Source organism: Panicum virgatum, chromosome 2N (assembly GCF_016808335.1).
Source record: "Panicum virgatum strain AP13 chromosome 2N, P.virgatum_v5, whole genome shotgun sequence".
NCBI classification, from domain to species: Eukaryota; Viridiplantae; Streptophyta; class Magnoliopsida; order Poales; family Poaceae; genus Panicum; species Panicum virgatum.
In genome coordinates, this window is record NC_053146.1 from 39,357,157 (window position 1) to 39,428,334 (window position 71,178).

Consider the following 71,178-nt stretch of genomic DNA (forward strand, 5'->3'; position numbering starts at 1 on the left):
ACTCAAGTTTTCAAGCTATTCAAGAAGGTGGTGGACAATGACGCATGGGCATCATCGGGGTGCCTACAACCACTCCAAGCCGTGGGCGCCGTGAAGAGTGTATTACAAGTGGAACGCGAAGAAGTGCTAGAAGGAAAGATCGACTCACTCATGAGAAGGTTGGAGAAGATGGAAGTGGAAGAGAAAGAAGCCCAAGCTATCGATTTGAAGGCGGCCGAAGCAAGGTCTACATGTGAAGAATGTGGAGAGTACGGTCATGTCCAAAAGAATTGCCCGGAGGAAGCCAAGATGCTCGACTACATGAAAAAGGGAGAATGGATTCCGCCAACCAACTTCCGCTACGGGCAAGGTAGACCTCAATTTAATGCAAGCTCTTCCATTCAAAACTCGGTGCCTCTTCGTATACAATTGAAGGAGTTCATGGAGGCGCAAGGCAAGATCAACAAGGACACCGTCACCAAGATCAAGGCTATGGACAAGATCTTGGAAAACATTGATGGCAAGGTGACGGAGGTCGGGAGCTCTAACCTTCAAGTACTCAACATGATGAAGATGCTAGAGACGCAAGTAGCCCAGCTCGCTGGACGCCTATCTAGCAACGAAGGAAAATTGCCCGTGCAACCTCAAAGTCCGGAGACGGCTAAGGCAATTCAAACTCGCTCGGGAAAGGAGACCGAAGAACCCGAACATGCAGCGGGAGCAAGGAAGCCTAAGCCAAGAGTTGAAGTGGGGACCATCATCAAGGAGAAGGCACCTACTCCTATTCCAGAGATAGTCACCGAAGAGCCAGAGTTTGAGCTAGATGATATAGACACCAAGATTCTACCGCCAAGGCCACGATACCGCAAAGGTAAACATGAAGATGAGCAATTCAACAAATTTGTTGACATGGTACGCAGGTTGAGCATCAATATGCCGCTCTTGGACGCTCTACAAGTTCCGACGTATTCTCGCTACTTCAAAGACATCATGGGAAACAAGCGTGAGATACCGCCAAGCACTGTCAAGCTAACCAAGGAATGTAGCGCGGCAATCGCTAATGAAGCTCCTGAAAAGAAGAGGGACCCCCGGATGTCCTACCATCCCGTGTTCCATTGGATCTCTTATGTTCGAAAGAGCACTTTGTGATCTCGGTGCAAGTGTGAGCGTCATGCCAAAGAATGTGTTCGAGAAGCTACGCTTACCAGAGCCGGAGCCCACCGCCATGTGCCTAGAGTTAGCGGACAATTCCGTTCTCTATCCTTTGGGAATCGCCGAAGACGTGCCCGTGAAGATTGGAGAACACTTAGTCCCCATTGACTTTGTGATTCTCGATATGGGAGAAGGAAGCAAGGCGCCTCTCATCCTTGGGAGGCCTTTCCTCAAGACTGCAAGGCCGAACATCGACGTTGGCAAGGGGGAGATAAAGTTCAACATCAATGGCACCACAAGCGAGTTCAAGTTTCGTCCACGCCTCGAGGTATGTAACATGATCAATGTCAAATATGTTTTGCCTCACTACCGTGTCACAGACGAGAAGCCAGAGAAAGATGAGGAGCCAAACAAGAAGGAAGTGAAGAAGGAGATAGAAGTCGTCGCGTCCATCGCGACAAAGAAGATCGCTGCACCCGTCAAGAAGAAAGCTAAAAGCCCGCCTTTGAAGACCAAAAAGACAACTAACCTAGAAGACAAACCCGCACCACGGATTGTGCGGAAGTGGATACCCAAGACTTCAACGCCATCACCGAGCGTTGGTCTGAAGTGAAGAAGAAGAAAGTCTAGCTATAGACTATAAACGAAGCGCTTTGCGGAAGGCAACCCGTTCGTCGAGTCAAGAATAAAGCTGCCGGGAGTTCAACCCGTTCGTCGAGTCAAGAATAAGCTGCCGGGAGGACAACCCGAGAAAGGTTTAGGAAAGTAAGTCGAGAATTTTGCTACGCAAGAACATGATATACTTTTGAACAATTGGTCGTTCGGTCGAACAATTCGATTTGGATTTTATTCGCTCAGTCATTTCGATGTTGTTTCTTATTTTAAACCAATGACATGAGCCATCCTATGATTTATTTGCCTCTTCTTGAGAAAGCCACATCCAAAGTTCCATACCCATTTTTGGCGATCGTCCTGTCCATGACGGCCGGACCAAGTTGAGATAAAACACACGAGTAGAGCCGCGCTATGTTTATATTATTTAAATTCTTGATGCGTAGGTTCGCACAAACATAGAGAGATTTTTCAGTTTCATTACCATAGGAATAGAATTTTCCTAACTTTAATTATTCTCTTTTTTCAAAAATCTCTATCTCATTTTGGCAAAAATTAGAACCTAAACCCAAGACCCACGGTTGAATTCGAGATTGTTCGCTATCAATTCATGAAAGTGAACGGTTCCGGTGCAACCAAAATTAATGTAGTCGAGAAATATTTTTCGACTTACAAATGTAAAGATGTTTCAATTCCCCTCTGATTATTCATTTAAACTCATTGCATGCTTTGAGTCAATTCTGAAATTTCGAAGTTAGAGGAGGATTAAACATCTAAGCATGATTTGGAGAGGGTTTATGTGCTTGATTAACATCCATAGATCAAAGTGAGTTCACGGGAATGAATTGTGCTCTCTACCTACCACCACATGCAAATGATCCAAAGAATGGAGCAGCCATGCCTGGGAAGGACATGTGATTTTCAGCAAAGATGGCACCATGTGATGAATGATTAAGCATGGGACAAGGTGAATGACACAAAGTGAAGAAATAATGTTGCAAGTGGACATCAAAGGCAAAGAAAGAGTGGTTCATAGGATTTGGACGGTGCAAAGCATGCAAGATGTACTGGACAGAAGCAAATAATTGCACCAGGAAGCCACCAGAGAAAATTGAAGTGGACGAGAGCCAAAAACACCCTAGGCCGGCCGGCCCCAAGGCCCTAGGCCGGCCGGCTTGGCCCCTTTTTAAGAGCTCTGGTGCTCCCCTTTGACAGGTATGCTCCTCATTCAATTCACTGCTTATGTTCTTCAAGTTCTTCACCCAGAAACATCAGTTAGAGCCCTGAAAAATTCGTCCACCAAAATCTACTCCAAAAATCTCCAAAAATTCGCCACAAATCCTAGTTTGCTCCACTCTTCAATATATTGTTCTCCTACCGGCAAGAAACCCCCGGTATGTTTGTTTTTGTGTGTGTGCAGCAAGGAGTCACCATGAGTGGCATCATGAGGTTCGTCACCGGGAGGAGAAGGACGCGTTCATCGACATCCGACGCATCGGCAAGTTCTTCGCGGAGGCACTCGGTCTCCGAGTCTCCGCGGAGTATGGAGGAAGACAACCCCGCACCGAGGAGCGACATGTTGCTCCTTGGTGGGATGAGAGACCCGAGAAGCTCCTCCATCAGATTCACTGAAGGGATGCCACCTCCATGGTGTTCGACAAGGTCATCCGCACCACCGCCATACAAGCCCAAGAATTCAAAATATGGGTTTATTATCTTGTCGAAGGAAGAAGAAGAAAGGCTCAAGTTTATGAAGGGAAGACTGCGAGCAAATTATGATTTTGATGATGAAGCATTGGAGAAGTTGGGATTCCATCATGACATCTATGAGCTCTTGGAGAACATCGGTTGGAAGTTATTTTCCGACGGTGTCACGGTAGACATGCAAGAAGAAGTGGCTCTGGAGATGTTCATGACACTAGAAAAAACAACGGAAGTGGTGGATGATGAAGAAGTGCCATGTCTAAAATTTCGGCTCAAGAATGAAGAGAAAGTCATCACCTATGGAGAAATAGGGAGTTTGCTCGAATTCAAAAGTAATGCATATGAAATGGTGCAAGTTGAAGATGGAGAGCTTGATGAATTTTGGACAAAGATAGCAAAAGATGTCAACCGCCAAAGAAAGAATATAAGTAATGTGACCCTCCAAATATTCCACTCTTGGTTGAGCAAAAGATTCTCGGGAGGATGAGAGAATCGAAGGTCACCGACCAATAATTAAATTGGATGTATGCTGCATTGGTGAAGAAGCAAGTGATTGATCCCACCTACATCATGGTTGAAAGGTGGATTTGTGAAGCATCATCCGGCACGGGAGAAGTTGGTTCGGGGTGTTATCTCACAATGATAGCCCGAGCCATGAATCCAAGGTTACGAGTGATCCAAAAATTTTATGTCCTGGGAAGAGATATTTGGATTGAACATTTGAGGCAAGGTCATTATATCGGAGGGGATGAAAAGAAGGGATTCACTATTTCTGAGATGGATATTTCCCTCCCCGATCAAAGGCTGAAATTATTTGCAAGAGGGAGGACTGATTGGCGAGTTGAAAATATTGGAAAAAAGGTGAAGAAATAAAAAAGAGGAAGGTTAATTGAAGGAACATCGGCATCGGCACAACAAGAAGACTTGGAAGTAAACCTTCCACCGCCAAGTTCCGCTTATTGGAGGAATGAATTTCAAGGTGCATCAAGTGGACAAGGATACCCGCAAGGATGGACGAGTCAATGGGAAGGAAACCAAGATCAAGCATGGGGGCATGCTGCGGTGGCGCCCCCACCATTTAGCAACTACGGTTACCCACCCTCGTCATACCAAGGAGAGATGCCCGACCCGTCATTTGGAGCACAATATTTTGACCTCCCTCAACCGGAACAAGGAATGAGAATCGTGTGTGCCTATGCAAGAAGAAACATGGAAGATATAGACGCCATCCGGAGGCACACAACCCAACTAGAAGATGGAACCGCGGGAATTGCATATCAAATGGGACTTCTAGGTCTGGCGCCACCGGAACAATTTAATGGAGGAGCATTTCAGCAGTATTATGACCAAGGATACAACGCAAGAGCCAATCAAGGAGAGTGATCGGCGGCAAGACCATGAATAAAATGCTCGCACGTGTGGTTTGGATTTTTCTATTTCTTTTTATTTATTTTCAGCATGTGTGCAAGCTTGTGTATGCGTAGCAATTTTCTGTTTTTATTTTTCAGCATGTGTGCAAATTGTTTTCTTTTGCTTTCATCACCATGATAAATAAATGCATCACCCACGCTTTAAAGCTATGGTTAGCGATGATGATAGAAAGTTTGTGCCATGTTAAAATATGATGATCGTTGTCGTTTTGTCTACTTTCTTGTGCTTGGTTTATGCATGATTAAACTAATGCTCTCTCTAACATGATCTGAAAATTAATTAAATACCAGCTAATTCAATTGTGGAGGTTATGATAAATTAAGACCCATATCTTTTATTCTTGCTCTCTTACTTAAGCTTGTCAAGGAAAATTTATTTTGGATTTAATTTTGAGCTAACCTTGTCAATGATACCTTTTGCAATTGCTCTACCCTTCTACAAGCCTAAATGATATATCATAACAAACCATAAAGCAAGAATTATTTTCAGGTGAATTAATTCAGAAATTATCTTCTTTGGTACGAGACTACGAAGCTGATCATTCCATATTTTTGTGTACCTCTCTTTTGCTAGCCATTCTATCCTTGCATTGTGAGTTTCTACACCGGGAACATCGCAAACCTCGCTGGATATCCACCCTTAACCAAAAACATCTTTTTGTGAAACACCTCATTGACTACAACCTATATATTGAGTATATATTATTATTTCGATGGCAAAATAGTGGAATCAAGAGCAAAATTCAGTAAAACATAAGCTTGGGAAGCCTCAAAGAGTTCGCAGCAAAAAAATCAGAAGAAGTGGAGGCCTACAGGCAGTAGGCCGGCCAGCCCAACACCCCTAGGCCGGCCGGCCTGCCCTTTTTCTTCCTCTATTAGCTTCAATCTTTTACGAGGAGATGCCCAATTGAATTCCAAAGTGGAGTCCAGAGAATTGATAAAGGTTTTGTGCACTCACTCCATCAAGTTATTATCACTTCATTGCTTGAGGACAAGCAAACGTTCAAGCATGGGGGGAGGTGGAGTAAGTGCATTGTGTTGCCAACGGTTCTGAGGAAAGAAAAAAAGAAAGAAAAAAAGAGAAAAAAATAAAGAAAGAAAAAAATGAATGATGATGAAAAGCTCCTCGGTTCCTTTAGCTTCATTAAACTCCAGGTACTTTGAAGATTATTCTATACTCAATTATTCCAACCATGTGCAATCCGATTACAAGGACTTCAGCTGTGCCTTGGGATCAACCGTTGCCATTTGCACATGTCCACCATCCAAAGTGTGTGTTCCATTCTCTCCCTCTCCACAAAGAAATTATTCTCCAATGGTCTTTTTGATGAGTCTCGGTAAACCCATGAGAAGTATTTCTTGTTTTGATAATATCTTGATTATAATATCTTTTGTTAGGACTAACCTTTCCAGAGCTCCAAATAAAGCCTCACACATACATGAGAGAAAGAAAGGAGGTAGTTCTATCAAGTTTGAGAGACAAGATGAGCTGAGAGTTTCCATGAGCAAATTGCAATGAGGTTTAAATTATTGATCTTGGTTTAGCATTACTTATGGAACTTACTTTCTTAATTCTGAGACTTGTTTAATTTTGAGAGCATGTGCTTAATAATTGTGGGGAAGCATTTAACTTGTATCTACCTTCCACATTGAAAAAGCTGGTTACAACTTGAACTATTAACTGCAAAATATTTTGGGAGCATTGTGTTTTCTCGTGTATGATCGAGTGCAGGGATTGGACACTGAAAAGCAGCGCTGATTTTTATCAAAGACTTACTTGAGGACGAGCAAGGTTTAAGCATGGGGGGAATGTTGGCGCTCCTTAAGTATCCATTTTATCCCCTGTTTAACTTTGATAATGGCATGAATTTAATATCAGAATCACTAACCATCCTAACATCGGCCCAATTATTGGTCGTTTTCGCGTTTGCACATATATTTTAGAGGTACTTCGTTTTTGCAGGTTTTTGACCAATTTTGGAGCATGAAACTACGAGGCCCACGATCACGCGATGACACGAAGAAAGACAAAGGCCAAAGCCCGAACAAAGGATCGAAGGCCATGATGATTAGAGGCCCGTTCATGCACATCCACCCTCCAATGAAGCCCAAAGGACAAAGCCCACAAGATAAGATCAAGATACTTTCGGGGCTAAGCAAAGCAAAGAGATATTTAAGGAAGGAGTTTCCATCCTATCCTTTTCCTCGAAGAAATCTCGAAGATAACGACATCTAATGGGGTGCAATCGTGAAAGGCATAAACTCTAGAAGATTCCAGGAGACTTGGGGAGAAAGAAGGACACAAGACGGCGAAGGAATGAGCCAGGCCGGCCGGCCTAGGCCCATTGGGCCGGCCAGCCCAGCCCTTTTTTAGGTCGGTTCGGCCTCCCCTTTTGCCTAGGGTTTCCTGAGGCTATTTAAAGACCCCTCCCCAAGGTTCACGAGGAGATCAATTCAAGAGACGACGCCAAGGAGCAGAGAAGAGAGCGAGACACCTCTCGGAGAGCCGAGGGTAGTGCTGGTTGTCTAGGATTTTCCCTAGCCGACGTGGGAACCTTGCAAGCAAGACCATGTCGGAATTCTGGAGCTAGGATCATTAAGATCAAGGTAGGGCCCCGGTTGTGATCTTGTGATGTACAATCATTCATGGTGAAGTTATTTGTGATTCCGAATGTTTAGCGACCATGTTCTCTCTTTCGATTTCATTCTTTTCTTTGGGTTTGTTTCATCCTAGATCTATTATCGAGATAAATCGCTTAGCATGATCTTGTAGTCATGGTGGCTAGAGGTTCATGGCGGAACTACCAAAGGGGGTTCGACTTGCTTCAGGGTATTTCGTTCAAAAGGGGGGGGCGTCGTGACAGGCCGTCTCCATAGAGTAGGCGGAGTATCGAGGGATCGGATTGGAGATTTTGGGTTTAAAGAGGCTTTTCATTGAGATTCATATCTACCTTACTTCACTTCATCTAGCTGGAACTACAACATATGCATGATCTAGGTGATTTAGATTGGTTATCTCCAACTTTCTCTCGCTACCTTCGATGTTTGTCGTTTTTAGTAGATTAGATTCATTTTACACCACATCAACACAAAGGAATTTCTATGTTAGTAGATTGTTTCTTGTCTCTTTGGTTCCGTGGATTGATAAACCTGGGGGGAATACTCTGAGGGAAAAGCTACACGAAACCGTGCGCTTGCTGTATATAAATCGGGGGTGCTAAGGAGCGACAACACGGGGCAGGCTCGGGGCGTGCGCGGGGCGAGCGGGTGCGGCGTGCGCAGCTCGAGTGCGAGCAGAGGGAGGCCGCGGCGTCGCGGCGTGCGCGTGCACTCAAGCGGAGGGGCAGTCGTAGTGCGCGGAGCGTGTCTGTGTGCGCGGACCGCGCGTGGAGTCAGTCGGGGCGGGGCGGGGCGCGCGTGCAGGAGCGGCGTGCGCGTGGGCAGACGGCGGCCGAGCGGCGTTGCGGCTCGGCGCGCTGGGCGCTGCGTGCGCACGTGCGCATGCGGGGGCGCTCGCGGGGTGTAGGCGCGTACCGTACGTGGGGGGAGTCGAGCGGCGGTGAGCTGTTGCGGCCACGCGCGGGATGGCGTGGTTGGGGCCGAGGCGTGAGCGTGTGGAGGAGGAAGGCGGCCGGTGGCAGGCGGAGCGGCGCTCGGGGAGGTGCGCAGCAGGGAAGAGAGGTGCGCGCGCGGGGGAAGCGGCAGATGGGAGGGAGGAGAGAGAGAAGGAAGAAGAGAAAAGAAAAGAAATGGAGAAAGAGAAAAAGATAGAGTGAGAGGGAAAAAGAGAGAAAGAAAATAGAAAAGGAAAAAGGAAAGAAAGAAAAAAAATGGGGAAAAAGAAAAGGGGAGAGGGAGAGGGAGAGCGGGTGCGCGCCGGCGGCGATTGTGGGGTGCGCGGGCCAGGGGAGGCAGCGGCGCGTGCGGCCGGCGATAATCGCGGTCGGCGGTCGCGCGTGTGCGACAGGCCGCCGAGCGGCACGGGATGGGATGACGGCGAGGAAAGAGAGAGAGAGCGAGGTACGGTCGGTGAAAAAGAAAGGATGGAAACGACGAATGGGATCGGATGTTGGAAATCGGGTGTTCGGAACAGAGAAAAGATTCCGGGAATTAGGGTTCAGGGTTTTAGGAGGATTTTGAGCTCAACGATGAAAAGAATTTTAAAAATATATTTTTAGCGTGTGACTTATTTTGGTGGATTTTTTTTCGGGAAGTCACAAAACTACCCCACTTAAAATGAATCTCGTCCTCGAGATTCGGCTGGCTCCTTAACAGATGGGGAAACTCCTTCTTTAGAGCGTCTTCTCCTTCCCACGTAGCTTCTTCTACTCCGTGTCTGCTCCATTGAACTTCTGCAAATCCGTACCTCAGGTCGATCTTGGAGAAGTACTTGGCTCCTTTTAGCTGATCAAAAAGGTCATCAATCCTGGGGAGGGGGTACTTATTCTTGATAGTGACTTCGTTTAGTGCCCGGTAATCTACACACAACCTCATACTTCCATCCTTCTTCTTGACAAATAGGACTGGGGCTCCCCAAGGCGACGAGCTTGGTCTGATGGAGTCAATTTGTTGTAGTTCTTCCAGCTGCTTCTTTAATTCCGCCAATTCAGAGGCTTCCATCCTATAGGGTCTCTTGGCTATAGGAGAGGTTCCAGGGACAAGGTCGATGACAAACTCTATATCCCTGTCTGGTGGTAGTGGTGCATCTTGATTTTCTCTGCTGTCCTGGCTCACTCCTTGTTCTTCCCGAGAAGGGTTCTGCCCGACAGGCTGTACTTCCACATCAGCGGCTGGAGGGTTCCGGTTGCGGGAGGCCCTCGTAACGCTTCGGGAGGCCATCTGTAGTTTGCGTAGAGTTTTTGTGAGATTGGGATTAAGTGATGTTTAAGTTGTTTGATTCGAAATTTTGAAAAGGCAGAATCCACCTCCTGCCGATAAGCACACAACCAACAAGCACACAAACAAAGCAAACAACAGGCACACACAACTTTATTACTGCAAGGGAGGGTACAACACGGGCCAAGGCTAAAACGCGTACTACACGTTCGGGTACAGGTTCACTCTTCAGGGTACAACTTAAGCTAAAGGGGCTTGGGAGGGTGCAACACTAGGATGGCGTCGGGCATTCTACTCGCAGGGTGAGCCTTCTTCTGTGGCGGAGTGTGCGAGTAGTCCTTGCTCGCCGTCCTCTAGGTTTCCATTTGCCAAGGATTGCGTAGCAGCTTCTCCTTCATCGGCTCAGTAGACCTTTCAGGATTCACGGGTGGGGCTTGTGGGGTTATCACGAGTGGTCCCCATCCTATGACGGGTGTCCCGAGTAGAACTTGGTCTTCCTCAATTGCCGGGACCGGGGTTCCACTTCTGGTCCATTCTTGCATACGCCAGTCTCGGGCTTGCCTGAGGCTCTCCTGAGCAACTACTTCACTGCTGACCGCGGCTGCGGCTCTTGCCTCGGCTTGGGCTGCTTGTACTTGTTGCAGTCTCACCGCGAGCTCTGCTTGCTCGGCTCGATGGGGTCTGCTCCCTCAGAATGTTGGCTTGCTCATCAAAGAGCTAATCCAAGGCGGCTAGGTAAGTAGCCACTTTGTACAGGGGATCTTCTTCATGGCGGCACCATTCCAGACTCCTCATTCGAGCTTCCCAAATTGGGGTTCTGATGGCCGGCGGAAAGAACCTCATTGGCGTGGGGGCTAGGTGTTCTTCGAAAATCCGGCACAGGTAACGGAGTGCATTTCTGATGGCTAAGGGATAGGTGTCTTAGTGCCTAAATCCTGTAGCGGTCACTCGCCACGGCTGGATGTCGGGGTAGCGATTACTCCTGGCGATGACCAGGATCACCCTGCAGCGGAGGGTACCATGGTGCTCGTACTCTCTGTTGTAGTACCTTGGGTGTTCTGTAACGCCAAAGCTTTCCAGGGCGTTGATCAACAGGCTGGGGAAGCTAGGTGCAGCTTGGCAATTGCCCTGGGTCCATCCTTACTCAGCCATCTGAAAACAAAGATAGGGTGAATGAACTTGCACAATTATTTGGGGTACACAAGGGAGTAGATGATATTTATTATTGCAACATGGTGGGATACAGACTTCATCGATACACGATTTTTAGGGCAAAGGTTCTATCTTGGGGTGCTACTCCTATCATAGGGATTCTAAATCGATCCTAAGAGGGTGCTTCTTCAGTGTAAGATACTGATCCATCACGTCATCTTCGGTCTGATTACCTTTATCCCAATGGGTTTCTTCGGGTTCTTCTTCTTCGGTCTGAGTGCCTACAGCCCATTGGGCTTCTTCGGGTTCTTCTTCTTCTTCTTCCTCTATCCACCCACCTATTCCTCTGCGAGCCTCGTACTCTTGCATTCGGGCTTGGAGAGTGGCTAGGGAATTCTCGGCGCGTGCGGCTCTTGTCCGTTGTTCTTCCAGTTCTACCTCACATTCTTGCATCTGGGCTTGGAGGGCGGCTAGGGAATACTCGGTGCGTGCGGCTCTTGTCCGTTGTTCATCCAGCTCTTGGGTTACCTTTTCTGCTCTGTGGACTTGTTGCTTCAGTTGTGCCGCTTGTTCATGGTAGAGCTCATCCAGGCCGATGAGATAGATGGATAGGTGGGAGACCGTATCTTCCAGGTCTTCTTCTTCTCTTCCGAGTCCTCTCATCCGGGCAATCCATGTGCGTCCTCTTCCTTCAGTAGGCGGGAAAAATCCCATAGGAGTCTGCTGAAGATGGTGCTTATAGATCACACGCAGACGTCGGAGAGCTTTACGGGCAGCTTTCCGGTAGGTGTCAGGGAAGCGAAAACCAGTGGTGGAGATGAACCAGGGATCCACATCAAGGTAGCGGGTGCTCTTTCCCACGAAAATCATTACGTCGCACCGAAGAGTGCCCCTGGAGTCGTACTCCCGGTAGACGTACTATGGTGGGTCCACCACTCCAATGCGTTCTAGGCTGAGTATCAATAACTTAGGAAGGCTGGGCTCTGCGTGACAGGTTCCGCCAATCCATCCATTGTCAGCCATCTGGAATAGGCAAGAACCAGTGGTGAGTGTTTGTGTGAAAAGAAGGATTAAGGAGAAAATGCCCTAGTGTGAAAGGGCCAGAAAAACGGTTTCGCTCCTAGGGTCATGTCCTACGGCCAACCTACGGCTCTGATACCACCTGAAGCGTCCCCTCATAAGAGAAGACTTAAATGTGATACAAACATCAATCCCAGGAGGCTGATGACACATTTATTACATCAGATGGTTACCGTACAACTCTACCCGGTAGTGAGCAGAGAAGCGCCACTATCGCGAGGATTACAACCCACACCCACACAACGATATTAAATATAAAAAGAAGGTCATCAGAGTCTTACGCCATGCGGTAACTCCTGCGGGTGACCCTAATCCACAGGCAAGGCTGGGTGTAGGACGGTACCCTACTCAACATCTTCTGGAACGAAGACGGGGCCTTCCTCTGTAAAATTAAGAATGGGGTGAGTACAAATGTACTCAGCAAGTCCAATCACACCCACGGAGGGGGTAAAAATAGAATATAATGCACAGGATAAATCAAGGATAAGGCCAAGGTTTAATTTGCGGAAAGCTGATTCTTTTGCAAGGGTCCATTTGAAAGAAAACATTTCCAAAACCAGTTTTCTTGTACCGAGTAACATGAAGGGTTGATTCACACAGGATCCAAGTTTTAGACTGCTACCGGACTCCTCATCCGCCGTAGCACACGGCACAACTGCCGGACACATTTCCAAAACAACTCACGCCAACCCATCCCACAATAAACACTAGTTATGTGACCACACCGTAACTCGCCCAGTACCGTGGGCACGGCTATTCGAATAGATTCTTAACTCTGCAGAGGTGTGCAACTTTACCCACAAGCGGGGTACCGCAACACGAACACCTTAGTGTCGGTGCAGATCCCAACAAAGCCATTACCCACCTTAGCTAGACCTGACTAGCCATCACGGGATGCACCAAGGGGTCATTGACCTGTCTCAAAGGTTTTAACCGGGGCATAAGTTACACAGAGCTAATCCCTTCTCCTTGATTACCCGTTGCTCTCAGCTCTCCTGATGGCTATCAGACTAACTAGTGGGATTTATGCTAAGCCGTTGCCCATACAACGGTCGAGTGGTTTGCATGATAGTGGAGTTAGGTGAGATGACACACCAACTCGGTCCTTAGTTGTAACAAGATGGATATCTCCCTTCCTTGCCCTGGCACACAGGCACGAGCACACCAAACGGCAAATCACACAGAAATGTCATCCATCCCATCTAAACTCATCTTTCAAAATTCCACATTTATCCCTTCCCACACACACGCACACATTTCCTTTATAAAACAAGTTGTATAAGGTCCTAAGCGTTCTAGCAGTGATTAACGTCCAAGGAAAATCAGACATTAATCTAGGTGGTCAAGGAATGGTTATAACAAATCAAGGGGTGGCTATCCAACCGTGTTTTCAGTAAGCAAAACATATGCAATTTTGTAAAACAGGCCAATAGGTTGTGTTTATAAATACTATGACAAAACATGCATCAAAGGGTGGGATTGAACTTGCCGTCTTCAAAGCCTTCGGGGAGGTCCTGATCGAAGCACTGTCCTTCGGGTTCGGGGTCACGGAACTGGTCCTCGTTCGCCTGCTCACAGTACTGCTCATCGATGGGTTCTCCCTCGTTCACACCGTGATCTACGACGCATACAAACATGCACACAATCAAGAAACAGAAATAAAAGTTTTATCGTTGAGCTCGAATCGGAAATAATTAAGATATGGAGATAGAAGTAATATTTTTGGGCGGTTTCTTAATGGCATGGCCAAAACTATGCTAGGAAGGGCGTGTTAAAGTTTCAAGTCGATCGGGGGTTGTTTGGCGCATAAAATGATAAGTTAATGGGTGTTTAGGGCCTAAACGAGGGGCCAGGGACTTGTTTGTAATTAGTAAAAGGGCCTGATTAGAATTCCTAGAGATGTTTGGGTCATTTTGGAAAAGAGTAAGGTTTTATTTATAAATGTGTTTATATGGTGGAGGGTTTATTTGGGAATATGATCAAAGGGAAGGTTTAACTTGTAAAAGGGCCAAAGGTGGAGAGGCTCTTTATAGAATAGAGGAAAGGGGAAGGGGTTTTTGGCAAAGTTGCCATCCTCTTCCTCCTCCCTTCACGGGAAACAGAGGAGGGAGGCGCAAGGCGCCGACGGCCTTGGGCCGGCGGCCCAGGGGGCTTGCGGCGGCCGGAAACAAGGGGAAAAGGAGGAGGGCTCCACGGGGAGTTGATACCCCTCCTTGATTTGAGGGATGGCGATCCGTAAAGGCAGCTCCACGGTGGCGGGCGGCGGGCGGCCCTGAACGGTGCTGCAGCGGCGCTGCAGGGCACAACGGCGGCCCGGACCTGGAGGAAAAGGGAGGACGGGACCTCGGGGTTCTAATGCCTACCTTGGCTCGGGCTGGGGCGCAGCGAGGAAGGGGGCTACGCGGGAGCTGGCGGAGGTGAGCAGAGCAGCTGGCGGCGGCGGCGCTGGAAGCTTTGGGGAGGAGCTAGGGGCGGCGGTGGAGCTGGTGGGGGGCAAAGGGTGACCCGGCGGGGCCTCTTTATAGCCCGAGTAAGACGGTGAGGAGGGGTGCGAGGCGGTGGTGGGTCGGTGCCGGACGACGAGCATCGTGGGGTGCCATTAATGGCGCTCCGGCCGCTTGCTCGTGTCGTGGCGCGGCGGTGCGGGCGGCGAGGCGGCGCTGGGTGATGGGACGTCTCGGGCAGGCGGTGGCGTGGTCGAGCGGCGTGGCGCGCGGCGCACGTGGGTGCAGTGCGACGGCGCTGTGCGACCGGCGGTGATGGTGGGCGCTGTGCGCGCTCTGCGCTCGCGAGCAGCGCTGGCAGTGGCGAGCGGCACGGCGGTGATGGCGGCCACGCGGAGCGCGTGGGCGTGCGCGCGCGGGGCAGGCTCGGGGCGTGCGGGGGGCGAGCGGGTGCGGCATGCGCGGCTCGAGCGCGAGCAGAGGGAGGCCGCAGCGTCGCGGCGTTTGCGTGCACGCGAGCGGAGGGGCTGTGGCGGTGCGCGGCGCGTGTCTGTGTGCGCGGACCGCGCGTGTCTGTGTTGCGGCTCGGCGCGCCGAGCGCCGCGTGCGCATGCGGGGGCGCTCGCGGGGTGCAGGCGCGTACCGTGCGCGGGGAGTCAAGCGGCGGCGAGCTGTTGCGGCCACGCGCGGGAGGGCGAGGTCGGGACTGAGTCGTGCGCGTGTGGAGGAGGAAGGCGGCCGGTGGCGGGCGGAGCGGCGCTCGGGGAGGTGCGCGGCAGGGAAGAGAGGCGCGCGTGGGGGGGAAGCGGAAGAGGGGAGGGAGAAGAGAGAGAAGGAAGAAGAGAAAAGAAAAGAAAAGGAATAAGAAATGGAGAAAGAGAAAAAGAGAAAGAGTGAGAGGGAAAAAGAGAGAAAGAAAATAGAAAAGGAAAAAGGAAAGAAAAAAAATGGGGAAAAAAAGGGGAGAGCGAGAGCGAGAGCGGGTGCGCGCCGGCGGCGATTGCGGGGTGCGCGGGCCAGGGGAGGCAGCGGCGCGTGCGGCCGGCGATAATCGCAGTCGGCGGTCGCGCGTGTGCGACAGGCCGCCGAGTGGCACGGGATGGGACGACGGCAAGGAAAGAGAGAGAGCGAGGTACGGTCGGTGAAAAAGAAATGATGGAAACGACGAATGGGATCGGGTGTTGGAAATCGGGTGTTCGGGACAGAGAAAAGATTCCAGGAATTAGGGTTCAGGGTTTTAGGAGGATTTTGAGCTCAACGATGAAAAGAATTTTAAAAATATATTTTTAGCGTGTGATTTATTTTGGTGGATTTTTTTTCGGGATGTCACATAGCTACTAGTATATATATAACCTACAAAATCCTTTTAAGTTCTAACACATTTCTTAATTATGCAACACACAACAAGTAGTGTTGCACTGAACTGGATCACATTGTATCATCTTTAATTAACAAGAAGAGGGTCTAGGATCCATTATCTATCCGCGTGTTCGGATGGGCTTAACCGGCTGGTTGAAGCTCCTACTGGAGCGCTAGCCAAACCAGCACCACGAAGCGCCAGACAAACCAATCCAGCTCAGCCTCAGCCTCCCCCCCCCCCCCCCCCCCCCCCCCCCCAAACAGGGCGAACAACTGTTGATTCCGACAGAAACTGAAAAAAATTAAGAAGAACATGCATGGATCATCAGCCCAGGGCCGGCCTTGTGCAAAGGGACATCTATCAGCAACCAACTTCAATTTAATACGACCACCCTCTGCCGTTTTGTTCCAGGAAACTAAAGATGGCCCTGTCCTTCGCGGGCTCACCTTCTGAACATCTGAATTTGTTGCAGGGGACACGGAACTGATGAATGACGAGGAAACTCCGCGGTGTAAATCATAGAAAATAAAGGGCAAAACCTCACCGAATTTCCATACCAGCACTCAAACAGTAGCAGCCAGTAGCTTTCAGTGTGTGAACGTAGAGTGAAAAAAGAGTGGCTCCAGGTCTTGCACTAAGAACACTCTGCTGCTATAGAGAATGAAACAAATCTGTAAAAAAAGTGTGGTGGGGTGCAGCGAGTAGCAACAAGGGCACATCCCCAAACGCTAAAAGTACGCGGGAAAGCGATGTGTTTGGAATTTATGCGCCCGAGTGTGCTGTTTATTCCCGATCTGAATGAACTAGACGAACATCGCAGGCTCACAAGCCTTTTAACCGTGCATGTATCAAGCTTTTTTTTTCTTTACTTTTTGAGGATCGAACTCATGGATAGCCTCAAGCAAAACCTATGACATCATCGGCTCCACATAACGTGTGTTGTGTCATACCTTTGCACATATTCTTCTAGGGTTTGTGGGACTGAATTTCAAGGCCATAGGAAAACTATAACCTTGATGAGACCTCCAGAGTTCAGACCTTCAGGTCTTGCACTGATGCCACTCTTTTTTCACTCTATCTGAACGCAGAGTGAAAAAAGAGTAGCTCCAGCCTCCAGGTCTTGCACTGAGAACACCAGGTTGAGTGCACAAATTTACTAGGCGCGCATTTGTAGAGCGAGTTCTTTTTTAAAAGAGAGAGAGAGAGAGAGAAGTGGGTTCTTAATAAGTAGGATCCTTTCTGATACTACTTCATAACTAACTTGATAACCGTGATGTTGAACACACTGGCCATCTATTTCTGTTTCTACACAAGAATCCGTAGAGAACTCTGGTCCAAACCATGAACCGAAACGTCCAAGAAAGGTCTCTTGTCCCGTCTTCGCCGTATGCTTGTGCTTGTACTACTACGTGGGTGTATATGCCACTGCCATGGATACGTGTTCCGAGTTCCGACATGGCATCATACGCCGTGCCCAATCAGGCCAATCTCACCGGTCGAATTCTTGCTCCATCCATCCATCGATCGCCACCGCCGTCTCCTTCCGATCCCCTTTACTTTCACCAACGCGCTTCGCTCCTCTAGTTTCCTCCCGTTATAAAAGGGGCCACACTCCCTCACCACCTCACCACCTGCCTCTTCCCCGACGCATTCCTGCCTCCAGTTCTGCAGCACCGTACCAGCTCCTGGCCTAACAAAGTTATTAGCTCGAGAGAAAGAGGGAGAGAGAGGAAGTTTCCTTCGGCGAGCGAGGAAGAGCACGCAGCAGCGGGGAGAGCGATGGAGAGCGTCGTCGTCGACGGCAATGGAGGCTGCGGCGGGCGGGTGGTGGTGGAGCTGAGCCACATCAAGGACCTGGTGAGGCAGCTGGAGGGCCACCTGGGCGGCTCGCAGACGCAGGAGCGGTGCAGGCTCCTGGCCTCGCAGATCTCCTCCCTCACCGAGCGCTCCATCGGCGTCATCACCTCCTACTGCAGCCTCGACGGCGGCGGCCGGAAGCGGCCGGCGGCGGATGCGGCGGCGCGCAGCCCGCTCAGCGACGCCTCCGACGCGCCCACCAAGAAGAGGTGAGCAAGCTGATGAACCATATGCGATTTTTTTTTTGGAGAAATCTCTTTATTAGCTTGTTTGCTGAGTTGCCGAGTGGTTTATCTGCAGGAGGAGGACGGAGAAGGTGAAGCATCAGGTGCGGGTGAGCTCGGCCGCCGGCGGCGACGTCCCGGCCGACGACGGCCACAGCTGGAGGAAGTACGGCCAGAAGGAGATCCTCGGAGCCAAGAACCCAAGGTTGGTGCTTTTTTTTTCTTCTTATCTTTTCGGAAGCCGATCTGCACGTGTGAGTTTTTTCGCAAGTGGAATCGAAATCATTAGCTTCTACTTTTTTTTTTGTCCCTCTCTTTTTTGGGGTTTGGATGTTGTGGATTGTCCTCTGGGTGGGTGAAAGTTGCAGCCTCTGCTCTGCTCCCAAATACTTGGCCTCCACTTGTCCCATGAGAACAGTGAAAGTGATTTGTGCTAATTTTGTTCTGATGAATTCACAAACAAATAAATTTCTCTTCTTTGTTTTTTCCCTGACATGATTCACAACCAGAGCTTCATCATTACCACCAGAATCTCATGGCCTGACATGAATCGTGCAAACTCTGCAGGGGCTACTACCGCTGCACGCACCGCCACACCCAGGGGTGCGCGGCGACGAAGCAGGTGCAGCGCGCCGACGAGGACCCGGCGCTCTTCGACGTCGTCTACATCGGCGCGCACACCTGCGTCCAGAGCGGGGCGGCGGCGGCGGCCGTCGCCGCCGCGCAGGCGCCGGAGCAGGGCGCCCACACCCTCCTGCAGAGCCTGAGCGCCAGCCTGACGGTGAAGACCGAGGGGCTGGCCGCGGCGCCGGAGGAGGCTCCGCAGGGCTGGGCCGCCACCGCGCCCTGCTGCCCCTCCCCGACGGCGCCGAGCGGGAGGTGCCCGGCGCCGGAGCGCAGCCCGTTCTCCGCGCCGTCGACGTCCGAGAACTGGGGCGCGTCGCCGGCGACCTCGGACTCCAACCAGCACGCCGCCTGCTTCCCGCCGTTCGAGCTCGTCGCCGGCGACGTGCAGTTCGAGTTCGGCGAAGTAGTGTCCGCGCTCGTCGGCGTTCCCGGCGAGTTCCCCGACGACTTCGACATCTCGAGCTTCTTCGCGTGATCCGCGGCGCGCGGGCGGGGGAAAGATTCTTACCAGACCAGACCGACCTGATGATCGATGACCACCCCCTGTGTGATGCTCTGGCGTTTGGTCAGGGGCAGGGGAGGGAAGAACACAAAGCTCTTCCTTGGTCACTGCCATCCTAAACCTTATTATTAGGGTATTTGAGGATAGTGATGAGTAAACGCCCTTCTCTGTTTTTTTTTCCGCTTAGCTAAGGGTTTTGTAAAGTATCGGAGATGTTAATTCAACAGGCATGTGGAAGTTTGTTTGGAATTTAAGCATCGCCATCCAAATATCCAACATATTAACAGTGCAAACAAAATATGGGTGCTATTTATTAAGATAAGAGAAAGCCATGAACGTTTGATCTTTCACACTCCTAACGAATTCTCCTTTCGTTCTAAGCACAAAACCTTCGTTTTAACATTGTGATGAATTACTGGTAAAGAAAGTGGAATAGCAAATACTAAGTCTCCTTTCTAAGCATAAAATGGATCGGTCACTCCCAAGACTCTGCGTATTTGCTACCACAAACGATTCATTCAATCACATATTTGCCATAAATTATTTTAGTAATCATGCATGCTATATATATTACCAACAGCTGCGGAGTAATACCCTGCAACCATTTGATATATACCCACCACTCTGCTCCCACAATCATGAAGATCGGCTATGGCCTGCAGTTGGTCCGAATCCAGGGCAACATCCTGCCAGTGCCAGTCACCTACCGGAGGCCCAATATGAAAAAAAAAGTGCAAGTACATATATGCTACGTCTAGATATATAACAAAATCTATGAATTTAAATTTGCCGAAACGATCTACAATTTGGAATGTAGGGAGTAGGGTTTACCAAAAACATTCCGCGCACACATCAAAATTAGTTCAGACTCCTCTTGGTCAAAAAGTTCACCTTTAATCTCGAAAAGAAAAGAAAATAAAGCATAATCCTTTTCACCATCTCAATCACTTGCTTTCGTATATGCCCTTGCCATTGTCTAAGCCTCCTATCCCTATCTGCTAGACCAGACCTTCCGCGGCGCCGCGAACTAAGGCCAGTCCTGTTCGGAGGTGCTATTGCAAAGTGCTAAAATTTAGCACTCTCAATTAGCTTCTTTCCCCATCTAATAATATTTTGCTCTAATTTAGAATTTGGCTAATGCAAAGCGCTTTTGTTTGGAAGTGCTAAGGGCAAGGCTAAAGTTCAGCACTTATGTGCATAGATCCAATATGATCCAATAATGTCAATATCAAGAAAGTTCAAATATTGCGTCGCCGCCAGGTTGCAGCGCGCGTGTGTGTGTGGCTACGCGACAAGCGCGTGCAACGAAAATTCACGAGGCTTTCCAGGAAATTTGCATGGGTCGGCAGGCAGAATGCACTGCACCACCGGCCGCTCTCTGATCTCTTCCTTCCCCTGCTTCCAGATCCCGTCCCGCAATGGCTAGCTTTGGCGTACGTCATGCTCCGGGACCTTGCAAACGCCATGCTCGCGCAAGCATATGCCGCAGGATCACTAGTCGATCAGGTGGGTGTTTCCAGCAGGGAACAAGACGAGGAGGAATGGAATTTTTCATTGTAAAATAAAACACAAGATTAAGTACATACACACATGCATACACGCATACATAGGAAACAATCTTATGTTTTCGGAGGGCGCATGATAAAGTAATTGGTGTCATGTTTTCCAATGCTCGTCATTCTAGTTTTAGTTTCTGAAGAAGAAGAAGTTTCTTCAGGCACTAGTACTATGAAGAGTGCTGTGTTGTGTTTGGAGCAAGATCGAGTCAGAGTCACATCCGAAATTGGTCGCGCAAGCCGCCCTACTAGATTTGTCTAACAGGCCGGGGAAGCTGAAAACTAGCTAGCTAGACGGCTTGACCGATTGAACAGTAGTAAAGCCGCCAGTAACAGCTAACACGATAGGAATGTTTCGTCTGGTGACGGAAAGAAGAAGCATGCATCCGTACCACGCGTGCAAGCTAGGACGCACCGTTCCATTCATATATCCTGTAGATATTGGACACCAGGGCCATTGCAGATAAAGACAACCATCGGGCTCATGCCCGTCAAGTAGTAAATCGTCTGAATTATTGGATTATTCGACCCCATAAATGTTTGACCGAACTAAATGGACAAGTGCAGTTTGAAGCAAGATGACAACAATAGAGGTACTTTTTCTTGGCTCTTCTCTGGATATGATATCTTGGACTAATCTATGATCGCACAGTTTTTTCATTTGTATGTTTTCCATTTGTACGTAACATCCGTCCATCTATATTTACAAACGTTAAGTTTTCAGTGCAACCGCTAACTGAGATTCCCTCTTTTACCAGTGTTATTACCTGCAATAATTAATAGGCATACAAAGGTTGGTAGGCCGTCCCGGCCGGAGCAGGCATAATCGTGCCTGGTCGACATCACTTCTTAACTGCAGGACCCATGCACGTCGTCGAAGCAGAACTGCCAGTCGGAGTCCGATCCCCAGCTACCGGCCGGCGGCTTCGTTCCCGATCGATCCACCTCATGCATTGCATGCACTGGCTCGGGAGGCTGCTTGCTGGCTGCAGCTGATCTCGACGCACACAATTTGCAGACCTGCTTGGTTTGGTCGTCGATGTCGATCTGCCCAACTAACACACAATCCAATATCGTACGTGCACGTCCACAATCAGGAATGGAAATGGTAAGAAAATAGAATAATGGATATTCGAGATATTTGAATCCGTTTCTATGCGTATTCGATCTGTGGAAACTTGCAGGAGCCGGAAAAATGGATGTCCGAGATATCCGAATCCGTTTTCATACGTATCTGATCTGTTTCCATTCTTATCCACAACATTTACACGGCCGGTCGTCCATCATCCATCTCTATCCAGCTGACACAAGAAATCAATCAAGCACTCAAGCATGAGCTGCCTATTGGCAGTTGGGCATACACGAGCTGCTTGCATGCTCCCCGGCTTGTTCAGCCGCCCGAGCGCGTACACCTCCAACGCCTCCCACCTTGGAGTGAGCGACGGGATGGATACAACACCTTCTGGGTCCGGGGCTGGCCGGGACCCATGCATTTTGGTGGCTCTGCGTACCACCACCACCGCGTCCGCGTCCGCCGCGGCCGGAGAATTATTCCCCGTGTCCATCTATCCGTTCCGACCCCCTGGAAAAGAAAACCCAGGGTAGTTCGTCCATCATTGTGTTGTGTACCCCTAGAGGCGGCTACAGCCACTAGCTCGCTGTTGACGGATCGGAGGGGGGCCACTTGCTTGCTGGCACGTACGGCACCGTAGTTGTCTGATGACATGCACATCACAGGCAGGCAGCAGCTTGGCTTGGGTGCATGAACCTGTGCAGTGGTGTACAAGTGGCTCGCAGGAAACCGATGCCGGCTCTCTCACCAGATCTCTAGCTTGCCCCTTGGAGATAACAGATATATACATCTCTAGTAAAACACACACACACACACACACACACTAGCTAGTAGCTACTTTAAACGAGGTATTGTCATGTTGTTGTTCAGTGAAGTATAGTAAACGTAATATACATAGTAAAATAGTACGGTTCTTCCAGGAAGCCTAGCAGGTGAACGCATTGTTAGTTTGTACCTAGTCATCATCACATCAGGTTTGCATTCAGCAATGCAGTAGCATAAGAGGACAAAAGTGTAGGGATGGAAATTATTCCTTCGCTGGTAAGGATGACGCGTTTCAGTGTTGCAAGGATATAGCTGATCCCGTTGTCTGTTTGTTTTTGTAATTGTAGGGTGTCACTGTCCTCGTCATCTCGGGCCAGGCGCGCGGGCCACAAATATAATAGACCTCGTAGGTTCAACTCAACCGTTGTTTAAGCTAATATATGTGACAACGTCTCCGTGCAGTGGAGTTCTATTTAGAGTTTGTTGCACATGTGCATTATTATATATATACTATTACGTGGAGCTCATGCTCATCCTAAACCATATATATACTTAATCGCCGTACCACTAGTGCTTCTATCCTGGATTACTTCTTGCAGAAGGTGGAATGAGATTGTTCATGTTTCTCCCAACTAGATGGTGTTGATGTGGCACTAGCTAGCGCTTCCATCGCAGATTCATCGAGAAAAAAAATTAATTGGTAAAATGTTACTCCCTCCATTCCAATTATAAGTCATTCCAAAAATCATGGAAAGTCAAAAATTTTCCCCACTGAAGTCATTACATGTTCCCCACTCAACGCGTGCTCCCAGCTTCCACGTTGCTTCGCCAATGGGGAGCAAGAGAGCTCTGACTTCACCACTCCTTGATCCCATCACTAGTTTTATCCCTCTAGAAACGGCTTCTGTAGAGCAGTACTAGGGATAAGATTTTCTATTAAGCAAGATGCTGACTATGTTATGAAAGAAAATGTGATTAGGGGAGGACGTGATGACTCTTCCAAAGAGATTATGATGAACAAACTTCATTGTATGGTCTTTTTACATAAACCCTAAAAAAAAATTCGCGACCATGCCTGGGCACGTTTTTCATTAAGAGGAAACATAAACCCTAAAACTTAGATCACTACATATGGTTTGTATCATCACCAATGGATTTCAAGCTGAATGCAAGAACGGGTGAATCGAATCTGATAGCTCCAGGCCAGAAAAAGCAGATTAGATATGAAAATGTTGCTCCATGAAGTTGCTATAAACTATTAGTAATTTCGTGAAAGGTTTTCAGAGAAAAATAACCAAGGAACTTATGTTCAGAAAAATGGCACATAAGCTTTACCATTTCCTAATTTTGGCAGAAGCAATACCATGGCTATGAGGCCATTGGAGCAGCTTCTAAAGTAGACAACCAGGTTAAAATCCTCGTAGAGCCACTTTTGCTAGAATTTCAAGGACAGGCATCAGCCAGGCATATCATAAAGAACCAGCTGGTCAGTAGCATCCATCGAAGCAAGGGCTATTAATTCTAGCCACCGGTCCCTATAAATATATATGCAATAATTCATTCATAGTAGATTTTAGATAAGGCCCACGAATATTTAGGAAATAAATTATTGTCACACCTTAGTATTCCAATTTGGATTATGAATATATTTTCAAATGTAATTATCCAGCTTCTAAATTTTTAAGAAATTTTTAGATTTTTTTAGCAATTATTCTCATTTTTTCTAGAGCTAAATCTACGTTTACCACAAGTCCCAAGTATTAAATTTGGATTCTATTTTCTACAATTTTATTTCTTTTTAACATGAAAAAAAATTATTTTTTTCCTTTCTCCTTTTTCTTCTTGTCTATCTTTTTCCTTCTCAGGCCGCCGGCCCAATCTCTTTTCCCTTCCCGCCGACCTCTTTCCCTCCTCCTCTGCTTGGCTTACACTACAAAAACTATTTAATCTGTGACAGAACAAATTTGATACAGATCACTGAAAAATCATCATAAAGCACGATGTATCTATGATGATTTCAGATATCATGGATTGAGCGTCACAGATTAAATCAATCGGCGGTTTAACAAAAACCCGTCACAAATTGAAGCAATCTGTGATGTTTCTTAATGTCATGGATTGGTTTTGAGCCCGTGCAACGCAGCCCTGGCCCAATGTTTGTGATGAAAATAAACGTCACAAACTTCCTCATGATTCTAGCGATATTTCGTACTACTTGTAGCCATTACTTTTCAAGTGTGAAACGGATCAGTGAAAAGAGATCGAGGAGCATATATATTAAGGTCCTGCACTAGAAATAGAAGAACGAAAGCACATCTATCACCAAACACGCAGATGCAGGCCGAAAGCGATGTGTTAGGAATTTTTATACTAGTATAAAGTTTTCAGTTCATTCATAATGTGAACAACATGACTGCATAACTACTTTACATATGTGTAAATATAGTTACTAGTAGCTTCGAATTCGCATGTTTTAACCAAGTATATATGCGTCCAAGTTTTTGTCGTGGAAATTTATATTCAAAGCAACATCTACATGCATCAAACTAGCGGGTGAAATTAAAGTACAAAAATTCAATTATTCATTAGTTTGCAAGCGCTCGTGTCTCGTTCTAAATCAATATCATGTTTGCTCATGTTGGAATTCAGCTTTTTCGAAAGCAAAAAATGTTGGAGCAAAGAGTCATATTCAAAAATTAGCTCGATTAGAGTGGTATACATCTGTCCAACCTGGAAGCTGAAAACCAGACCGATCCAAGAGCAAATATGCCTAACTTGTTGATAGCGATGTTTCATTTTGTGATGAAAAGAACTCGTGTCACTACTACAGAATAAACCTTTGTTCCAGGCCATTTGTCTCGGTTGCCTTTGGGCTCGGGACAATATGTGGCTTTTGTCCCGGGTCCAAATGCTAGTCGGGCCAGCGGGGGGGGGGGGGCGGGACATGGGCCTTTTGTCCCGGTTGGTGTTACCAACCCGGACAAAAGGCCCCTCCACGTGATAGTTTAAAAGGGAGTTATTCTTTACTGACTCACATGTACTACTTAGGTGAGTTGGCAAGGAAGCCATGCGCTAGGCAATAGGTCTTGGGTTCGAATTCCGCAGGGCGCAAAGATTTTTTAGCGCGAGGGACATTTTGCAAATGGCCCGATCAGTAGTAGTGTGTGGATCATTCCCTGACACGGGTGCATGCGGTACCTGTTTAATTTAGGTTCTTTATATCGCTACTATTGCTGACAACTACTATTATTCCACGACCACTACTTGCTGGCAAATACACGAATCGGTCTAATGCCCGTCAAACAAGTTGTATAAATGGTTTGGTTACTAGCCCCTGTTTAGATCCCAAAACGCAAAATGCAAATTTTTTGTAAATCGCTTGCATGGTGTAATAAATGTAGTCAAAAAATAAATCGCATTACAAAAATGGATTATAAATCGCGAGACGAATCTAATGAGCCTAATTAGGACGTGATTAGACACTAAATTGCTACAGTAATACTATAGTAAACATGCTCTAATGATGGATTAATTAGGCTCATTAGATTCGTCTCGTAGTTTACAGACGAGATCTGTAATTAGTTTTGTGATTAGTCTACATTTAATACTTCAAATGTTAAAGATTCTCTTCTAAAAATGCAAAAATGCAAAATGAACTAAACAAGACTAGGTCTAATATATTGACCAAATTAAACAGGCACAACTAGTGAATCGTACTTGTTTAGGACCGGCAAGTAGTAACAAGTAAGACCATATTCTCCTCTGGTTAAAATTATTGTAAGTCGTTTTGGTTTTGCATTGTCCTATGTTAAACTTGAGTAATCTTAGTAAAATTTACAGAAAAAGTACACAAATATGAAATATTCTAGAAATTAAAGTTGGTTTCCACGACAGTAGCTAATATTAATGAGCAATAATACTGCCAAGCATATGTACGCGTCAATATATATTCAGTGTCGTGAGGTTCGGTAGTTAGCTAGGCTGCCTCCCTTTTTCTTTGCTTTGAAATAAGCAGTTAGCAGCAGGCTATCTCTCGGTGTAGCATTACAGTAACAGTCGTACTATTCAGCAGCAGGAAAGGATCTATATCGAACAGAGTCCCGAATAATATAATCCCAGCCCCAGGCTGCTGCTACTGATCACGTACGCTTTAATTTCTTCCTCGAGCTAGTTTCCTTTTCTTTTCCCCAACCCCGCCGCGCGCCAACAACTATGGCTATGTTTGAGACGGCTCCGTCCGCGCTGCTCCGGCTCCGCGGTACAGTAATCGGCACTGTGCTGCATTATAGCGCGGATCTGAGACGGGACGCTTCGTGCTACAGCCAATGGCGAGAGGGGAGTAGCGCGGAGCTGAGACGGGGCGCTTCGTACTACAGCCAATGGCGAGAGAGGAGAAGCTGGTGGAGCTGGATTTCTGTGGCTTCGCCGGCTCTGCACTACAGTACCGCTACAGAAAACTACAGTAACCGGAGCCGGCAAAGCCCGGCCAAACAGACCCTAACATCTATCCACGAGATTTACATCGATAGGACGAGTCCCTCGACGACGGCAGCCATTTTCCAAGAAATGAAGCGCAAGTAGCAGCGTGTGCGTCGCCGCCGCCCAACGCCACCGCGTTGGCAAATGGCAATCATCACTAGTTGCAAAAGGAGCTAGGGGGCATCGCCTCGGATCGGAGACGCGCGCGTTCCCTCTCACACGCGCGCATCTAGCTAATAGCCTAGGGCGCGCACGTCAATAGCCGCCGCGGCCAGCGCGGTCGCGCCCACCGGGGCACCAGCACCACCACCAGAGGCGCAGGGCAGCCGGGACGAAGAAGAAAATTCCGCGACGGTGCGTGCACCCGTACAACGCCATGAGGTAGGGGTGTATGGTTCCGATGGTCTCTTTACAATTTAAATTAGTTTTTATATATTTTTAATTTAAAATTATATAAAATTAGAGTCTAACCCTAATTTGTTATTTTTATATCTTACAAATGAAGTCAAGTTTGGACAAGATATTTTACAAGGTTATGTATCATCATATCATCTATATGTGACTTTTTGTGAATTTAAACAATTTTTTTTTGTTGTGGTCCACACGAATTTTCACGAAGATTGCGATTTCCACTAGATACGTTTCCCTTTTAGAATCCAGCCTTTAGATAATCTAAGTTAAATTTTAGAACTCTTTACCACCCCTAGAGAGAAGTAGCGTGGAGCAGCCTAGCCCCCCTATGGAGAAGTAGCATGGAGTAGCCTAGCCCCCCAAAAGGGACTAACTAAAACTCTCTACAAAGTGTTGCTAGAGTTATGTTTGGAGAGAAGAGAGAGAATTTAGACATCTTGCACACTGCAGCAAGTAATGCTAATTATATGTGGGGCTAGAAAAAATGGGAGCGAGGCAAGAACATGCTACAGTGCCAAGTATAAAATAGCAATAGATTTACTCGTTGTTGCTGCTAAGGTACACTCCTCCATGACCAGCACTAACGGAAGATGCAAGTATTTTATTTCACATAGGTCCCCTAGTACTAGATATCTCCGATGCTAGTAATTTTATACGCTGTATGTCTGAGCATCGATGCTCATTCTAGTCAAGGGCCCACATTTTTTTCCGGCATCACTCCCAGGTGGTGGAGGGCCGAAGGCTATCCGCACCGAGGGACGGTAAACCGTACTAGATAGCGTATGCATCTGCTGCACCGGGCTGCTCTAAAGCCTCCGCCATCTTCCAGTATTGCTCCCGCTCCGCCAAATCTAGCAGGGTAGCGGAGCTACACTACAGCCAGCGCGGCGCCCGCCTGTTGACCTCCCGCGCGCGCCGCTCCACCTCCACCTCCACCTCCACCTCGCCCTCCCGCTCCACTGCCGCCTCGTTCTCCTACGCCCCACCGCAGCTCCCTCTGCAACACAGCTCTGCGTCGCCCGCAACTCTGCATGGGCCCGCTCGCAGCCCTCCTCCGCACCGCACTCGCAGTCCTTCACCACAACTGCCGCTCCACCCCTGCTCCTCCTCCCTCCCGCGTGCGTGCCGCCACAGCAGCTCTGCGCGCGAGGGGGTGAGTCGTTGCCAGGAGGAAGGAGGATGTGCTGACATTGCTTGAGATGAGGAAGGAGGAGGTGTTAGCCCTGCTCGAAAGGAGGAAGGAGCTCACGCCTGCCCACCTGTGGTCGCACCTCCGCCGCAGCCGCACCTTGCCCGCGGCCGCACCTTGGCTCACCCGCACCTTCACCTCCGCCTGCGTCTGTGCGCAAGCTGGAGCTCCACAGCCGCAGCTGGCGCAAGCGAAGGGAGCAGGTGCGGCGTAGGTGCGGCGGGGATGCTTTGCCATAGAGTGAGGCCGGAGAGAGAGAAGGGGAGGGGCCAATACAGAGGAGGGGATAAGAAAAGAAGGGGAGAAGAAAAGAGAGAAAAAAAGAAAAGAAAATAAGATGGTACTTGAATATGGTTGAATAAAATATATAGTTGTTGGTATAGATAAGAGATACAGAGGATATAGAGGTACGGGAGAAAGTGGTATAGAGAAGAAAATCTCAACGATTAGGATATAATATTTTTTAGAGGGAAAAAATAGAGAATGAAGAGTGTGTACAGCCTAAGGGCCTCTATGGGTTCCCGCCAACTTCGGCCCTGCAGTGCCACTATTGCGCGGAGCTAGGGAACCAAAAAACTTGCCCCCGAGGCCTCCAGCTGTGCCAACGAGAAAGGAGGAGAGAGAAAAATGGGTTCAATGAACAGTATATTCAACAGTGCCACTACAGTGATTTGTGAAAGGGAGTCAGAGCCGTCTCTCCAAATGGGCTGTAAGCAAACCCTGGTTGGAGCTGTGACTAGTCTGGTTGGCTATGGTTTGCAAGAGGAAAAAATACTATTTACCTCACTAGACTGTGGGCCGAGTTTATGTTTTCACCATGAATCCAGTAACTTGGTATTTTGGCTCCTTAGACTCACGATACCGGACAAATGACCTCCTTGACTGGTTTTTCTTAGTGGTTTTCTTTATTTTCTTTTATTTTTATTTTGGATAAATATTTAAGAAATTATAGTAAATCGCAAAAAACCGTAAAATGAAAAATCTAATTTTGTTAGACTCCACATGAGTAGATCTATGCGATGAACATATGATATGATATAACTTAGTAAAAATAATCTTGTGGTAGTTTTATATATATGTTTTTATGTAATTAATTCATATCTAAATTTTCCGTGGTTCAGTTATGGTGAAATTTTTATGGTGGTCTAAGCATTATATGATTGAGCTGCAGTAACAATTTCATACTCATTGGATCATGTATGCCTGAGTTATATATATACATCATAGTGCCTCTCTGATCACATATACATACATATGCTATACATCTGTGCATCTGTGCTCATACATACATCATGGTAATCTGCTATATTATTTTCAGGGGTTCCTAACGCCACTGAACTTAATTAGTACATAAGTTGAACCAAAATAAATCTTCCTTATCAGAGTGCAAAGGAAATAACAGGAATCAAAGTATCTAATGGTGAATCCTAGACCCAACTAGACAAAGTGAATGGTATATATAATAGGTTCAGCCTTCCATATCTCAACTTCTAGAGACAATAGACCCACTAACAGCCTAAATTTTCTCATACCTCTCTCATCAAAAGTTGAAACCTGCACAAAAATGAATGGCGTAATAGGTCAAACTAATTGTTATCTATGTATCTCCCAGACAGTGAATTGATGAGCAACTCAAGTACATCATTTAAAGGATGTGTTTCATTCAGACTCAATTAAAAAAAGGATGTGTTTCATTCAGACTCTGATTATGAACTGCTAACCTCACTAGACTATGAAAAATTCCAGCTGCAGTAATTTGCTCACCTTTCCTTCTCAAAACTTGGCATTGATGTCCAGCTGCAATTGTGCTTCCTCCCTGCTCGTCCCTTGAACCTTATAGGTCTCTATTGAATAGTTAAAACAAAGAGTCCTAATTCTCTTTCCTGTCAGAAAAAGTAGATCAATGCATCAAGAATGGAAAAGCCACTGCTAACTAAATCATGGTCAAAATATGATGTAACTAAATCAGCAGTGCAAATGTAAGTAAATATGCTTATAACTAGCAAACTGCACATATTCCAAAACAACAATAGGATTGTGAATCAGTAATTATACCTAAAGTTATGGCAAGTGCTTGAACTGTGAACCAGTAATTATCTGTTTAAATAAGCTAGGCTTGCTGTGCAACCTGATTAAGAGAGGGAGGAGAAGCACCTCTCAGCGCCTGGATCCATGACGTGGGAGAGGGTCCTGGTCCTGCACTCTTGCTGCACTTGGATCTGCATATTTAGAAAGATTCATGGAAACTGCAGATTCGGAAAACTGAAATCTACAGAGATAGGAGTCCTTGTCCATCTAACCCGATGCAGACTCATTAAGCATTACATAAATTCATCATATCTAGAACAAGGCAATCTCAAAGAAGCTATGACCACACCATTTGAAGAGATCACTTAGGCCACCAGAGTGCTGGCAGTGGTCGACTCACTGCACAAAAACAAGGAAACATCCATGATCAGCAATAAGAATAGAGAAAAAAAACAAATGCAATTCATAACATGTGGTCATGTGATGCTAAAAAACAGTGATGAACCTTATATTTATTCATCAGAGAATATGGAACACCCTAAAATATAGGCATGATATGCCTATGTTCATGAACCCATAAGGTTAGTCAAAGTTATTAAATTTTGCTTCTAACAAGAAAAATTTTCAGCAGTTACATGTAAGCTAACATGAACTAGCTACAACTTGAATGGAGGTCTGAAAACAATAGCAGCCTCTCAACTTAACATAACTATAAAGGATCCATGATTTCAGAAACTACAAAGTTCACTAGTGAACATTACTTGTATCCCACGGTATAGCATGATTTTTTTGCTAGAAATCAGGGCAGATTATCAATTGTAATCAAATTGTATTCTATCGATGCAGCGATTTTTGTATACTGCAACGGTCACTCTCTTAAACAATTGCAATGGTTACCCTCTCATTAACATCCTCTAACTAAAATCACCGCAGTCCACCCAAGCCGTGTAGATCTAGCAGCCCAAATAATGGATAGCAGGTACCTGGGATTAGGCGAAAGAGGATTGCGTTGTGGGGGCGGGATCCCAATGGCAGGAGATGGAGCCCAGCGTGGTGGTGGGCGCAATCTGGATGGCAGCAGACGAGCCAACCTCGCCGAGGGCTCACGTCCGGCAGGAGTAGGCGGGCCGGCGCCGTTGCCGGCGGAGCGCAGGGTGTCGGTGGTGGGCGGACGTCGCGCCACGAGGAGGCCGACCACCCAATTTGCACTATTCGAGAGGCGCGCTGCGGCCGGCGGCGGCCGGCGGCGGGCAAGGCGGAATCCTTGTCCCCGCGCCCGTCGGTGATGGCCCGAATGAGGGGTGGGGCGTGAAGGAGGGAAGCCGCCCGAGTGGCCGCGGAGACGCGCGGCGCTTGGCTCAGGGGAGAAGCTGCGGTGCCGGCAACGGAAGGCAGCGGGCGCGAGGAGGCGAGGAGGAGGGGCAGTGGGGAACTGGGGCGGTGCCATACGAGGGAGGGGCCACCGCCACTGAGAGGCCACGTGATGCTCGCTCCGAGGCTGGCCGCGCCGAGGTCGCCGCCGCCGAGAGGCTGCGCGAGGGGGACTCACCCGCAGGCGCTGCCACGCTGGGGGTGGAAGGTGTGGCCGTGCCTGATTTCGTCGCCGTCCAGATGAGAGGTGAGGAAGGGACGGGAGATCCAGTGTCCAGCTGCTACTGGGAGTTGGAGATGACAGGGTGAGGCGGTGGAGGCGGGAGCTGAGGTGTCCTAGGGTTTGGACATGTGCGGCGGAGGAAACGAGAGAGAGCTAGGAGGCAGACGGGCGAGCAGGGATGCTGGGAAGAGGGCGGACCGCGGACGTGAGCGGATGCGCTACTAGAATGGATAAAAATTTCGGGTCTGAAGTTGTTTTACGCGAGACGCGGGTTGCTGCAACGCGTCTCCGATAAATCGCAGATGCTTGTTTTCTACACGCGTCTTGAATGGGTTATCATTGGAGGCGCGTTTTGATTTTCTAGAAGCCTAGGAGAACATATCGTAGTACTGCAAGCAGCTAGCCCTAGCTATTAGGAAGCAAAGCTCCGTCCAATGGGTGGCGACCAAGCAAGCTGCTGCGTTGCATCGTCGTCGTGTCGTGCCAGCCGGCCAGTTGGGGTACGGTTTTTATTTGAGACACGGTGTTCCATTGTAGGTGCGCCGCCGGTCATGTGAAAAACGAGTTCTTTATATGTTGGTGTGGTGGTGGTCTGGGTTCCAGGTCTTTGGATTATTGGACGAAGGATTATTAATATGTACAGAGTTGATCATTGAGTTATACAGGATGATTAAATAGCTACTGGACTGCCTGCTGCCAGCATCAATATGTATAAAGTGGCTTTGATCATCCATGCATTGTTGATATGAACATGCATATATATGAGGTAAACATCATGTGGGGACCGGCTGGTGAATGCTGGTTAGGCTTTATTTGGTGGTCATGACGCAAGTGATGAACCTGTTTTTTTAGCCCCTACTGAGATTTATTATTAGATGATGTGGCAGCAGTTAACATATTTTAGCACCTAATTTTTTAGGAGCCGTTAGATATGAAGATCTTTTTTTCTCCTAATAATTTTTGGCAAGGTTTAAAAACCAGTTTTTCATTATTCTATTTTTGGGTACTCTTGGAGATGCTAACAACCGGTACACAAGTCGGGTGATCCGGAATTAAATAGGGATTCCTGGCCGGTACATATGCTCACTTCTTTAGTCATGAATAATGCCAAGCATATGTACGCTCCAATATTCAGTGTCGTATTTGACCATCAACGAGAATCCCAGCTGGATAATATAATCTGTGTTATTAGTGTCTTACACGTACGCATCCTGGCACACGCTAAATGCTTGAGCCTAAATTGGATCGGATACCGTACGGAAGATGATCCGATCCTCATCTGCGTGTGGTGGTGGATACAGGGCGGAGCTAAATAGGCTCGGAGGGTGCCTGGGCAGTGGGCACCCACACCAAAATGAAAATTCAATGCTAATCATCAAATTTCTATCTTATAAATTAGAGAGCTAGCAGTAGAATCATAAACAGTGCATCCCTCTCGATTCATCGCTAGCTTCGCCCCCAACAGCCAGGTGTACTCTGTATGTAGTAGCAGGGCATCAAGCAGTTATAAATTAATAAAACTACTGCAACCATTGTACATAAGCAATAAATAAATTAGAAGCACTACTGGAGATCGATATATACATAGGTTGCAGCGCATCTAATAAGTTGCAGTAGCACACATTCACACAGGCAGGAAGCGACAGTGAAACTGCTGGCCAAACCCTACGTACGTTGTCCCAAACATGAGCTGAGGTTCAGTAGTTAGCTAGTCTGCCTCTCTTTTTCGGTGTAGCACTACTAGTATATTCAGCAGCAGGAAGGAAATATCGAACAGAGTCCGAATAATGTAGTCCCAGCCCTATGTTGCTGCTAATCATTCTGTTCAGTTGGCTTGTCAGCCAATCAGACAACAATGCTTTTTTTACATCAATTTAACATCAGCCACCACCCAGCAGTCAGTCATCAATATTTTCTCTGACAACTAATCAGCACCAGATACTGGCCACAGCCAGCCGAACAAAAAGAATATGATCACGCACGCATGTGTAGCTTTCATCCTCGAGCTAGTTTCCTTTTCTTTCCCCCAACCCGGCGCGCGCCACGCGACGGGAGCCGTTCCCAAGAAATGAAGCGCAGCAGCGTGCGCCGCCGTCGCCCGACGCCACCGCGTTGGCAATCATCACTAGTCGGAATTTGGAAAAGGAGGAGGGCATCGCTTCTGATTGGAGGCGCGCGCGCCTTCTCTCTCGCATCTTGCTAGCTAGTAGGCTCGCTAGGGCGCGCACACGTCGATGGCCGCCGCGGCCCACATACACGCGCGACCGCACCGCGTCCGCCGCGGCAAGCGGTCGCGCCCACGACGGCACCACCACCACCATCCGCAGGCCGGCCGGGACGAAGAAAATTCCGCGACGGTGCGTGCACCGTACGACGCCGTAGCAGTGGCGTCTGGCGCGGATCGGAGTAGCCTAGCCCCACAAAAGGGACCAAGCAAACCCTGGTTGGCTATGGTTTGCAAGACGACCAGGCTAGCTCCCTGCTGCCAACTGCAAGGCTCAGTGCTCGTCCATCACTGCACCCCGCGTACGCGTAGTACTAAGCTTCCCACCCCCATAAATCCGTAAATAAAAAAACCGTCACGTCAAATGTTTCAATACATATATATGCATAGAGTACTAAATGAAGTCTATTTACAAAACTTTTTTGCATAGATGGACTGTAAATCGCGAGACGAATCTAATGAGCCTACTTAATTCATGATTTACAACAGTAATGCTACAGTAATCATCTGCTAATTATTGATTAATCATAGATTAATTAGCATCATTAGATTCGTCTCGCGTTTACAACCCATCTGTGCAAAAAAATTTGTAAATAGACTTTATTTATTACTTCAAATTAGTAAGATTCTAATGCAAAAAAAATTTGCGCTGGAACTAAACAGAGCCTAAGCAGCTAGCCCTAGTTATTAGGAAGCAAGCTGCTGCATTGCATCGTCGTCGTGTCGTGCTGCCAGCCGGCCAGTTGGGGTACGGTTTTAATTTAAGACAGGGTGTTTCGCTTCGCAGTCGCAGGAGTTCACTCACACTTCACTTGTAGGTGCGCCGCCGGCCATGTGAAAAACGACTTCTCAATGGCTGTGTTTAGTTCCCCTGAAAAGCGAAAAAACACTGCAGCACACTGTAGCACGTTTTGTTTGTTTGTGGTATATATTGTCCTACTATGACCTAACTAGGCTCAAAAGATTCGTCTCGCAACGTACATCAAAACTATGCAATTATTTTTTTTATTTATCTACATTTAGTACTCCATGCATGAATCATTTACTACATTTAATATTTCGATGTGATGGAGATGTGATATTTTTGTGGGGTTTTGTGGGACCTGAACACAGCCTATATATAGTTGCACCATGCCTGGGTTAGCCCACAGAATTACCAGAGCAAACTACGACTTGAAGCGTCTACTAAAAAGCTAGTCGTTTCTAGTGGTCCAGATGCACCAAGTCATGAGGACAATCATTTCCATAGCAAAGGGGATCCTAATTAAGCCGTTGCCAAATCTGTTTGAAGATGTTGGGGCTGATCTTGTAGAAGCCATGCATGTATATTTGTTTTCCTTTTTGTTGCGCAACCTGTCACACTACTAGCTTGCTTGCTGCGCTCGATCGGGGAGAATTCGTCATCGGTTGTACAGAATTAATTTTATGGCTGAGACCGACAGTGCGCAAATGATATGACCTGTGTCTCCATCGCGCTTAACAATAAATAATTAATTAATGCTCACGAAATCAGCAGCCGTCTTATAATAACAAACAGTAATAATAATTAGTATAACCATGTCATGTACATGTTTGCGCAGAATTGTAGATCGTAGGTATATAATAGCCAAGCTTAATTACGTGTAGCCGCGAAAAGTACCTTATTCCTTTTTTTCTGAAACAAAAAAGTACCTTATTCCTTTAACTGGGACGAACGAAGGAAACGAAAGACGCGTTGATGTAACACAAAAGCGCACCTTTCAGCGTTGGGAAAATAGTAGAGTTGATCCCTTGTCCCGTTGTTTGCCTTTTTTTTTGTTTAATTTGTTTCAGTAGCTTGTTGATCCATGCGTCCACCTAAAAGCCATGTCCTTGGTGCATGTGCTTTATTTAGTGATGTCGAGCTTATCCGGAGTCTGTACCTTAGCTTTCTCACTCCGCTAGCTAGCTAGCTAGCTGCAGTACCTGTCTCTAGATCTTCTGCTTGTCATCAAGCTGTGGAATAATAATATTGGTGCAGTGGCTGTGTTACCTCTTACTAGTAGATAGTAGTACTACGTATATATAAAGCCAGGCCAGTTCGGCGATTCTTGTTAGAGAACTTCGTTTATTTACCCCTTAAATTAGTTTGATACTTACTGAATCTTCTATGCTTTTTTGGTTCGACATAAACTTTAAACCATACTGATGAGTTGAAACTTGAAATCATAAGATGTCTCCGTTGCCACCAGGCGCGCGGCACCACAAATATATAGGTACAAATTAAATTCAAATAGGTACAAATTAAATTAAAGTTGGAGAACCAAACAAATCATGGCCACACAGAGGGAGATAACGATAGATCCTCACCACACGTAGCACAGCCGCAGGAGCATGCGCAACTGTTTCCGTCATCATCATCAGTTTATATTTGCAGCAGCACTTCACTCTCTCTATATATATATATATATATATATATATATATATATATATATATATATATATATATATATAACGTCATGCGTTCGTCATCTGCTGATGTAATCACCCTCCCTCCCATCAACGCGTAATGGTCCCGGTCAGCTTCCACGTTGCTTCGCCAATGGGAGCACGGAGCAGGACAGCTCGTCTGACTTCACCCCTCCTCATCTCCACCACTAGTTTTATATTCTTTCTAGAAGAACTAGGAAAACTAGTTTTATCTGTTATCCCTCCAGAAACGGTTCTCAAGCTGCTACCTCATCAAGAGAGAAGCTTTTCTGTTAAGCGCGATACCGGTTCTGCAAGAAAAGCGGTTGTAGGAGAAGTGATGAGACAAAAAAAAAAGTGGTGACTAGCTTCAGTTCGCCACAAAAAAGAAAAACAAGAGAGTGTGAACGACCTTTCCTTTCATGATTTCTTAATTTGAACTACCCCAAAAATTGTAGATTCGTTTGACAATATTACTCAAAAAGCTGTGCGTTATGATAATAAAAAAACACGCAAGTATCTAATTTTAAATAAGGCTGAGAACAGGAACAGTACATGCATGTTGCTCAACAAAGTTATTTTTGTTTGCAGTGGCGATTACAAATGAATTAATTTCCCATTCTGACAGAAGCTACTACATACTATACTGAGGCCTATACTAAGACAACATAGAAAACTCAGCATCAGAAGAAATGACAGAGAACACATAGTCTGAGGTAGCTACCACTAAGACACTAAATAATGAAGCTTACTGCGTGCATCAACGGCATCATGGCTGCGGCATCCTACCCCCATAAAAAGAACAACAACATATGGATACATAAGTTTGCGAGCCCAGTAGTAGTATCTTTAACTTAACGACAATGATATAAATCTTAGTTTGTTATTACTTCTTCAAAAATGAAAGTTTAATCGCCCACTGGATCAACGATTGAAACAGCTATAACTAATGTGGTTTCTGTTCAAGCATGCCAAGGGGCAGGTTTGATTCAGTCCTCATCTGGGGCAACTGGCCTTAAAAATGTCCGAGGATATCGGCCTACGATTCTGATGACAAGTGAGAGTGGACTAATAATGGCTCTTTCTTCTTTAAGTTGTATCGAAAAGGTGTGATGCCATGTGCCTGTGTAACCAAATAATTAGCTTTACTTTAGAACTTCTGACACTGCTGATTCTGATACCGTGGTGCAAGATTGAAGGCCGACATGTACATTGATCAGGCCAGGGTGTTGTGCAAAAGTGCCATCACTCATCGGGGAACAACTCGTACCATTTGTTTCCAAATGATACTGCTGATGAACATCTGGATTTGTTGCAGTGGGATAATGAACATAAAATTTGTAGGTGTGTATATATGTGTAAATTGAAGAGTCCTAAACTGGCAAAACTGCGGCTGTGTCATGATCCAACTGAATTTTCATACCTGCAGCCAAGTACTTTTCAATGTGAAGCAGCGCCGAAAAAGAGTAGCTAGCGCTTGAGGTCTTACACACAAAATAAAACAAAAGAATGCGAAACAATCCTGAAAAGAGTGGTGCAGCGAGATTGCCGACCAAACATGCAGGAAAGCGATGTGCTTGGAACTACATGGCAAAGTTTTCTTTATTGCAGATATGAACTAGACAAGATGCATGTATACAACAAACGCCTAAGCATAGGCTTTGGCTGCTTCTGTAGCAAACTTTACTTTAAGAAGTGCCCTGGCTCAAGGTCTCACGCATCATTTTGACATGATCACAGGATGTAGCATGTGTTTGTCTACTTTATTTCCACGCATCCTTAGGCCTTGTTTATTAGATCCCAAAATTTTACACCCAAAAACGTCACATTGAATATTTGGGCACATGTATGAAGTACTAAATAAAATTTATTTGCAAAACTTTTTACATGGATGTGTTGTAAATCGCGAGATGAATCTAATAAGCCTACTTAATCCATGATTTATAACAGTGATGCTACAGTAACCATCCGCCAATTATGAATTAATCATGGATTAATTAGGCTCATTAGATTCGTCTCGCGATTTACAAACCATCCATGTAAAAAGTTTTGTAAATAGACTTTATTTAGTGCTCCGAAATAGTAAGATTTTCTTCCAAAAATTTACGCCAAAATAATCTATACTCTATTCAAGGATTTCGGTAAGGGAAGAAAACTACTACTTCGAGACCAGAATAATGCCACAAGTAGAATAGACATATTTAGAGATTTTCTGAGATGAACATGACTTAAATCTTGCATGCAATCTATCACCATGTCACCTATGCTTTTGTAAATATATTCAGGGTAAACCCTACATCTGCATAAATTTAAACTATATTTCCAAAAAATATACGAAAGCTTCGCTAAATCCAAACACACAAACAAATAAGTCAAGAAATTATGCGATATAATAACAAATAGTAAGCTATAGCATCTTCAATTTTTCGTTCAGATTTTTCAGGCCCCATGCTGCGAGGAGGCAGCAACGTCTGGGTTCCCACAGTGATGCCGATCTCTTTAAACATCTAGATCTAGTGCCAATAATATAAAAGGTATATAACATCGCTATATATATCATCATCATCATCAGCGGAGGATTATACAGCGGCGGACGTTTCTTTTGAAGTGACCTCAAGGTCTCACAAATTTCCACACATCACAGGATGTAACATGCGTTACGTGGTCCCCACGAATTTATTTGCATCGAGACCGTTAGAAAATTAAAGTGACCCCAGAAAACCATATACACATATTTAGATACATATTTGCTTGTTTTAACAACCTCGCAAATCTATCATTTTCAAGGTTAGACTTGGAAAATATTTACATAAGCTCAAACAATCTCCAAACGAAATATTACAACACCACCAGCCAAATTAAAAAAAAAACTTGACCTGCGGGGGTAAGACCGCCCCCACGGCATTGTTTGAGAGATAAAATGACCTTCCCACAACAGACCAAGAAAACCCCCGAACCCCTGCCCCACCCGTACACTGGGCCCGTCGCCTTGTGAGTTAGGCTGGGCTCCATAGTGCTTTGGACATGAGGCAGACGAGGGGGTTTTTTTACCCGTATGCGGAAATTCGTCCCGATCAGGGATCGAACCCACAACCTGCGGGGTGCCGTTAAGAAAGTAAGAAACACATCACTATGGCTGAACTGCACCATACACATAGCACCAACATCTTCAGCTTTTTTGGGGTTCAGATTTCCGGGTCCCATTCCTGCCATGACGCACTAACATATGGGTTCCCACGGTGATGCCGATCTCCCCGTCTCCTAGCATCAACCAACCATCACGAAAGCCAGTCCCCGGCTATCCCATGGACCATGGGCGCTCCCAAACGAAGCGTCCCAGAAAGCTGGCGTCGCCAGGTCTCTCTCTCTCCCCCCCCCCCCCCCCCCTCGCATACGTGTTCCGTGTCCAGAGCGCCTGCCCCATCCGACATGGCATAGCAGCTCAGTAGCTGCGCCCAATCAGGCCGCAGTCGCCACCACGCTCGCCGGCCAAATCCTTCTCGGCCTCGCCGGAACGACGCGCTTCGGGTTTCTTTAAAAGAGCCGCCCTCCCCTCCCTCTTGGTGTCACTCACCACAACCCAACTCCCTCTCCCTCCCCCCGCCGGTCACGCCCACTCGCTCCTTCCTCGTCGAGCGACGCATTCTAGCTACCAGCGTCTAACGGGCTGCGCACGGCGAGGTCCATGGAGAGCGCCGACGGCAGCAATGGGGCCGGCGGCGGCGGCCTGGTGGTGACGGAGCTGAGCCACATCAAGGAGCTGGTGCGGCAGCTGGAGGTGCACCTCGGCGGCGGCTCGTCGCACGAGCTCTGCAGGCACCTCACCACGCAGATCTTCTCCATCACCGAGCGCTCCATCGGCATCATGACCGCCTCCTCCGGCCTCGACGCCGCCGGCGCCCGGAAGCGGGCCGCCGGGCTCGCCTCGCCCCTCCCGGCCACGCCCACCAGCGACGTCGCCGACGGGCCTTTCAGGAGCACCAAGAAGAGGTGAGCGCCTGAGCGCCTGCTGATCAACGAATCCATCATCAGGTGGTGTTCAAGTTGCTAAATTTGTCGAGCGATCTGCAGGAAGGTGATGGAGAAGAGGAAGCACCAGGTGCGGGTGAGCTCGCCCGGCGGAGGCGCCGGCGAGAACCCGGTGGACGACGGCCACAGCTGGAGGAAGTACGGCCAGAAGGAGATTCTTGGAGCCAAGCACCCAAGGTTAGTTGGTGTGCTCTTCTCCTTATCTTTCCCGGAGCCCAATCTGCACGTGTGTGTTTCGGATGGTGTGGCTGTCTGTCCTGTCCTTTCTCAAAGTTGTAGCCTGCCTAGCTTTCATCTCTTCCTGAAATGATTGCCTCCACTTGCAACATAGGAATAGTGGCAGGTATATGCTACAATCTTTCGATTGGATTGGTGATGCCAGTTCGTGCCAATCCTTCACCGAATTCACTATTTCACCATCAAAATTTTCTCCCTTTTTTTGCCTGAACAAGAAACTGTGGCTGATCTGAATCGTACGGAAAATTTCAGGGGCTACTACCGCTGCACGCACCGCCACTCCCAAGGATGCTTGGCGACGAAGCAGGTGCAGCGCACCGACGAGGACCCGGCGCTCGTCGACGTCATCTACCACGGCGACCACACCTGCGTCCAGAGGCCGGCGGCGGCAGGCCAGGGCCAGCCGCCGGAGCACAACCCGGACGCGAGCAGCTTCCTGCAGAGCCTCACCGCGGGCCTCTCGGTGAAGACCCAGGGGCTGCCGGCCCTGGCCGCGGACCCGCAGGGCTGGAGCGCCACCGCGCCGTTCTACTTCTCCTCCTCGACGCCGGCGAGCGTGCGCCCGGCGACGGCAGAGCGCAGCCCGTTCTCCGCGCCGTCGACGTCGGAGAACTGGGGCGTGTCGCCGGCGACCTCGGACTCGAACCACGTCGCGCCCTACCTGCCGTTCGAGGACGCCGAGTGGCGGGGCCGGAACGAGCTCCAGGAGGTGGTGTCCGCGCTCGTGGCCGCCAGCGCGCCGCCGGCGCCCGCCGTGGACGGCCTCGACGAGCTCCTCGACATTGACATCGCGAGCTTCTTCGCGTGATCCGCGCGCGCAGAGGATCGTAGCTGATGAAGAATAGGGAGGGAATCGAAGCAGCTGATGTGATGTGACCGCCCCTCTGGGCTCTGGGCGTTCGTCCAGGAACAGAGGAGGGAAGAGCACGAGAGCTCTGCTTCCTGGGTCCATGCCGGCGTCAACCGTAGGAGATGAGACTCATGAGAGTAGTGGTTGCTTTTTTTTTAACCAACTTTTTTGTTGGTTTTTTCCTTCTTCTTCTGAGAGTGGTGTGTTGCATTGTATTATTATTTTTTGTGTCAAGGAAAAAATAAAGATCCTTCGATGTTTCGAACCATCAGAGAATTGTCCATTATCTTAATCATTAGTAGTATTGTTCGTGTCCTACATTCTCAGCAATAAAACCTGGTCAGATCTTGGAAGATCATATATTTGACAAAGATTAATCCATGAGGTTCATTCTAAATAGATAGCTTCTCTTCTCTATCATTACAGGCCGGACAGGAAACCTATTTGCTGCTTTCGATAATAAATAAATAGATAGCAATGACTTCTCTGTAGCTCACTTGTACTCCATATACTCCAAACAACACTCTCCTAGCTAGCCATAGCTTTCCTATCTTGTCAATTTTAAAACTAAAATGTATTAGAGGGCCGAAATACATCTTTTACAAGCCTTAACTAAGATGAATATAGCAAGTCTACTAACACTCTGACATCTATATTACGTACCTATTGACTACTTTATTGGAAGAATATAATCATTTATATGGTCTTCTATATTGAATCAAGGAACCTATGTTTGTATAATTTCATCGAATATGAAATGTGTTAGATGCTATTTGTCTCAATTTATTCAGCGTGATTTATATTCTTGCATACACATACTGTTTTACAATGTTTGCCAAAGTGCAACGAGCAAATACCTTTGGAAGATTGTTCATTCATGAACAGAAAAGTATGGACTCTTCTCTCTCAAAAGTAGAAACTAATATGAGCCCATCTGAAATTTAAACGTGCTCCCTTGAGCCAAACAGCTGTGCCATTCTCAGACACGACCAGGGGAGGGGAGATTGGACCGAGCAAATGCCTTTCACTGTCATGCTAACACATCAATATGAAGGTTAGTAAAGTAAGTCGTCCGGTCTGAGAATGTTCCAAAGATCCAAGAAAACATATCTTCTCAAAGCGATAAAGCTAACAAAACGTCCAGAACACGTCGAAGGCCCCTGCTTTAAACACTCTGTTACTGGTAAAAGCACCAGGTCAATATGAAATCAGAACCACAAAGCTGGGAGTAGTCCTCATCACTAGACTACTGGGAAACTGTTGCACTCCCTGTCATTGTCGTCCAGGAAGAAGCAACTGGAAGAGCGCATGGGTTCACATTTGATGCATCGACAGCTATATCCTCTTTATCGTCAGTCCTTCAATCTGCCGGTGCAGAAATCTTCGATGATTTCGAATACTCTCGTGCCATGTTGTGGGCTGAAAACGCATAGAGGCATAATATTATCTTAGTCATTGAAATAAAGGAAGCTAGAAATGTCGTACAATCTGACTTGTAGAAAAGTAACAGCAAAACGGAAAAGAATTTCCCCTTATGAAAAGGACAGGACAAGAACAAACCCCATCTAAACTGTTCTTTCACAGTTTCAATGGTTCTGAAGCATCTATCGTCAGGATTTCGTTATTTATTTTGTGAACTCGTGGATGTGCTCCTCTAAATATTTAAGTAATGCCTTCTTTGTGGGCTGAAAGAGTGTAGAGGTATAATATTTGTCTTAGCTATAAAACATGAAAGGTAATAGAGCTGGCAATTTAACTTGTGAAGAAAAGCAATAGCAAAATCAGAAGAATTTTTGTTGACGTGGAAAGGATAAGAAATATCAAGTTATCAAGATAAATATTGTTTAAGAAATTTTATTGATCCGCACCATCTATCATCTGGTATGGTGTAAATTATTCCATGAACTTTTTCATATATTTAATGCCTTCTTTTCATAGCAACGATCACACGGACATGGATTTAGAATGTTTTCAGGCCTTCAGGTTCAGGGCCAGCCACACACATATTTCTCTGACAGGCAAATAATACATGAACAATGCAAAAACAAATTAAATCATTCGAAAACAACATTGAAAGATGCTCGAAATAAAAAAATGATCATCTCTGCTCTAATGCTCAAAACAGAAAATAAGAATAACATTGTTTTGAAAAGGAAGAAATAACATTGATAAATATTTGCTAATTCATCTAATTATCAATTGAAAACTCAATCTGTGATACCAAGATTCAAGTCTAGACTCTAGGCCACCATTTAACGCTTATGGCTGTTTTGATGAATTGTGTATTTGACTCTTATGGTTGTTCTGATGAAGTGTGTTTGAGTCAGTTAAGTTGGATGGATTGAAAATCAAAAGTTGGAAAATTTGGTTTTAGTTTCTTGGTTTGTTAAGATCCTGAAGAATAAACTCCTGATAAGGGAATACTTCGCCATCAAAATCACTGTTTCGAATTTCCAAAAGACAAGGGATCTCTATCCAAGTTTAATGCTCATCTAAACAGAAAAAATTGTGGGAAGATAATGTAATTGAAACCTGTTTTTTTAATGATTTTAGAAACTTTGACATAAAAAAGTTGTAGAACAGTAACCTGACAATTCTGTAATTTATACTATCAACATATGATGTAAGTTCTGGGTGGCAAAGATGGAAACTTCACTTCTTTCAGAAACCCATGTTCTGTGAACAATAATAGCATGTAGTGAAAACAATTGATGGTAAGTACTTACCCAAAAAATCCCTCTGTTGAATCACATCCAGCATTGTTTAGGATGTCATCACCACCTGGGTGCTCCTCCACGTATGCAGTGACATCGTAAACCTGGATATCAAAGAATTGAAGAATCATAAGGCAGAACGTCCTAGAATTATTCAGTTTCCTCACTCATAGCTGGATGAACATAGTTGGTAAAGTGGTTGATCGCTTTCTTAACCTTATCTTTGATTATTATCCAACAATCCTTCCTTGTGTTATGAGTGGATACCTCTTTCTTTGTATAGCTTCTAGATGTCTGAATGGGGAACGACAGAAAGCAATGGATGAGAATGATGTTAAGGTAAAGGAAATGCCACATCTGAATGTGCATTTCAGTCTGCACATAACCTAGTAACTTACATCAGTCTTGACTTTAATCTACAAATTGTTTTTTCAGATTCATAAAGCATACTCTAAAGTATTTGCCTGATCAGTTCAGCTAGACGTGCATTATTACAGATATGAGAAGGCTAAAGTATTCATGGTAAAATATGGCATTCACCTTTCCACTGCCTGCTAGATGCGCTGCATCTCCTTTACCTGCAATATAACATTGCTTAGTGGCAATGGTTTGAAACTTACCTCACTTAAGATTACAAGTGATATGTACTTTTACCTTTGCTGTTAGACCGTGGGATAACAAACAGGGCTCCTAATCCAAGAAGCACAACAAATAAGACATAGATCAGAATTTCCATCGCGCACCTCGGGGATCACTGTGCGGTACTGACCAAAATAATGTTCTGCTTCTGCAAAAGAAACTGACTTCTGTTTTCCATCAGTAATTAGCAAAGCAAAGCTAACACAAAGATCAAACACAACAACCACCTAGTAATTATAGAAAGATACAAATTTGTATGGCTGTATCATTTGTAAACAAAACGCTACTTTTTTTAAAAAAGAACAAATCTACTGAATTCCTAGCTAAACTCTGAATATACCTCGCACAAGAAGGACTCATTCGTATCTTATCTGCATGTCTAGTCAAGGTGACCCTCGCGAACTCTGTGAGATAATGCGCTCAAAATTAAAAATGTAAAAGGTCACACCGCTCCCGTGTTAGAATCTATCCAAATCTGGTATTCTAATCCGGACCAGGTCATCCAAGGCCAAACGCGTTCAGTTCACGGTAAGCAAGCAAATCTTGCCATGATTCCAACGCGGAGTAATGAAAAATACCGAATCTTTTCCATTTAGTCCCATCCCCGAATTGGCGAATCTTGCGAGAAATTTCGACGGGATAGATGGCACCACGCGCTTCTCCGCCCACCCAAAGTGGCATACACCCCATGAATCCGCGGAAGCGGAATGGAGAAAATGCGGTTGCCCACGGCGGTTGCAAACAAGCAGAAACGTACCTGGAGATCCGGAAGAAAGAAGAACGCAGCTCGTGCAGGCACTAGTGATCTGGAGTGAGTAAACCACACAAAGCTACAGCAGCAGCAATGGGGATCTCGGTCTCCCAGACAACAAACAGAATTCGTGTAAAAAAAATAGTAGTACGCCGTCGCGGAGAATATTCCCCTGCCGTAGCGCGTGTCGCCAATCTGGCCATTTACCATGGTAACAGCTTAATGCTATTATTTAACACCAGAAAATTACATAGTTCTTTGCATGACACTGAAATTTCTTCCTTATATTTTTTTAGAAAAGAGAAACTTTATTAATTTCAAGTTTGATATGTTTCCAGCCTCTGCCATAATGACACACAACTCTATAAAAAGTTTTGGAATGAATCCAACCACACTAATAGCTGTCAATCCTAAGACTAGACTGCCACCCATGTGCACGGGTAAAAAAGTCCTTGGCCACCTACGCCAAAAAATGCGACGCCGCCACAAGAATGTCCTGCGAAGAAAATCGTTGTAGGATAGCCCATGTTCATAGCCAATGTATAGTCGCGAAAATAACCTGCAAGAAAAAATATTTTTTGTTATAAAAAACCACTGCATTTCTGTAGCGCTAAACAGACCAGCAGAGGGCTGCAGCATCTACAAGGACAAGTGGTTGGTAAACTTTTGGTATATCATTCAACCAGTTTTCAAACATATTAGATACACTACTTGGTTTAGGCAAATCTCAAGCCGCGTAGATCGAAGCCCATACCAATCGTGTAAAACGGCAATAAAAAAAGATGTTGTATTGTCTTATTTTCATCACAAAAGCAGTATTATTGGCTCCCTTGCCAATTACGTCTTACTAGGTTGTCTTTTGTAAGTATGCCTCTTTATTTTAGGTACCATAGAAAAATCTTGATTTTGAGTGGGATTTTAAATTTCCATATCTTTTTGTTTGTATTTGAGATGCTTTGATGTATTAGCCCTTACATGACACTTGGTTCTATCTTTATCCCACAACTAGCGTGATGCAGGTGTTGTACTACTATACTAGCATGATATATGTATGTTGATACAGGTAAATCTACATAATATTATCAATTTTGTATTTGTTCACTCCGTGTACAGGCATCATCGTGTGTGAGGTATTGATGTTACGATTAGAATTCCGATTAATTTGTTGTTTGGCTCCAATTAGGACTCACGGACCAAGGAATACCAGGTCATGACCTTGACGAGCTGGGGTGCGCAGTGGGGATGAGCCATGTCTCCCTAGGATTTCTGTCCGCCCATTTGCTGCAGCGGAGATTCCAGCGGCCCCACGACGAAGGTCTCCAAGTGTAGGGTGATCCGGAAATCTGTTTGAGAAAATTCTTCTCCGACGTAGGGCTGGCATCGACATTGGTGACATCGTTTGGTGCCATTCCCTCCCTGGAGGATATTGACATTTCCTCCTACTCTTACGCCAGACGGAGCGTTATGTGAAAAAGGCAAGCAACAGAACATCTGCATATCAAGCTTCTAAGCAGGCGAGTGATGTGATGGATTGGTATGTGTGAATACATTGCAAGATTGAAGTAGGAACGAAGAAGATAAGTTTGAAGTTTAGTTTTCTAAGTTTCTTTCTTTGCTTTATAGCTTTATTTCTAAAAACTTTTGTAACTGTTTTTTGTCTGTAGTCATTCACATGTGAATGATCAAGACTGGAATTTTTTTCATAATCTTACAAAAATTGCTTTCTTTGGAAATAACTAGTAAATATACACATCCATTGCAACGGAAAGTCATATATTATAAATCATATGTATTTAGAATAACTTCACTCATTTTCTATTTTAATCATCAAACACTAGTTCTAAATGATTTTGCACCTCTAACTCAACATACGGTCACCGGAATTCTACTTTCTAATTGAGGGACCAAACAATCATTGTTTGCTTTAATAATAATAAAGATAGAGATAGAGATAGAAATAGCAATATAATTAGTGATAGAGATATAGATATAGCACTACCGTCACTTTTACCAGCAATTACCGTTAGCTTTTGCTCTGGCCTTGTCAGATTAAACTAAAACCAAAATACCCCCTATCCAAATAAAATTGCAGAAGACCCGCACGAGGCCTCCACGGGCGCCCCGGCCCTGTGGAGGACCCGACAGCTCCTGTTGAGGACTTATGATCAGGGTGACGGTATTTTGGCATAGGATGAATATTTAAGTATCTAGCGATATTGCTCGGTTAATGAAAATAGTAGTTTCAGCAATCTTACTGACTTTTGGACAAAAAAATGACATATCCAAACTCTGCTGCAGATTTAGCTTTCCATGTGTTTTTTAATTAGATCCTGCGCATGTCAAGATAAGTAGAAAATTTAAACACATGTCCTTATGACCTTGTCTCATTTGTGAAGTAATCAAAACAGGAGTTAAAATTGCTCTAAATTAAAAAGATTCAAGTACAGCTGCCGAAGGCCCAAAATGGCAGCGGGTGCAAGGAACTCCATAGTTCAGGAAGGCACATCTTGTTCCATTGACATGGTTTTGGGTTTCCGTCAACAACTTCTTTATTTTGTTTATTTGGCCATGGCCTTTTTTCACGAGGACGCAGCGCAGTTTTTTTTGTTTTTTTATTTTTTATTTTTGTTTTCGAAATTTACAGGAATATACCCCGGCCACCCCGCTGCCGGGCGGCCGGGACCTGATCGCCCCGCTACGGGGCGGCAGGGGCTTTTTTGTAAAAAAATCGCGATTTTTTTCTTCAGAAAAGCCCCTAGAGGACCGGTTGCCTGGCAGCGGGGCGGCCGGCCCCCCAGGCCGCCCAACAGCGGGGCGACTGGCTCCCCCGCCCTTATATAAGGGTTGGCTTGTCCCCCTACTCCTCATTTGCATCACTAAAATTTCAGAAACCAAGAAAAGAGAGGAAGGGAGGGAGAGAGACGAAGCCCTGCCAGATTTTCGAGCCGGCGACTGCAGGTAACCAAAATTCTTCTACGCTTTACAAATAGATTATGTTGTAATTATTTTTGTTGACACAGTAGATTAGCAATCAGTTTGTGATACAGTACATTAGCAATCAGTTTGTGATACAGTACATTAGCAATCTGATTGCGCACTTGTGATTGCCAGAGCTCAACACCATGGCCTCCTCAGGATCCACCTACATTCCATGGAGTAAGGTGAGGTAAACAGTCCCTCAAGGAGTCTAGGTGCCTATGTGCTTTTGCGGATCCTTGTGCAAGTTAATGATATCCAGGGTTTTGGGGGACAATTTTGGCATGAGGTTCTTCATGTGCGAGAATTACGAGTATGATCCGTCCAAATATTACGGCAAGGATCGAGCAAAGGTACTACAAAATACTATCAGAGTTTGCCACTTTCGGATCTGGTAATGACTTCTAACATGATTTGGGGAAAGACTCCACCGCCTCTATGTGATTTCGTGCAGTGGTTAGACACCGAGCAATCTCAGCAGGATAAGGACCATGTTGAGCGTCAAACAAGGTGGGCTGCACAAAGGTGACAACGAATGCTGCATGAAGAACAGATGGAGGAGAAGCGTAAGAAAGATCAGGAAGAGATTCAGAAGAGGATTGCATAAGTGGAACGTCAGAAGGCAGAGGAAAGTGAAGCTGGCAGGGAGAGGAAGCGAGAGAGGGCCCGCCGTGCTAAGGAAGCAGGGCCTGAACTTATTAGGAAGGGAAAATATCCCCGGTGCACTTAGTAAAGCACCATCATGTAATCCCGACATTTTACATTTCCTAAGGCATGTCAGGTTTAGTCACAACACGAGGTTACCGTGTTGCATATGCCACTATTTTTCATTGTTAAAGTACCTAGTCTACAGCAAAGGTCTCAGCGTTATTTACCGTAGTAGTACGAACGCCTTAGGCCTCTGATTTCTAATCGTAGCATTGTTTACAAAATTGTATTGCAAGCCAGGAATTTATGGTTCGTAACCTACCTTATCCTTCTATTTTCAGTACACTACATTCAGTTAGCAATCTAATTCAAGCAACCTATACATTTAGAATTGTAACCAAGAAACCTTAGTACACAAATACCTTCGTATTGTTACATGATACCATCTGTTTCAAATACATATCCATATATAACAAAATGTAATTGTCACATACAGGTGGAAATACATATCCATACATCTGGTTCAAATACATATCCATACATAACGAAATCTAAACGCGACGGGTTCCAAAATCCGGAGGCAATCCTTCGGTGGGATTCCAAGAAGGTCTAACCTCGTGTTATCGCCATAAATTAACAGGGTTAATTAATGAGCCAAGAATAAGTTGGGCTTAGTACGGAAATTAAAGAAAGCTTGTGAATCGGCTGTGTTACCACCAGAATTTGGTCGAGAAGGATATGGGCCGAAGCTGCCGATGGGCCTATACAGATTGTCCAGGGAAGAGGCGATTGTGGTCCATGCCAAGAGCCGATGGGCTCTTCTTATCTGTGTGCGTCGGGAGCTGATGGGCTCTCTTTATCTGTAATCATTAGAGATATATTATTTTTCGTATTGGACTAGGTTTTGTTTAACTTGGTCATCAAGTCTACAAGACTATAAATATGTACCTTATGACATTCGTAAAGGAGAACATCATCACGTCTCGCAACAACAATTCTCGGCGCACCGCCACCCCTAATCCTAGAGTTTCATCCAAGTAAGCGCCATGCTGCCCTGATCACTTCTTGTGATCAGGGTAGCATTGTTCTTGCTTTTACCTTGGTATTACTCGTACTGAAGCGTTTTTTATGGCGAGTAATGCTAGTTATCCCGATGTTCGTAGCATGACCTTTAGTAGATCTATCATGCTCTTGTTGTTTATCATCTACGAATATCATGTTATCTCTGCGTGATCATGTATTAATCTTACGCTATTTCTCGTTGCATAGGAATTAGTCGCATAGAGATAACACCCTGCTTCTTTTCTATCTAGTAGATCTAATCTGTTATGGTTTGTTCTTATACGTAAGAATCGGCTTAATATCTGCTAGTTTAGACCTTGCAAACGGGTTGGACGATCCGGCAACGTATTAGATGCTTTGCCTTGATCTTAACAGGGATTGATCCGGTAATCGGCTTTTGCTTATTCTTAGGCCTCTATTCTGGTTAAAGTTTGGTTATCTATTACACTCGTTAGGCCTAACTACGTGTAGGATGTTCCGATCTAGCAGTGAATCTTTTACCTGGTGAACGAGCTCGAGCGCGTGGCACATCGCGTCGTCCAGGAGGTGATCAAGAACCAGTACTCCCCATCGGGACCAATCTTGGGGAGTCACAGGGGAGAAGCCCCACTTCAGTCTAGGCCGCCATTGCCATACTCGCTCACAACTCCAGGGCCGCAGAGTTCGCCGATCTACGTCGTCTACAAGATCGGTGGTGATCCCGGGGAGGGCCAGTTCCTGAGCGAGCCGCCTAAGGAGATCCCACACGGCTACACGTGCGTGTACATACCTGACAACATCAACCCAACACGCGCGGGACAGTTGGTGAGTACAAGAGCTTCAGGGACAGATGCGGAGAAACAAGCATGGCTAGCGAAGTACGCTACCGGGCCGAGTGCTGAACCCTCGGCCCCAGGAGTTCTTAGTGTGGAACAGATCAGCGCAATACTAAGGGACCAGTTCGGCATTTTGCCCAAGAGAAAGGCGATCGGCTATTCCAAGCCGTACCCAAGCGACTACGACTTGATCCCGTTGCCACCCAAGTATCGGCTCCCGGAGTTCACCAAGTTCAGTGGGTCAGAAGGGGCCAGCTCCATCGAGCATGTGAGCCAATATCTAACGCAGCTCGGGATGATTTCAGTATCGGATCCTCTGAGGGTCCGGTTCTTCTGCCAATCTCTCACGGGCTCAGCCTTTGGATGGTACACATCATTGGACCCAGATTCGATCCGCACTTGGAGGCAGCTGGAAGATCAGTTCCACACCCAGTATCACTCAGAGGCTGCTGAAGCCGGGATTGCCGACCTCGCCCAAGTCAAGCAGAAGCGAGGGGAAAGTGTTTCGGAGTACGTGCAACACTTCAGAGAGGTTAAGAATCGATGCTACTCATCACGCATCACAGAAAAGGAGGCAGTCGATTTGGCAGTTCTAGGGCTCGCTAAGCCGATCAAGGATCTGACTTTTCAGTTGGAATTCACCTCTCTGGCGCACATGGTACAGAAGCTCACGACGTATGAACACTATCACCCTGAGCTGTACCAGGAAAAATTCAAGCGCCATGTGAATATGGCCCAAGCAGATGATTCTGATGATTCTAGCGGGGAACAAGAAGTGGCTGTGGTAGAGTGGACCCGGGGGGCAAACCCCGTCCCGTGCAAGTGGGTCAAACAGAAGGGGCTTGTGAAGGGTTTTGATTTTGATGTGGCCAAGGCAGAGCAGATATTCGACTTACTGCTCAAAAAAGAGCAGTTGAAGCTCCCAGAGAATAACAAGCTGCCAATGACGCAAGAGCTGCCGGGGAGGCCGTACTGCAAGTGGCATCACTCGTTCACCCATGCCACGAATGACTGCAAGGAGCTGCGTCGGCAGATCCAATCGGCTATTGAGCAAGGCCGATTAATTCTGGCCCAACACACGATGAATGTTGACAGTCAACCATTCCCATAGGCTAACGTGGTGGAGCTGTCAGATCTTAGACCTGAGGGCCAGAATTTTGCGTTCCAGATTAACATGGCGGGACCCATACGCCGCCGTTACTAGCAGAGGTTTAGAGAGGTCGATTCTGGCAAACGGCCCCAGGATGAAGACGAGTCGATGCAGCAACATATTACTGAAGAATAAGTGCGTCACATCCGCAATCAACTCCCAGCTTCCAATCGGCTTCTTGAAAAATACAAGTATCAGTACAAGCTGCGTCGCCGGTATGAATCGGAAGCGGAGGAGTACGAGCACCGCGCGGGGAGAACGCTGGGGAGGCGCCAGGCTGTGCGCGACCACTGGCATTGCCCGTTTTTCAGGTACTGTTGGAATTCCGGCATGAGCCGATTGCCTACTATCGATGATTGCCTGGAGTGCAGGCCTCGGGGATGCCAGTCAGGCGAGACGTCGGTGTTCCGGCGCTTGGGGCCCAAAGCGCATCACGACGACCATGTTGAGCGGCCATCCATGGATGATCTTGAGCTCGAAGAAGAGGATAAGTATCATCGTCCATGATGGCGTCCTGATGGACTCAGTTGCTCACAGAAGTGCAGAGTGCAGCGCTTGCGCAATCTCGAAGAAGCGGATGCAAGGTACCTCGACGTGTTGAGGAAGGCGTGCCCGGATCTCGCGGGGCAAGTCAGGCACCCGCAAAGAGTGGCAAGGCACCCTCCAAGGAGGGAGTGGCGTCCCAAACATTTGAAAGCTGATGAGAAACCATCGGCTGATGTGAATATGGTATTTGTGCTCCCGTCGGAATTTCGAGCGCCTCATTCGGAGGAGCTGGCCGTCGAATAGCTGGATCTTGGCCCCCAACCGAACATCTTTGAGAAGCCCAAGGAGAAAAACTACAAGCACATGAAGGCGTTATATCTCAAGGGTCTCATCGACAGTAAACCTGTGAACAGGATGTTGGTCGACATCGGCGCCGCAATTAATTTGATATCGTATTCAGTGCTGCGCCGATTGGGTCATTCTGCTGCTGACCTTATCAAGACCAATGTAATGCTCAATGATTTCAACGGGCAGCCATCGAAGGCAAAGGACGTCCTAAATGTGGAGTTGACAGTTGGCCGCAAGACTGTCCCAACTTCGTTCTTCATCGTCAACAGTAAGAGTACGTACACAGTGCTGCTTGGGAAGGATTGGATTCACGCCAATTGTTGTGTTCCTTCCACAATGCACTAGTGTTTGGTTCAATGGGATGGCGACGAAGTGGAGGTGGTCCGTGCAGATGACTCCAACGAGGTTTCGCTCGCAGACATGAACGCCTGGGACGCGGAAAGACAAGAGTCGATCTCAGGGATTGCGCTAGAAGACTGTGATCGGATCGAAGCGGCAAAAAACGGATTGAGGCCTGTCTTATCCACTGGCCTCACAGAATAAATACATCTTGGCATGCTACGGAGTTCAGCAGGTTTAGTGTTGACGCTCCTTAGCGCCCCCGATTTATATACCGCAAGCGCACGGTTTCGTGTAGCTTTTCCCTCAGAGTATTCCCCCAAGGTTTATCAATCCACGGAACCAAAGAGACAAGAAACAATCTACTAGCATAGAGATTCCTTTGTGTGAGATGGTGAAAACGAATCTAATCTACTAAAAACACGACAAACACCGAAGGTAGCAAGAGAAAGTTAGAGATAACCAATCTAGATCACCTAGATCATGCATATGTTGTAGTTCCAGCTAGATAAAGTGAAGTAAGATAGATGTGAATCTCAATGAAAAGCCTCTTTAAACCCAAAATCTCCAATCCGATCCCTCGATACCCAACCTACTCTGTGGAGACGGCCTGTCACGACGCCCCCCTTTTCAACGGGATACCCTGAAGCAAGTCGAACTCACTTTGGTAGTTCCGCCATGAACCTCTAGCCACCATGACTACAAGATCATGATAAGTGATCTATCTCGATAATAGATCTAAGATGAAGCGAACCCAAAGAAAAGAACGAAATCGAAAGAGGAGAACATGGTCGCTAAACATTCGGAAACACAAATAACTTCACCATGAATGATAGTACATCACAAGATCACAACCAGGGCCCTACCTTGATCTTGATGATCCTAGCTCCAGAACTCCGACGTGGTCTTCCTTGCAAGGTTCCCACGTCGGCTAGGGCAAACCCTAGACAACTAGCACGACCCTCGGCTCTCCGAGAGGTGTCCCTCTATCTTCTCTGCTCCTTGGCGTCGTCTCCCGAATTGATCTCTGCGTGAACCTTGGGGAGGGGTCTTTAAATAGCCTCAGGGAACCCTCGGTCAAAGGGGAGGTCGAACCGACCTAAAAAAGGCCTGGGCCGGCCGGCCCAATGAGCCTAGGCCGGCCGGCCTAGTACTTTCCTTCGCCGGCTCGCGCTCAACTTTCTCCCCAAGCCTCCTGGAATCTTCTAGAGTTTATGTCTTTCACGATTGCACCTCTTTAGACGTCGTTATCTTCGAGATTTCTTCGAGGAGAAGGATAGGATGGAAAATCCTTCCTTAAATATCTCTTTGCTTTGCTTAGCTCCGAAGTATCTCAATCTTATCTTGTGGGCTTTGTCTTTTGGGCTTCATTGGAGGGTGGATGTGCATGAATGGACCTCCAATTATCATGGCCTTCGACCCTTTGTTCGGGCTTTGGCCTTCGTCATTCTTCGTGTCATCGCGTGATCGTGGGCCTCGCCATTTCATGCTCCAAAATTGGTCAAAAACCTGCAAAAAGAAGTACCTCCAAAATATATGTGCAAACGTGAAAACGACCAATAATTGGGCCGAGGTTAGGATGGTTAGTGATTTTGATATTAAATCCATGCCATTATCAAAGTTAAACAGGGGATAAAATAGATACTTAAGGAGCGCCAACATTCCCCCCATGCTTAAACCTTGCTCGTCCTCGAGTAAGTCTTTGATAAAAAATCAGCGCTGCCTTTCAGTGTCCAATCCCTGTACTTGATCATACACGAGAAAACACAATGCTCCCAAAAATATTTTGCAGTTAATAGTTCAAGTTGTAACCAGCTTTTTTCAATGTGGAAGGTAGATACAAGTTAAATGCTTCCCCACAATTATTAAGCACATGCTCTCAAAATTAAACAAGTCTCAGGAGTAAGAAAGTAAGTTCCATAAGTAATGCTAAACCAAGATCAATAATTCAAACCTTATTGCAATTTGCTCATGGAAACTCTCAGCTCATCTTGTCTCTCAAACTTGCTAGAACTCTCTCCTTTCTTTCTCTCATATGTATGTGTGAGGCTTTATCTGGAGCTCTGGAAAGGTTAGTCCTAACAAAAGATATTATAATCAAGATATTATCAAAACAAGAAATACTTCTTATGGATTTACCGAGACTCGTCAAATAGACCATTGGAAAATAATTTCTTTGTGGAGAGGGAGAGAATGGAACACACACTTTAGATGGTGGACATGTGCAAATGGCAATGGTTGATCCCAAGACACGACTGAAGTCCTTGTTATCGGATTGCACATGGTTGGAATAATTGAGTATATAATAATCTTCAAAGTACCCGGAGTTTAATGAAGCAAACGGAACCGAGGAGCTTTTCATCATTATTTATTTCATTTTTTTTCTTTCTCTCTTTTTTTTATTCTTTTTGCTCCTCAGAACCACTGGCAACACAATGCACTTACTCCACCTCCCCCCATGCTTGAACTTTTGCTTGTCCTCAAGCAATGAAGTGATGATAACTTGATGGAGTGAGTGCGCAAAACCTTTATCAATTCTCTGGACATAACTTTGGAATTCAGAGGAGCATCTCCTCATAAAAGATTGAAGCCAACAAAGGAGGAAAAGGGGTAGGCCGGCCGGCCTAGGGGTGTTGAGCCGGCCGGCCTATTGCCTGTAGGCCTCCACTTCTTCGGATTTTTCTTCTGCGAATTCTTTGATGCTTCCCAAGCTTATGTTTTACTGAATGTTGCTCTTGATTCCACTGTTTTTCCGTCGAAATAGATATACTCAATATATAGGTTGTGGTCAAGGAGGTGTTTCTCAAAAAGATGTTTTTGGTTAAGGGTGGATATCCAGCGAGGTTTGTGATGTTCCCGGTATAGAAACTCACAATGCATGGATAGAATGGCTAGCAAAAGATAGGTACGCAAAAATACGGAATGGTCAACTTCTTAGTCTCGTACCAAAGAAGATAAATCCTGAATTAATTCACCTGAAAATAATTCTTGCTCTATGGTTTTTATGATATATCATTTAAGCTTGTAGAAGGGTAGAGCAAATGCAAAAGGTATCATTGACAAGGTTAGCTCAAAATTAAATCCAAATTAAATTTTCCTTGACAAGCTTAAGTAAGAGAGCAAGAATAAAAGATATGGGTCCTGATTTATCATAACCTCCACAATTGAATTAGCCGGCATTTAATTAATTTTCAGATCATGTTAAAGAGAGCATTAGTTTAATCATGCATAAACCAAGCACAAGAAAGTAGACAAAGCGGCAACGATCATCATATTTTAACATGGCACAAACTTTCTATCATCATTACTAACCATAACATTAAAGCGTGGGTGATGCATTTATTTATCATGGTGATGAAGACAAAAGAAAACAAATTGCACACATGCTGAAATAAATAAAACAGAAAATCGCTACGCACACACAAGCTTGCACACATGCTGAAAATGAATGAAAAGAAATAGAAAATCCAAACCACACGTGCGAGCATTTTATTCTTGGTCATGCCGTCGATCAATCTCCTTGATTGGCTCTTGCGTTGTATCCTTGATCATAATACTGCTGAAATGGTCCTCCATTAAATTGTTCCGGTGGCGTCAGGCCTAGAAGTCCCATTTGATATGCAATTCCTGCAGTTCCATCTTCTAGTTGGGTTGTATGCCTCCGGATGGCATCTATATCTTCCATATTTCTTCTCGCATAAGCACCCATAATTCTCATTCCTTGTTCTGGTTGAGGGAGGTCAAAATATTGTGCTCCAAATGACGGGTCGGGCATCTCTCCTTGATATGACGAGGGTGGGCATCCGTAGTTGCTAAATGGTGGGGGTGCCGCCGCAGCGTGCCCCCATGCTTGTTCCTAGCTTCCTTCCCATTGACTCGTCCATCCTTGCGGGTATCCCTGTCCACTTGATGCACCTTGAAATTCATTTCTCCAATAAGCAGAACTTGGCGGTGGAAGATTTACTTCCAAGTCTTCTTGTTGTGCTGATGCCGATGTCCCTTCAATTAACCTTCCTCTTTTTGATTTCTTTACCTTTTTTCCAATGTTTTCAACTCGCCAATCAGTCCTCCCTCTTGCAAATAATTTCAGCCTTTGATCGGGGAGGGAAATATCCATCTCAGAAATAGTAAATCCCTTCTTTTCATCTCCTCCGATATAATGGCCTTGCCTCAAATGATCAATCCCAATATCTCTTCCCGGGACATAAAATTTTTGGATCACTCGTAACCTCGGATTCATTGCTCGGGCTATCATTGTGAGATAACATCCCGAACCAACTTCTCCCGTGCCGGATGATGCTTCACAAAGCCACCTTTCAACCATGATGTTGGTGGGATCAATTACTTGCTTCTTCACCAATGCAGCATACATCCAACTTAATTCCTGGTCGGTGACCTTTGATTCTCTCATCCTCCCGAGAATTCTCTTGCTCAACCAAGAGTGGAATATTTGGAGGGTCACATTACTTATATTCTTCCTTTGGCGGTTGACATCTTTTGCTATTTTTGTCCAAAATTCATCAAGCTCTCCATCTTCAACTTGCACCATTTCATATGCATTATTTTTGAATCCGAGCAAGCTTCCTATTTCACCATAGGTGATTACTTTCTCTTCATTCTTGAGCCTAAATTTCAGACATGAAACTTCTTCACCATCCACCACTTTCGTTGATTTTTCTAATGTCATGAACATCTCAAGAGCCACTTCTTCTTGCATATCAACCGTGACACCATCGGAAAATAACTTCCAACCGATGTTTTCCAATAGCTCATAGATGTCATGATGAAATCCCAGCTTCACCAATGCTTCATCATCAAAATCATAATTTGCTCGTAGTCTTCCCTTCATGAACTTTAGCCTTTCTTCTTCTTCCTTCGACAAGATAATAAACCCATATTCTGAATTCTTGGGCTTGTATGGTGGTGGTGCGGATGACCTTGTCGAACGCCGTGGAGGAGGTGGCATCCCTTCGGTGAATCTCATGGAGGAGCTTCTCAGGTCTCTCATCCCACCAAGGAGCAACATGTCGCTCCTCAGTGCGGGGTTGTCTTCCTCCATGCTCCGCAGAGACTCGAAGACCGAGTGCCTCCGCGAAGAACTTGCCGATGCGTCGGATGTTGATGAACGTGTCCTTCTCCTCCCGGCGATGAACTTCATGAGGCCACTCATGGTGACTCCTTGCTGCACACACTAAAAAACAAACACACCGGGGGTTTCTTGCCGGCGGGAGAACAATATATCGAAGAGTGGAGCAAACTAGGAATTGTGGTGAATTTTCTGAGATTTTTGGAGTAGATTTTGGTGGATGAATTTTTCAGGGCTCTAACTGATGTTTCTGGGCAAAGAACTTGAAGAACATAAGCAAGGAAATGAGTGAGGAGTATACCTGCCAAAGGGGAGCACCAGAGGGCATAAATAGGGGCCAGGCCGGCCGGCCTAGGGCCTTGGGGCCGGCCGGCCTAGGGTGTTTTTCCCTCTTCTCCACTTCAATTTTCTCTGGTGGCTTCCTGTTGCAATTATTTGCTTCTGTCCAGTACATTTTGTATGCTTTGCACCGCCCAAATCATGTGAACCACTCCTTCTTTGCCTTTGATGTCCAGTTGCAACATTATTTCTCCACTTTGTGTCATTCACCTTGTCCCTTGCTTAATCATTCATCACATGGTGCCATCTTTGCTGAAAATCACTTGTCCTTCCCATGCATGGCTGCTCCCTCCTTTGAATTATTTGCATGTGGTGGTAGGTAGAGAGCACAACTCTTTCCGTGAACTCACTTTGATCAATGGATGTTAATCAAGCACATAAACCCTTTCCAAATGATGCTTAGATGTTTAATCCTCCTCTAACTTCGAAATTTCAGAATTGACTCAAAGCATGCAATGAGTTTAAATGAATAATTAGAGGGGAATTGAAACATCTTTACATTTGTAAGTCGAAAAATATTTCCCGACTACATTAATTTTGGTTGCACCGGAACCGTTCACTTTCATGAATTGATAGCGAACAATCTCGAATTCAACCGTGGGTCTTGGGTTTAGGTTCTAATTTTTGCCAAAATGAGAGAGAGAATTTTGAAAAAGAGAATAATTAAGGTTAGGAAAATTCTAGTCCTATGGTAATGAAACTGAAAATTCTCTCTATGTTTGTGTGAACCTACGCATCAAGAATTTAAGTAACATAGCACGGCTCTACTCGTGTGTTACATCTCAACTTGGTCCGGCCGTCATGGACAGGACGGTCGCCAAAAATAGGTATGGAATTTTGGATGTGGCTTTCTCAAGAAGAGGCAAATAAATCATAGGATGGCTCATGTCATTGGTTTAAAATAAGAAATAACATTGGAATGACCGAGCGAATAAAATCCAAATCGAATTGTTTGACCGAACTACCAATTGTTCAAAAGTATATCATGTTCCTGCGTACCAAAATTCTCGACTCACTTACCTAAACCTTTCGTGGGTTGTCCTCCCGGTAGCTTATTCTTGACTCGACGAACGGGTTGAACTCCCGGCAGCTTTATTCTTGACTCGATGAACGGGTTGCCTCCCGCAAAGCGCTTCGTTTATAGTCTATAGCTAGACTTTCTTCTTCTTCACTTCGGACCAACGCTCGATGATGGCGTGGCGCTGCAGTCTTGGGTACCCACTTCCGCACAATCCTTGGTGCGGGTTTGTCTTCTACGTTAGTCGTCTTTTTGGTCTTCACAAGCGGGCTTTTAGCTTTCTTCTTGACGGGTGCAACGATCTTCTTTGTCGCGATGGATGCGACGACTTCTATCTCCTTCTTCGCTTCCTTCTTGCTCGGCTCCTCTTCTTTCTTTGGCTTCTCCTCTGTGACACGGCGGTGAGGCGGAACATATTTAACATTGATCATGTTGCATACCTCGAGGCGTGGACGAAACTTGAATTCGCTTGTGGTGCCATTGATGTCGAACTTTATCTCCCCCTTGCCAACGTCGATGTTTGCCCTTGCGGTCTTGAGGAAAGGCCTCCCAAGTATGAGAGGCGCCTTGCTCCCTTCTCCCATATCGAGAATCACAAAGTCAACGGGGACTAAGTGTTCTCCAATCTTCACGGGCACGTCTTCGGCGATTCCCAAAGGATAGCGAATGGAATTGTCCGCTAACTCTAGGCACATAGCGGTGGGTTCCGGCTCCGGTAAGCATAGCTTCTCGAACACATTCTTTGGCATGACGCTCACACTTGCACCGAGATCACAAAGTGCTCTTTCGAACATAAGAGATCCAATGGAACACGGGATGGTAGGACATCCGGGGTCCCTCTTCTTTTCTGGAGCTTCATTAGCGATTGCCGCGCTACATTCCTCAGTTAGCTTGACAGTGCTTGGCGGTATCTCGCGCTTGTTTCCCATGATGTCTTTGAAGTAGCGAGAATACGTCGGAACTTGTAGAGCGTCCAAGAGCGGCATATTGATGCTCAACCTGCGTACCATGTCAACAAATTTGTTGAATTGCTCATCTTCGTGTTAACCTTTCCGGTATCGTGGCCTTGGCGGTAGAATCTTGGTGTCTATATCATCTAGCTCAAACTCCGGCTCTTCGGTGACTATCTCTGGCTAGGAGTAGGTTCCTTCTCCTTGATGATGGTCTCCACTTCAACTCTTGGCTTAGGCTTCCTTGCTCCCGCTGTATGTTCGGGTTCTTCGGTCTCCTTTCCCGAGCGAGTTTGAATTGCCTTAGCCGTCTCCGGACTTTGAGGTTGCCTGGGCAATTTTCCTCGTTGCTAGATAGGCGTCCGGCGAGCTGGGCTACTTGTGTTTCTAGCATCTTCATCATGTTGAGTACTTGAAGGTTAGAGCTCCCGACCTCCGTCACCTTGCCATCAATGTTCTCCAAGATCTTGTCCATAGCCTTGAACTTGGTGACGGTGTCCTTGTTGATCTTGCCTTGCTCCTCCATGAACTCCTTCAATTGTATACGAAGAGGCACCGAGTTTTGAATGGAAGAGCTTGCATTAAATTGGGGTCTACCTTGCCCGTAGCGGAAGTTGGTCGGCGGAATCCATTCTCCCTTCTTCATGTAGTCGAGCATCTTGGCTTCCTCCGGGCAATTCTTTTGTACATGGCCGTACTCTCCACATTCTTCACATGTAGACCTTGCTTCGGCCGCCTTCAAATCGATAGCTTGGGCTTCTCTCTTTTCCACTTCCATCTTCTCCAACCTTCTCATGAGCAAGTCGATCTTCCCTTCTAGCACTTCTTCGCGTTCCACTTGTAATACACTCTTCGCGGCGCCCACGGCTTGGAGTGGTTGCAGGCGCCCCGATGATGCCCATGCGTCATTGTCCGCCACCTTCTTGAATAGTTTGAAAACTTGAGTAGGCGTGAGCTCAATGATAGAACCTCCGGCCGATGCGTCAATGATCCCCCTTGATGCAGTAGTGAGGCCTTGATAGAACTTCTGGACCACATCCTCCCTTGAGAACTTGTGATGAGGTACGGCGCGGATGTAGTCGTTGAAGCGCTCATAGGCTTCGGCAATAGTCTCTGTTGGGGCTTGCGCGAATGTTGCAATCTTGTTGCGCAGAATCTGGGTCTTGCCCGGCGAGTAGAACTCCGTCATAAACTCTTTCATCAAGGACTCCCAATTTTGCACCGTGTGCGGTGGTAGAGAATGAAACCATTGCAGCGCTCTCCCAAGTAGAGAGAATGGAAAGAGCCTCGCTCTTATTTGATCTTGAGTCATCCCTTGCATGTCGAAGGTGCGGCATAGTTGGAGGAACGCTTGAAGATGTAGATTAGCGTCTTGTTTTCCAGTGAAGGGCGAGCTTTGCACCATCCTTATGATTGAAGTCCTGATCTCGAACGGAACTCCGATGTTGTCGAGATTTTGGATCGGCAAGTCCTGAACGTCCAGAGTGCATAGCTCTCCGATCGTACGCTCTGGCTCCGGTAGCGCCATCCCTTGGTGAAGTGGCGCCTCCTTTGGACTTGTTGGTGGAGTTGCTTGAGGTGAAGACGATGAATCGTCGGCTTCAACTTCTGGATCTACTAGTTCCGGCTTCCTTGATCGTGCTTCTCGTCTCCTTTGCCTGTAAATTTTTTCTGGATCATCCACAAAATTTTCGGGTTTGTTGGAGAGGCTCCCGTCCATCTCCTGTTAGGGGTTAGTGAAAAAGAAAAAAAATATATACGAGATGTAAAAGATGAATATACAAGATCTAAAACATAAAAGAAAAATAAAACAAACTCTAGATTAGATTGATTTTCGTGGAATAGATCCGTTTTTTTAGTTAGTTCAGAAAAAAATTAAGAGATCTAAAAAGGTCAAAAAGAAAAATCAAGAAATATTTACGAATGCAAGTAAGATTGGATTTTAAATCGATGGTTCCCCGGCAACGGCGCCAGAAAAGCTTGTTGACGCTCCTTAGCGCCCCCGATTTATATACCGCAAGCGCACGGTTTCGTGTAGCTTTTCCCTCAGAGTATTCCCCCAAGGTTTATCAATCCACGGAACCAAAGAGACAAGAAACAATCTACTAGCATAGAGATTCCTTTGTGTGAGATGGTGAAAACAAATCTAATCTACTAAAAACACGACAAACACCGAAGGTAGCAAGAGAAAGTTAGAGATAACCAATCTAGATCACCTAGATCATGCATATGTTGTAGTTCCAGCTAGATAAAGTGAAGTAAGATAGATGTGAATCTCAATGAAAAGCCTCTTTAAACCCAAAATCTCCAATCCGATCCCTCGATACCCAACCTACTCTGTGGAGACGGCCTGTCACGACGCCCCCCTTTTCAACGGGATACCCTGAAGCAAGTCGAACTCACTTTGGTAGTTCCGCCATGAACCTCTAGCCACCATGACTACAAGATCATGCTAAGTGATCTATCTTGATAATAGATCTAAGATGAAGCGAACCCAAAGAAAAGAACAAAATCGAAAGAGGAGAACATGGTCGCTAAACATTCGGAAACACAAATAACTTCACCATGAATGATAGTACATCACAAGATCACAACTGGGGCCCTACCTTGATCTTGATGATCCTAGCTCCAGAACTCCGACGTGGTCTTCCTTGCAAGGTTCCCACGTCGGCTAGGGCAAACCCTAGACAACTAGCATGACCCTCGGCTCTCCGAGAGGTGTCCCTCTATCTTCTCTGCTCCTTGGCGTCGTCTCCCGAATTGATCTCTGCGTGAACCTTGGGGAGGGGTCTTTAAATAGCCTCAGGGAACCCTCGGTCAAAGGGGAGGTCGAACCGACCTAAAAAAGGCCTGGACGGCCGGCCCAATGAGCCTAGGCCGGCCGGCCTAGTACTTTCCTTCGCCGGCTCGCGCTCAACTTTCTCCCCAAGCCTCCTGGAATCTTCTAGAGTTTATGTCTTTCACGATTGCACCCCTTTAGACGTCGTTATCTTCGAGATTTCTTCGAGGAGAAGGATAGGATGGAAAATCCTTCCTTAAATATCTCTTTGCTTTGCTTAGCTCCGAAGTATCTCAATCTTATCTTGTGGGCTTTGTCTTTTGGGCTTCATTGGAGGGTGGATGTGCATGAATGGGCCTCCAATTATCATGGCCTTCGACCCTTTGTTCGGGCTTTGGCCTTCGTCATTCTTCATGTCATCGCGTGATCGTGGGCCTCGCCATTTCATGCTCCAAAATTGGTCAAAAACCTGCAAAAACGAAGTACCTCCAAAATATATGTGCAAACGTGAAAACGACCAATAATTGGGCCGAGGTTAGGATGGTTAGTGATTTTGATATTAAATCCATGCCATTATCAAAGTTAAATAGGGGATAAAATGGATACTTAAGGAGCGCCAACATTCCCCCCATGCTTAAACCTTGCTCGTCCTCGAGTAAGTCTTTGATAAAAAATCAGCGCTGCCTTTCAGTGTCCAATCCCTGTACTTGATCATACACGAGAAAACACAATGCTCCCAAAAATATTTTGCAGTTAATAGTTCAAGTTGTAACCAGCTTTTTTCAATGTGGAAGGTAGATACAAGTTAAATGCTTCCCCACAATTATTAAGCACATGCTCTCAAAATTAAACAAGTCTCAGGAGTAAGAAAGTAAGTTCCATAAGTAATGCTAAACCAAGATCAATAATTCAAACCTCATTGCAATTTGCTCATGGAAACTCTCAGCTCATCTTGTCTCTCAAACTTGCTAGAACTCTCTCCTTTCTTTCTCTCATATGTATGTGTGAGGCTTTATCTGGAGCTCTGGAAAGGTTAGTCCTAACAAAAGATATTATAATCAAGATATTATCAAAACAAGAAATACTTCTTATGGATTTACCGAGACTCGTCAAATAGACCATTGGAAAATAATTTCTTTGTGGAGAGGGAGAGAATGGAACACACACTTTAGATGGTGGACATGTGCAAATGGCAACGGTTGATCCCAAGGCACGACTGAAGTCCTTGTTATCGGATTGCACATGGTTGGAATAATTGAGTATAGAATAATCTTCAAAGTACCCGGAGTTTAATGAAGCAAACGGAACTGAGGAGCTTTTCATCATTATTTATTTCATTTTTTTTCTTTCTCTCTTTTTTTTATTCTTTTTGCTCCTCAGAACCACTGGCAACACAATGCACTTACTCCACCTCCCCCCATGCTTGAACTTTTGCTTGTCCTCAAGCAATGAAGTGATGATAATTTGATGGAGTGAGTGCGCAAAACCTTTATCAATTCTCTGGACATAACTTTGGAATTCAGAGGAGCATCTCCTCATAAAAGATTGAAGCCAACAAAGGAGGAAAAGGTGCAGGCCGGCCGGCCTAGGGGTGTTGAGCCGGCCGGCCTACTGCCTGTAGGCCTCCACTTCTTCGGATTTTTCTTCTGCGAATTCTTTGATGCTTCCCAAGCTTATGTTTTACTGAATGTTGCTCTTGATTCCACTGTTTTTCCATCGAAATAGATATACTCAATATATAGGTTGTGGTCAAGGAGGTGTTTCTCAAAAAGATGTTTTTGGTTAAGGGTGGATATCCAGCGAGGTTTGCGATGTTCCCGGTATAGAAACTCACAATGCATGGATAGAATGTCCCTGTACAAAATAAGGATGGCCGATGGCGAGTCTGCGTGGATTTTAGAGACCTCAACAGAGCAACGCCAAAGAACGAGTACCCGATGCCCGTCGCGGAAACATTGATCAACGCAACTGCCAGTCACAAAATGCTGAGCTTTATGGATGGTAATGCCGGCTACAACCAGATCTTCATGGCCCAGAGGATATAAGCAAGACCGCGTTCAGAGTACCAGGGGCGGTCGGCTTGTTCGAGTACTTGGTCATGACCTTTGTATTGAAAAATGCCAGTGCGACATATCAACGCGCCATGAATTACATTTTTCCTGATCTTATCGGCAAACTGGTAGAAATCTACATTGATGATGTCGTGGTCAAGTCCACATCGGCTGGGGGACATCTGGAAGATTTGCATAAGGTATTGGAGCAGACTCGGAGGTTTGGGCTCAGAATGAACCCGAAGAAATGCGCCTTTGGTGTATCGGCCGGTCAGTTCTTAGGATTCCTGGTACATGAGCGAGGGATCGAGATCGGCCTAAAAAGTCAAGAAGCTATAAGGACGATGAGGCCACCTACTACGAAGGAGTTGCAGAAGCTCATCGGCAAAATCAACTTTGTCAGACGATTCATCTCCAATCTGTCTGGACGTATCGAGCCATTCATGGGTCTCGTGAAAATCAAATCCGATGATGAATTTCTCTGGGGGGCAGAGCAGCAGCAAGCTTTCAACGAAATCAAGGAATACTTGTTGAAGCCTCCAGTTTTGGTTCCTCCACAGCAAGACAGGCCCTTCTACGTATACTTATCCATAGGTGACACCTCCATCACCTCGGTGCTGGTTCAGAAGCATGACGGACAGTAAAGGGTTGTGTTCTACCTTAGCAGGTGCATGTTGGATGCCGAGACCAGGTACCCTGAGATTGAAAAGCTTTGTCTCTGTTTATTCTTTACATGTACAAAGCTTCGTCATATTTTGCTCTCAGCGGAAACAATCGTTATTTGCAAATCGGATGTCATAAAACATATGTTGTCGGCTCCTGTTCTGAAAGGCCGACTCGGAAAGTGGATGTTCGCACTGTCAGAGTTCGTTATCTAATATCCACCAGCAAAGGCAGTCAAGGGACAGGAACTGGTGGATCTCATTGCAGACAGTATCAGCACTGATGTGGCTGCACTTTTCATACGTCCATGGGCCATGTTTTTCGATGGATCGGCGTGTGATGATGGGTGCGGTGTGGGAATTCTTTTGGTATCGCCTCGAGGGGCGACTTATTCCTTTTCCATCAGGGTGACTGCTCCATGCACCAATAATTTAGTAGAGTATGAGGCCGTTCGCAAGGGGATGGAATTACTCCTGGAAGCTGGCGCAGAAGCGGTGGAAATATTTGGGGATTCGAAACTGGTGATTTCTCAGCTCACAGAAGAATATAGATGTGAGAGCGAGGCTCTTTTTCCGATATGGATGCAGTGCCGTGAGTTGATGTCACAATTCAGGTATATTAATTTCCACTGGATACACAGGACTTTGAACAATGAAGCCAATGACTTGGCACAGATGGCTTCCGGATATAAGGAAACAGCCGATGGGATCGATGTAGAGGTTCAGTTTCTAGAACCTGGAGATTGGAGAGCCGATATCTTCAATTATTTGAAGGATTCGGCTCGGGGGGCACCCAGAAGGATAAGACTCAAAGCTATGAAGTATGTTCTGATGGGGGACGATATGTTCTACAAGACTTTAGAAGGACTGCTGCTTAGATGTCTGGGGCCTTCGGAGTTGAATCGGCTCTTGCATGAGGTTCATGAGGGAGCCTGCGGTACTCATCAATCGGCCCATAAGATGAAGTGGCTAATTAGGAGATCGGGATATTACTGGCCTACCATGCTTGAGGACTGCTTTATATATTACTAGAGATGTCAGGCATGTCAGAGATTCGGCAAGATTCAGATGGTGCCAGCATCAGTAATGAATCCTATCATTAAGCCATGGTCGTTCAGGGGTTGGGCCATGGATATGATTGGCCAGATCAACCCGCCATCCAGCAAAGGTCACCAATGGGTGTTGGCTGTCACGGATTATTTCACAAAATGGGTGGAGGCGGTATCCATGAGGTCGGTGGCATCAAAAGATGTGATCGGTTTCGTTAAAGAGCACATCATCATAGGTTCGGGATTCCCCAGACCATTACGACCGATGGAGGATCGGTCTTTATATCGGAGGAATTTAGGAAGTTCGCCGATGACACGGGGTTCAAGCTGATCAGATCATCCCCATATTATGCCCAGGCTAATGGACAGGCTGAAGCATCCAACCAGAGCCTTATCAAGCTGATCAAAAGGAAGATCGATGAATATCCTAGGCGCTGGTATGAGGTGTTGTCAGAGGCTTTGTGGGCATATCGTATTTCGTGTCACGGATCCATCAAGACGTCACCATAATATCTGGTCTACAATCAAGACGCTGTGTTGCCATGGGAGATCACGGCCGGATCGAGGTGTGTTGAGTTCGACAATGATCTGTCGGCTGAGGAGTATGCAGCCTTCATGAGCGACAATGTGGAGGATCTCACAGAGCTAAGACTTTGGTCACTTGAGAAGATCAAGGAAAACAAGGCTAAAGTCACTCGTGCATACAATAAAAAGGTCAAGCCAAAAAATTTCCAGGTTGGAGACCTGGTTTGGGAGGCAGTGCTACCATTGGAAACTAAAGATAGGAAGTATGGTAAATGGTCTCCAACTTGGCATGGGCCGTACAAGGTTGATCAGGTCCTGCCTGGAAATGCGTACATGCTTGAAGAATTAGATGGTGTCAAGTTTCCTGTAGCCGTCAATGGCCAACACCTCAAGAAATATTTCCCGAGCATGTGGAAAGGCGAATAACAAGAGCTGATGAAATCCATCTGGCTATATTATAAAAGGCCAACACGTTGAGTTGAAATCCATCACCTCCAAGAATAGTGTGGGGAGCTGATATGTTGCCATCGCCTCAAGGGATAGTGAGGAAAGCCGATGCGTTGCCATCACCTCCAGGAACAGTAACATTAAGGAAAGCCGATGCGTTGCCATCACCTCCAGCATATAAAAAAAGAGCAGGATCTATTCTATCGACCAATTGTTGAGAGCATCGGGAAGCTACAGGAGATCACCAACAAATTGCCGATGCCGCCAACACTGCTGATACTGGTATGACGAGCAAACTTTATTTCTTACTGCAAAATACTTGGGAATTTTGAATTTAAATAGCTTAGCTCCTCAGTGATATGCTAAATTCCAACCAGATCCATATATACACATTTAAAACCTTTATATATATGCTGCTTGTGTTTGCATTGAGCATTGTCAAATTCTTTGTGATCCTTGTGAGATTCGCTTCATATTTTTAAGATCAAGATCACGTACACTCCATGTACTCAACCACTCATATCCTGACTTCTACACTGGAAGTTACACAAGTATATGCCTTCCATCCATAAAAATGCTCCATTCCTTTTTTGACAAAACTCTTTATATTCATCATGTAGAAAGATTTGGGCTATGTAAAAAAAAGAAGAAAAAAATATAAATGTCCGTGCCCCAAAAAGCATGCGAAGAAAAAAAAGAAGAAAGAAAAATGAAAGACAGCTCATATCTCAGCAAAAGATAAAAGGGAGAGTTCTGCAAAAGGGGGATGCGAGTTCCAGCCACAAAAATTACACACACATACACATCTTGATTTGATTGTATGACTTGCTTTCTCTATTGGATCCGGTCTTTGACTTTGCAACATGTGCGGCCCGAGTATGCTACCTCTTCATTCCCTACCCTGAACTCCACAAAAAGCCATACTAGAGATAGGGAGAAAGAAGGCAATATAATGCTTTGGTGAGGAATCATACACATTGAGCGATTTGAGAGAATCATTTGAGGAGTGAAGTTATTTTCTGTTCAAAAGATCCAAGTTATTTAGCAGGAGGAGTAAAGTCGATTCGTCTCTTTACGTCGGCTATTAGTAAAGCATCAGCTATCAGAAGAGCAGCATCAGAAGAGCCGAGGCGCTGAGTCCATCATGCAGATTGAGGCGTCGACTATACAAAGTTTCAAAGCATTCATACTTTGAAACTTGGGGGGCATGTGTTATCGCCATAAATTAACAAGGTTAATTAATGGGTCGAGAGTAAGTTGGGCTTAGTGCAGAAATTAAAGAAGGCTTGTGAATCGGCTGTGTTACCACCAGAATTTGGTCGAGAAGGATATGGGCCGAAGCTGCCGATGGGCCTATACAGATTGTCCAGGGAAGAGGCGATTGTGGTCCATGCCAAGAGCCGATGGGCTCTTCTTATCTGTGTGCGTTGGGAGCCGATGGGCTCTCTTTATCTGTAATCATTAGAGATAGATTAGTTTTCGTATTGGACTAGGTTTTGTTTAACTTGGTCGTCAAGTCTACAAGACTATAAATATGTACCCTATGACATTCGTAAAGGAGAACATCATCACGTTTCGCAACAACAATTCTCGGCGCACCGCCACCCCTAATCCTAAGGTTTCATCCAAGTAAGTGCCATGCTGTCCTGATCACTTCTTGTGATCAGGGCAGCATTGTTCTTGCTTTTACCTTGGTATTACTCGTACTGAAGCGTTTTTGATGGCGAGTAATGCTAGTTATCCCGATGTTCGTAGCATGACCTTTAGTAGATCTATCATGCTCTTGTTGTTTATCATCTACGAATATCATGTTATCTCTGCGTGATCATGTATAAATCTTACGCTATTTCTCGTTGCATAGGAATTAGTCGCGTAGAGATAACACCCTGCTTCTTTTCTATCTAGTAGATCTAATCTATTATGGTTTGTTCTTATACGCAAGAATCGGCTTAATATCTGCAAGTTTAGGCCTTGCAAACGGGTTGGACGATCCGGCTACGTATTAGATGCTTTGCCTTGATCTTAACAGGGATTGATCCGGGAATCGGCTTTTGCTTATTCTTAGGCCTCTATTTTGGTTAAAGTTTGGTTATCTATTATGCTCGTTAGGCCTAACTACGTGTAGGATGTTCCGATCTAGTAGTGAAGCTTTTACCGTCGTGGATTAGATTAACTAGATCTAATTGAAGTAGTTGTTGCAGTTATTTGCTTTATCTATTAAAATCCAGATATGCAGATCTGATCTGACACCGGGACTCGATCGGCTCTTTAAAGCCGATGCAAGAGTCGTCCCGGGGAGCCGACCACGGCTCGGACTAATGTTTACATGAGTTTGTGCATGTAGGCAAATCGTTGAAAGCACGTTTGCACCTTTCTGATTGGGTATAGGTCAGGTGGCAAGCCCTGCATCTCCGGAAGCATCGGCGTGTGCCAGGATCTGGGCCGTTGACCGAGGGACCGGTGCCAGCTATCGCCCCGGCAGCCTCCCGGCTCTTCGTGTTGCCTTTCGCTACTCGCCGGTGGG

The 71,178-nt window shown here is 46.1% G+C and overlaps 3 protein-coding genes across 7 annotated transcripts; 2 read left to right on the forward strand and 1 right to left on the reverse strand.

The window, feature by feature from the left end:
• The first annotated feature begins 17,239 nt into the window (after positions 1 to 17,239).
• On the forward strand, positions 17,240 to 19,228 carry LOC120660408 (transcription factor WRKY19-like). Of its 2 annotated transcripts, none has more exons than XM_039938933.1 (3): positions 17,240 to 17,815; positions 17,910 to 18,035; positions 18,398 to 19,228. In XM_039938933.1, exons 1-3 carry the CDS (start codon positions 17,529 to 17,531, stop codon positions 18,930 to 18,932), a joined length of 948 nt encoding a protein of 315 aa, XP_039794867.1. In that variant the 5' UTR covers positions 17,240 to 17,528; the 3' UTR covers positions 18,933 to 19,228. The 2 variants fall into 2 exon arrangements, with proteins under 2 accessions (XP_039794867.1, XP_039794866.1); XM_039938932.1 differs by having other exon boundaries at positions 17,246 to 17,815; positions 17,907 to 18,035.
• Positions 19,229 to 40,090: 20,862 nt separating this feature from the next.
• On the forward strand, positions 40,091 to 42,091 carry LOC120660407 (transcription factor WRKY19-like). Its single transcript, XM_039938931.1, has 3 exons — positions 40,091 to 40,694; positions 40,776 to 40,910; positions 41,223 to 42,091. Exons 1-3 carry the CDS (start codon positions 40,390 to 40,392, stop codon positions 41,776 to 41,778), a joined length of 996 nt encoding a protein of 331 aa, XP_039794865.1. The 5' UTR covers positions 40,091 to 40,389; the 3' UTR covers positions 41,779 to 42,091.
• Positions 42,092 to 42,824: 733 nt separating this feature from the next.
• LOC120660409 (cytochrome B5-like protein) lies at positions 42,825 to 46,118 on the reverse strand. Of its 4 annotated transcripts, none has more exons than XM_039938937.1 (6): positions 45,931 to 46,114; positions 45,189 to 45,321; positions 45,075 to 45,112; positions 44,751 to 44,828; positions 44,547 to 44,638; positions 42,825 to 43,239 (listed from the first exon to the last, which is right to left on the reverse strand). In XM_039938937.1, exons 2-6 carry the CDS (start codon positions 45,268 to 45,270, stop codon positions 43,173 to 43,175), a joined length of 357 nt encoding a protein of 118 aa, XP_039794871.1. In that variant the 5' UTR covers positions 45,271 to 45,321; positions 45,931 to 46,114; the 3' UTR covers positions 42,825 to 43,172. The 4 variants fall into 4 exon arrangements, with proteins under 4 accessions (XP_039794871.1, XP_039794870.1, XP_039794869.1 ...); XM_039938936.1 differs by having other exon boundaries at positions 45,189 to 45,340; XM_039938935.1 differs by having other exon boundaries at positions 45,189 to 45,333; positions 45,931 to 46,113.
• Positions 46,119 to 71,178: the final 25,060 nt, after the last annotated feature.

Bases quoted from the DNA above. Each gene is read 5' to 3' on its own strand.
- LOC120660408 (XM_039938932.1), top strand. From the start codon at position 17,529: ATGGAGAGCGTCGTCGTCGACGGCAATGGAGGCTGCGGCGGGCGGGTG. The intron at 17,816-17,906 runs GTGAGCAAGCTG...GTTTATCTGCAG, and splicing joins GACGCGCCCACCAAGAAGAG to GAGGAGGACGGAGAAGGTGA. The intron at 18,036-18,397 runs GTTGGTGCTTTT...CAAACTCTGCAG, and splicing joins CTCGGAGCCAAGAACCCAAG to GGGCTACTACCGCTGCACGC.
- LOC120660407 (XM_039938931.1), top strand. From the start codon at position 40,390: ATGGAGAGCGCCGACGGCAGCAATGGGGCCGGCGGCGGCGGCCTGGTG. The intron at 40,695-40,775 runs GTGAGCGCCTGA...AGCGATCTGCAG, and splicing joins TTCAGGAGCACCAAGAAGAG to GAAGGTGATGGAGAAGAGGA. The intron at 40,911-41,222 runs GTTAGTTGGTGT...GGAAAATTTCAG, and splicing joins CTTGGAGCCAAGCACCCAAG to GGGCTACTACCGCTGCACGC.
- LOC120660409 (XM_039938937.1), bottom strand. From the start codon at position 45,270: ATGGAAATTCTGATCTATGTCTTATTTGTTGTGCTTCTTGGATTAGGA. The intron at 44,829-45,074 runs GTGAATGCCATA...TTCCCCATTCAG, and splicing joins ATCTAGCAGGCAGTGGAAAG to ACATCTAGAAGCTATACAAA. The intron at 44,639-44,750 runs GTTAAGAAAGCG...TTTGATATCCAG, and splicing joins GGATAATAATCAAAGATAAG to GTTTACGATGTCACTGCATA.